Below are 72,089 nucleotides of genomic sequence, written 5' to 3' on the forward strand. Positions count from 1 at the left end.
GATGCTGTAGATGGTCTATCATCCTTCTGCACAATTGAAAAGTAGAAAATGGAATATGACAAATGGGCTTTTTTTTTTTTTTTAGTTTAAACATTATTTATTTATTTATTTATTTTAATTGGAGGATAATTACTTTACAATATTGTGATGGTTTTGCCATACATCAATATGAATGGGCCATAGGTACATATCACTCATTATTAGACAAATGCAAATCAAAGTCACAGTGATGTATCATCTCACACCGGTCAGAATGACCAACATCAAAAAGTCTACAAACGATAAATGCTGGACAATGTGTAGAGAAAAGGGAACCCTCCCACACTGTTGGTGGGAATGCAAACTCATTCAACCACTATGGAGAACAGTATGGAGATTCCTTAAAAGACTATGACCCAGCAATCCCACTCTTGGGCATATACCCCTAGGAAACCAGAATTGAAAAAGGCACATGTACCCCAATGATCATTGCAGCACTATTTACAATAGCTAGGATATGGAAGCCATCTAGATGTCAACTGGCAGATGAATGGATAAGGAAATAATGGTACATATACACAATGGAATATTACAGACAAATGTGCTTTTTTTTTTTTTTTCAAAATGTGCTTTTTTTTTTTTTTTTCAAAATGTGCTTTTAAATATACAGCTGCTCTTGCAAGAAAGAAGATAAAATCTGTAGGTGCAGTAAAAACAGAGAACTGAAGAGATAGCTGCATTCCTACCCTGGTGTGTTGAAGGGAAGGCAGGTGACAGTCTCAATAATCTTGGGCAGGGGTTCTAAATTCCAGCTCCAAATCAGAATCATCTGGGGAGATTTTAAGCCATATTAGTGCCCAGTCTTACTCCAAACCTGTTAATTAAATATCTGTGTGGATGGGGCTCAGCCGTCAGGCTTTGTAATAAGCTCTCCTCGATGATTCTAATATGCAGCAGGTTGATTTGGGTTTTAATTCCCACATTAAAGTCAGACATGAACAAGGTTGCTGATTATCACTACATTATTCAGCATCACAGTGGACATAGTTGGACACGACAGAAATGACTTAGCAGGCATGTGCAAACAGTAGAAAATATTATGCTAAGTTCTATTTTAAAGTGGTATTCACAGCACCAAAACTCCCAAAAGGTAGTTAAGAATAAAGCTATTGAATCTAAAAAAGAATATCTATATCTATATCTATATCTATATATATATAAAATCAGTTTAGTTCAGTTCAGTTGCTCAGTCGTGTCCGACTCTTTGCAACCCCCATGGACTGCAGCACACCAGGCCTCCCTGTCCATCACCAACTCCCAGAGTTTACTCAAACTCATGTCCACTGAGTCAGTGATGCCATCCAATCATCTCTTCCTCTGTCCTCCCCTTCTCCTCCTGCCTTCAATCTTTCCCAGCATCAGGGTCTTTTCAAATGAGTCAGCTCTTCTCATCAGGTGGCCAAAATATTGGAGTCTCAGCTTCAACATCTGTCCTTCCAATGAACACCCGGGATTGATCTCTTTTAGGATGGACTGGTTGGATCTCCTTTCAGTCTAAGGGACTCTCACGTGTCTTCTCCAACACCACAGTTCAAAAGCATCAATTCTTCAGTGCTCAGCTTTCTTTATAGTCCAACTCTTACATCCATACATGACTACTGGAAAAACCATAGCCTTGACTAGACAGACCTTTGTTGGCAAAGTAATGTCTCTGCTTTTTAATATGTTGTCTAGGTTGGTCATAACTTTTCTTCCAAGGAGTGTCTTTATTTCATGGCTGCAGTCACCATCTGCAGTGATTTTGGAGCCCCAAAAATAAAGTCTGACACTGTTTCCACTGTTTCTCCATCTATTTCCCATGAAGTGATGGGACCAGATGCCATGATCTTCGTTTTCTGAATGTTGAGCTTTAAATCAACTTTTGCACTCTCCTCTTTCACTTTCATCAAGAGGCTTTTTAGTTCTTCTTCACTTTCTGCCAGAAGGGTGGTGTCATCTGCATATCTGAGGTTATTGATATTTCTCCCGGCAATCTTGATTCCAGCTTGTGCTTCTTCCAGCCCAGCGTTTCTCATGATGTACTCTGCATGGAAGTTAAATAATCAGGGTGACAATATACAGCCTTGATGTACTCCTTTTCCTATTTAGAATCAGTCTGCTGTTCCATGTCCAGTTCTAACTGTTGCTTCCTGACCTGCGTACAGATTTCTCAAGACACAGGTCAGGTGGTCTGGTATTCCCATGTCTTTCAGAATTTTCCACAGTTGATTGTGATCTATACAGTCAAAGGCTTTGGCATAGTCAGTAAAGCAGAAATAGATGTTTTTCTGGAACTCTCTTGCTTTTTCAATGATCCAGCAAATGTTGGCAATTCGATCTCTGGTTCCTCTGTCTTTTCTAAAACCAGCTTGAACATCTGGAAGTTCACAGTTCATGTATTGTTGAAGCCTGGCTTGGAGAATTTTGAGCATTACTTTGCTAACATATGAGACAAGTGCAATTGTGTGGTAGTTTGAGCATTCTTTGGCATTGCCTTTCTTTGGGATTGGAATGAAAACTGACCTTTTCCAATCCTGTGGCCACTGCTGAGTTTTCCAAATTTGCTGGCATTTTGAGTGCAGCACTTTCACAGCATCATCTCTTATGATTTGAGATAGGATTTGAAATATATATATATATATATATATATATATATATATATATATATATAAATGTATAGTAATGTAGTGTTAGTCGTTCATTTGTGTCTGACTCCCTGTGATCCCACGGACTGTAACCTGCCAGGCTCCTCTGTCCATTGACTTCTCCACAGTGGGTAGCCATTCACTTCTTCAGGGGATCTTCCTGACTCAGAGATAGAAGCCGGGTCTCCCACACTGCAGGCCGATTCTTTACCATCTGAGCCACCAGTGAAACCCAGTCCTTTGGATGATGTTCACATGAAGAGCTGGCAAGATCTAAAAGTTCCATGGGCTCATCCAGCTTCTTGGGTCAATAAATTGAAAGGGAGCAATGGTGGAGATCAAACCAGTCAATTCTAAAGGAGATCGACCCTCAATGCTGATGCTGAAGTTGAAGCTCCAATACTTTGTCCACCTGATTTGAACAGCTGATTCATTGGACAAGACCTAGATGCTGGGAAAGATCGAAGACGGAAGGAGAAAAGGGCAACAGAGGATGAAACGGTTGGATGGCATCACCAATAAGATGGACATGAACTCAGACAAACTCCAGGAGATGGTACAGGGAGGCCTGGTATGCTCTAGTCCATGAGGCTACAAAGAATCAGACGTGACTTGGCAACTCAACAACAGTAGTGGACACCTGCATCTGAGTTTGGGACTGTTGCTATAACCCATGGGACAGGAATCCAGGGAATTGTGATGGAGGTGGCAAGAAATGGTCAAGTTTTGGATACATTTTGAAGGTAGAACCAATAGGATTTGGTGAAGAATTGTCCGTGGAATATGAGAGAAAGGGGTGACTCCAGGTTTCGGCCAGAAACACTGGAAGGAGAGTGTTTGTATTGCCTGAAATGGACAAGACCATGGAACACTGGTGTAGGGGGAAGTGTAACAGGGGGTTGGTTTGGATCTGTACAGTTTCAGGTGATAATTAGATTATCATGCTGTTAGTTGCATGTGAAATTCTGGAACTGAGAAGGAAGTGCCAGAAGTTTAGGCTAAAAATAAAAGTTAAGGATTTGTTAATACATGATGGTGTTTTAAAACAGTGGTCACAGGACCTGCAGAACTTGGAAACTTGTTAGATTGCAAATTCTTGGGTCAACCCTAGATATCTGGGGACTTCTGAGAGCTACTGAATCAGGAACTCCATGGGTAGGGGCTTGAGATCTGTGTTTAATAAGACTCCAGGGTGTTGAGAAGGATACTGGGGTTGTGGCTCTGGTTAGGGGGGGGGAAGATTCTTCTTGGATAGAGAGACACCTGTTCCAGGCACTAATGCTTGGGTCCTGCTGAAACTTAGAGGACAGGGCAGGGAGAGAAGAGAGAACCAGCCAAGGAGACGAAAAAGAGAGTGAGTGAGGTGATATGAGGAAGATGGAAATTCTTCCCAGATAGATGCACATGTTCCGTGCAATCCCGAACAAAGTCTCAGAAGTTAACAGAGCTTGACAGCTGATTCTAAAAGTCACATAACAGAGTAAAGGGCCAAAGATGGAGAAGACAATTGTGAGAAAGACTCAGGCAGGATTAACCTCAGCAGAAATCACAAGAGCTGTAGGAGATTTGTGTGAGAGAGGAGTGCAGTCTCAATGGGGAAGGAGGGACTTTTTAATAACTCGTATGCAGACAATTGGCTGGACATATGGAAAAAAATATATTTAGATCCCTACACAACACCATACACAAAAATATATTCCAGATGGATTAAAGGCCTACATGTGAAAGCAAATGTTTAAAAAGAAAATATAGGATAATATCTTTATCTCACTGGGATAGTAAAAAAAATTTCTGATAAAAAAATTGATACATTTGATGACAAGATTTTACATCTTTGAATGACAAAAGCCAATTTCACAAATTGCGAGAAAGTATTGGCACTAACGGTGAAGAACACATCTACCAAAGCAGAAGATGCAAGAGATGTGTGTTCGACTCCTGGGTTGGGACGATCCCCTGGAGGAGAATCCCATGGACAGAGGAGCTTGGTGGGCTACTAGGATCACAAAGGGTCAGACACGACTGAGCAACTTAAACACACACATGTGTTTATGATAAATTTGTTCCAATCAAGATACAAACCCTTCTACACTGTACTAGGCTGCTCTTTCTCTCAAATATCTTCCTCTCTTGAGCCTGCCCTCCATTGCCCTCCACTTCTGATGTCTATTTATTGAGGAAAATGGATCTTTTGTTTTGCCTTCTGTAAGTTGTGGATCAAATCTCCCTGGTGTCGTTTAACACGGTTTCTCTATCCCCCTTATTTTGTACCAAGTTGTGAACTGAAAAGTAAGTGTGGAGGCTTGATTGCATCACGGTGTGTGTGTGAGTATGTGTGTGTGGGTGTCGTGTGGGTCTGTGGTGTTTGTGTGGTGTGCCTGTGTTGGTCTATGTGTCGTGTGCTTGTATTCGTGCTGTGGTGTGGGGGGGTTGTGTGTATGTTTGTGGTATGTGACATGATGTGGTGTGTGTGAGTGAATGTGGTGGTGCAGGGGGAGAGAGAGAGAGAGAAGGCAACAGAAGGCTGAGGCACTGGAGTCTGGGGTGGGTGGGGAGTTTGGAAGCCAATCGGGTCTCAGGAGGGTAGATGGTGCCTCCACAGAGCAGAACTAGAAGGGGCTCTTGCATCTGTGGTTCCCAGTTAATGCCTAAGACACCCCACTGTGGTAAACATCCAAACCTTCAGGTGAGAATCTGCGCTCCAGGGCGATGGAGCCTGGGTCTGCCTGGCACAGCTGGAACAGATAAGACCTGAGATTTTATTTAATTCAACCCCAAAGTCTTGGTTCTTCCCTTCACCCACCAACTTAAGCTCTCCCCACTCACCTGGCCCAGGGCTCCATGCAGCCTCCAGGTCCCCTGCCATCAGAGGGAGGAGGAGGGGAGGGAAGGGCAGAGGAGGAGACAGAGACGGACAGGTGACATATGCTGAGCCCTCTCCTGCTCAGCCGGGGTTGGTGGGGGAGGTTGATGCAAGATTCCAGGATCTCCCTGCTCCCGAGGCTTTCAAGCAAAACCTTCAGGACTGCCCACTGCTGCTGCTGCTGCTGCTAAGTTGCTTCAGTCGTGTCCGACTCTGTGCGACCCCATAGACGGCACAGTCTGCAGCAAATCTGTCAGCTTCCCTCACAGGTTTGAAAAGAGGTTGTGTGAAGTACCATCGTGGAGGTAACATCACATGTGCAGTTTGCTTCTGAACTTACTGCTGGCTAGAAACACAGCCTCCAAAGCAGCCTTTTCATTCATTGCAGTTTGGAGTTTGGTTATTTAGAACAGGCAGGGTACTTCTGGGTTTTGTGGGGGATTTGACATGGCGGGGACATGGTTCTGCTCCATGGTATGAAATTCATCAATCAGAAGTCCTTTTTAATGGGTTCTTCAGAGGGGTCTGTATCACAGCATGGCTATAAATAAACACGGGGCCTAGGGGGAAATGGGCTGTATGGCCTTCCTGGGTGCCTGGTGGCTGCTGAGGGGTAGAGAACTGTTTCACTCCTCCTTTCCTGCCCAGTGAGCACGTAGCACCCACATCCTCGAAGGTTTGAACTAAAGGGATGAGGATACAGAGATCAATAAGTTAACAACAAGCTAGGGATCCTGTTTTAAGGGACTGTGTGAGCAATTCCAACTAGGTCCATGAATACTAACAAGCACCTATCCTCAGTAGAGGGACATGGTAAACCAGGGATGGGGAGTAGGCTGGCTTCTCACAGCTTTCTCTCCGGCAGGAGATGCAAAGAAGAATCTGGGAACAAAGAGTCAGCTGTGGATATGTCCATGTCTACTCTCTCCCAGAGGGTGTGGTGGAGACCCTGGTGCCCTTAGAAGCTGGTCTCTTAGTTGAGTCTTTGCAGGGATGTCCGGAGGTAGGAGGCATGGAAGCAGATTCCTGCAACTTCCTCCTGTTGCCTCGTCCTGCACCAGCTTCTGCTCTCAGGCTCCAGGTCTCCAGCCGTGTGGGATTTCAAGTCCTGGGAAGTTATCCTGCTTCTTGAGTCCCCCACGTTTCCTCCCCATGGTCCAGGGTGGAGGGAACTCTCCACATCAGCCTGCTTCTTAGGTCTCAGCTTAAACTTGATGCATTTTGAGAAAAATCTAACATGATTCAATCTAGATGTGTCTACTCCCCTAGGAGCCCACATCACCCGTTTCTCTCCTCCATAGACCTCATCACCTTGGTTAATAACTGACCAGAGTCTCTTTGCAGGTGACTGGCCTCCACACTGAAGCAGGAGGCACTGAGTCTCATTTGTTGCAGTGTTCTAATTGCCCAGGACAGCACTTGAAACATAGGAGGCAACTAATAAATGTTTGTAATATGAATAAAGTGATACTCACATGTAAAAATGAATGATATTATCATGCCCTCAGGGTGTAAAAGTTTTGACAAAAGAATGGCAAAAGTGGGTACGTGGATGAATTAATAAGTTGGCTGGTATTGGAGAAAATGTTCTTCGAATGATAAAACAGTCATTCTATCTCCTTTCTCCCTTGATGCCACAAGGACTTGAAAATTAAATATTTATTTTTTCACTCCTCCACTACACTAAGGGCCGACCACAAGGCAAAGTTCTGACAAATAATAAGGCAGACGTATGATAGTGGGCATCCAGGAATGTAGCTTACTGTCTTGTACAAGAAGTCAGTATGTTGTTGGTGTTACCCCTTTCCTGCTAAACATGGATTTGATGGCTGGTGTGGTGGCAACCATCTTGTGATGACATTCAACTGATGTGACGAAAGTCAGTCCACAAGAAGAGTAATAACAGGAACCAAGACAGAGTGAATCTGGGTATTCAGTGGCATCAGTGAGCCAGTGAATTTAAACTGACAGCCAACTCCCTTCTGACAGCTTACAGTGTAAGACAACAAACTCCTGATTGTTTCAGCCATCATTCATTCAGATTTCTTTAACTCATAGCTAAACATGCTTCCAGCTGGTATTGATAATTGGATGAGGTACCTGGCATTTTATGTTTTGATTCTGGACCAGGCTGTGGGTGAATTCTGTAAGGTACAAAGGTACTGAGCAGAGGCGGGTCACACGAAGAAGCAAGAAAGGATGGAAGGATGATGATCTTTGATGGACCCCGCCTCCCCCAGGCAGAGCAGTATCCTTCCGCCTATACCCAAAGAGGTTACAGATGACACAGTGATGGCTACAATTGATTGCTTGTTCTCCGATCTGCTGCTGCTCCCTCTAATAACCCTCCTTGGAAAAGATTACAGCTTTTATTAGGCTCTAAAGATGTGGAGGACCTTGATGATGCTTTCCAGACTTCCTGCACGTCTGTGCACAGCAGGGCAGCCCTGTGCAGGAGAGCCATGTTCCGCTCAGTGTCGGTGAGGTTTTGTGACAAGAACTCATTTTGGCTTCACAAGTGCCCAAACCCAGGGGGCCACCTCGGGCCCCTCTCTGCCATTTGTTCAAGGACCCCTCCCCCGGCATTCTGAGTGACACCCTCCTCTCCGTGGGGTCCCTCCTATCCCGACTCATCCTGGAGCCTTCTGACGCATGGTCTGGACAGAGTCCAGGCTCAGGACACAGTCTGCCCGGTCACAGAGCACACTGTGATTGAAAGTACATCCCGTAATCCCCAAGTCTGAGCGCTTATATTGGCTCCCATAGAAGTCCATAGCACCTGAAGCCCTGTTTATTATTTCCTACTCTCAGCAAATATGTACTGAGCCCGGGGTGTAGGGCTGGCACCACACACACACCAAGCACTGCAGTGGGGAGGAAACCACAGCTCCTGCTCTCACAGAACTACGCTGGGGAGACAGATGCTAACCGCCTATCCACATCCAATTACAACTGCAGCAACTGTCACAAGGGAGCGGCTGGAGGGTTATAAAGAGAGGATGCACTGCGTGGGTGAGAGCCCTCTTCTGGGTTTGCAAACTTCTGTGTCCTCACCTGGCCAAAGGGGCCAGGATCCTTTGGAGCTCTTTCATAAAGGCACTTCATCCTATTCACAAGGGCTCCACTCTTATGACGTAGTAACATCCATAAAGCCCAAGGTACCAATACTACCACCATCACCTCTGGGAGTCAGGATTTCAACCCAAATCTGAGGGAGATAAAGACAACCCGACTAGAGCAAAGTGCAAGATGGGTGCCGAAGCCACGATACGTCTTCCCATCGATGTGCCCAACGTGCAAGGTAAGGAACCAGTTAAAGATGGAATCTCCTGAGGGTTGATACGTTGGCTTTTCCGTTTTCTGGAAGATGGTTTGTTGACTTAGTGGGGAATAACCAGGAACTCAAGCCAACCAACCAAAAAGAAAGAAAGAAAGGAAAACCAGTGAGCACCACTTCTAGGGGCAGAAGAGGAGACTCCTCCCCCACACCGTGTAACGACTATGTGTGTGTGCTCGGTTGCTGATCCTGTGGACTGTAGCCCGCCAGACTCCTCCATCCATGGAATTTCAACCATACTCCAATATAAAGTAAAAATTGAAAAGAAAGAGATTCATCCAGCTTCTTAGAGTGTTGACTCTTCGGGGGTCTCCCCATGCTGTCTTTTCCCTTCCTCTCTTCACTGCCCCCCCACAGTGTAACATTTGAGGATAAAAACAACAGGAAGATGAGAGAAGCCTGGAAGGAAGTTTGGTGATAAGAGTCCTGCTGTTGCCACAACTCATTCCCTTAATTACCCTGAAAATCGTTCACTCTACATGTTAACATGTTTCTGAAAGGTGGGGCTGCAGAAAGCCTGTGGGGTTTAATGAATTATGTAGCATGCATTTCCCTTTACCACATTAGTGTTCACTGACCAGTTTTCTAAACAAATATATATATATATATATATTAGAATTCAGGGGTGGGGAAATAGCTAGCAAAACAGACCTCATATTTGCAAATAACTTCTTTGTTCACTTGTCTTTTATCACAATGTTGAGATTGATTTAAAGATGATGAACTGACTTTTGGTCAATGAGTTTTTTAACACCCCCCCCCATCTAAAATATGAATATTTCAGTGTGCTAGCTGCAAGGACTGGATGGCTCTGAAATGAAGACAAGGAGAGGTAAGGGTGTACAGTCACAGCCTCTGCAGTCATTTGAGGTTGAAGGTGCCAGCTCCCTGGGGGGGCTCAGCAGGAAGAGGCCACCTGGGGGGCGCTGTGAGGGTCCCAGCCTCATGCTCATCAGGAGACGATGACAGTGGGGGTGACGAGAAAGTCAAGACATGGCTCAGACTACTGACCTATTAGGAAACTGTAAGGCACATTTTATAATGTGACGAAAGGGTGCAAAACTGGAGCGACACTTAATCCTTGTGTCTTTCTATAAAAAAATCTTTCAGTAATAAAGATTAATTTCCAAGCCTTTCTGTAAAAAAAAAAAAGAAAAAGAAAAGAAAGTGTAATTGTCAGACTCTGGGGTGACCAGTAGTTGGGACTGAGGTGAGGAGTCTTATCTGCCTGGTGCCTAAGGGGCCTTACTCTGCAGGGAACGCTGACAGAGGTTAAGAGACCCCAGGTTCTCGGCTCACGGAGTCTGCACATAGTGAGAGGCACTCTCTCCTTGGCCCTCTAGCTGATTTGAAAAATATTTCTTCTGCTTTCTTCAAACTCCTGAAGCGGAGAGACTAGAAAGAACCTGACTGTCTTCTGGTCCAAGTTCTTACAAGGTCCTCTTACATTCAATGTGTTCATTTAGTCCTTCATCCCTACGTTCACTCTTCATGTACCCACCGTATGTATTTACTGTATATTCTCTATTGAACATTATTTAGTAGAGATAAACATATCTCTACTAAACATTATTAGGAACCCTGGTCCTTGTGTTGGGCAGACACTAAATGCTCATCAAGGGACTTTGTGAGAAGAATGTAAGGACCTTTAAGACCTTGAAGAGCAGCCCCAGCCAGTCAGGTTGGCTCCATCTCTGCCTTCCCAGAGCCCAGGGCACCTCAATGCCCTGCTCAGAGCATCCTCCCAGCCCTGACTCAGCACCTGCCGTACAGCAGATCTGGGCAAAGGGAACCTTGGAGGGGAGGAAACCGAGGGGAAAGGGGAGTGGACAGGGACCAGGGGAGCAGGTGCTGCGGGTGCCTTGTGCTGTCTGAGGGATAGCAAACCTCCAATTGACCCTCAAGGCCACACTGTCAAATCAGCCAGTTCCACGACAGGGCATCCCCTTGGTGAGTTTCAGTCCTGACCAGGAGTGGCTGTGTTTCCCATTCAGTAACCAGATGTGCAGGCCCTTGGATCTGGGTCCCAAGAGCATTCATCTTTCCCGCCTCCCTGGCCTTCATCAGCCTTTCCTCTTCTGAAGCTCCAACCATATGATCTCATGAACACAAAGGTCCTCTATTACACCAGACAGATTAAAAATTCCTGGGGGTTTTCATTTCCAGTATCCTGGGGTTGCTGATGTCCAAAGCCACACTGCCCCAGGCTGGTGGGACTCTGAGGAATCTGATGCAACAACTCTGACTGTCCCTTCTTGCTCCTTAAAAGAGGATAAGCTAGCAGGAAGCTCTCAGGAAAGCCCAGCCTGGCCACCTGGATCTCCTGGGAGAGGTACCGTCTTGCCCGCCTATGTTTAAAATCAGACTCGGCCTCTCAGGTGGAGACAACAGGCTGTATTGAAAGCCCTTTCCCTTGAAAATTAGACCTGAGCCCACTGCTTCATAAGAACCCTGTACCCAAGAGCATGGCTGATTGCCATTGCCCAGGAGGATGTCAGGGTTAAGGAACCCGGGCTCCGCACAGGTTGCCACCCATGGGCTGAGACACCTTCAAAAAGCCACTTAACCTTTCTGCACCTTCACCGCTTCAGGTGTGAAATGAAGGGATTAGGGGATGGCTGGAGCCCTTTCCTGGAGAAGGCAATGGCACCCCACTCTAGTACTCTTGCCTGGAAAATCCTATGGATGGAGGAGCCTGGTAGGCTGCAGTCCATGGGGTCGCTAAGAGTTGTACACAACTGAGCAACTTCACTTTCACTTTTTCACTTTCATGCATTGGAGAAGGAAATGGCAACCCACTCCAGTGTTCTTGCCTGGAGAATCCCAGGGACGGCAGAGCCTGGTGGGCTGACGTCTATGGGGTCTCACAGAGTTGGACACAGCTGAAGTGACTTAGCAGCAGCAGGAGCCCTTTCCAGAAGTAAACGGCCATGATTTGGCCCTGATTCGGGGTCCTTTCCCAGCTGGTCCTGGAGGAAGAGGGCAGGTCAGAGAAGGTCTCAGAGATACAAGGACAAGCATGAAATATCAGCCCAGTTGCACTGGGGAACCTCCAATTACCTGGGAAGAAAGTTCCAGTCTGTGTGCGGGGGCCTCAATGCCATTCTGGCATCAACAATGCTCCTCTGAGCTGGGAGCCTGGATGCCATATATATATTTGTTTTTCTCTTTTTGACTTACTTCATTGTCTATGACAGACTGTGTGTCCATCCACATTTTTACAAATGACTCAAATTTTATTCCCTTTTATGGCTAATATTCCATTGCATGTGACATAATTTTCTTTTTTAAGAACAGGAAGGTGATTTGTTTAATGAAAAGTAATATGAAATAAGTGGCTGAATCTGGGCAAAGGCGTGGGAGTCGTTTCCCCTTCTTCTCCTTCTGTTTCAAAAAAAGGTGAGCAGAGTGGGAGATGTAGCAGGAACTCCCGCCTTTCTTTCTTGGGAACAATTCACTGGAAAATTGTTCCCTTGGCCTCAGGCTCAAGTGACAGAGTTCATGACATGAGGGGACAGATTCTAAACAAGGGAAAGGAGGCATTTAGGCACATATTAAGCAATAAATGAGATCCACACAATCCCTGACACAAATTAATTAAGTTGCTATGGAATATGGCTCAAAGGTAGACTAGAAGGAAAAGGTGAAAACGGCCCCAAAGGGCAGAATGACGAAAAATGTAAAAACAGAAGGAAAAAAGGCCTGGAGAGTGTGTGCCAATGAGGGGGATGCAGGGCAGTGGGAGGTGCGTGGCACGGGGACCAGGGCAGCAGGAGGCATGGCTCTAAAGATGCTCTCAAGGCTTTCCTCTCCCCGATTGATTTAGGATTTAGTAAAACACTCGGAACGCTGTGCACATCACAGGAGCAGGCAGGGTGGCCTTTAAGCTCAGGGAGGACTCGTGGAATTCAAGTGACAAGATGGGTGTTTGACCGCAGTGAGGCCTCCTTCTCCCCGTCTGTTAAATATTATTTTAAAAATATTTTGTTCCACTTACACTAACTAGCCATCTGCTCATGTAAATAAGCGTGGAGACACAATTGCAGCCTGGCCTCTGGGTGTCGGGTGGAGAAATCTGAGAGGACATGCATGAGGGAGTGTGCCGGGGGCCCTGGTGGAGCCCCCGCCCCATCCCGGTGTCTAAAGATGCCTAAACAGTGCCTGGCAGACTCAGCACGTGGCTGCTTCTAGCGATGTTGTCTGTGTTCTTCTCTTTGTCCCCTGTGGTTTGGGAGCAGGAGAAAGACGGTGTCTGAGAGTTTGCAAGTGGAAAGGATTGCAATGTGTCCGCCACCACTGTAATTCTCCCTTTGGGGAAATCTCCTTCAGCACGGATGCTGGTAAAACATCAAAACAGAGCAGCCTGGAGGGAACCCTGTGACCGAGAACTGAACACAGAACTTGCTAAGTCCATGCTGGTCCCACTGCATCCTGCAGTACTGACCCGGCAGGACTGTACCATGGAGCTTCTGCCCCGGCACACAACCCTCCCACGGATAGGAACCCCCAGACACAGGACTGGGCTGAAGTCATGTCAGGATGGCGTCCCCCCTGACCTCTGTCCCCTGCCGCCCACTAGGGACCAGGGTGGAGAACAGAGCTTGGCTCATCCACTCAGGTTGGAATTGGGCACTGCAGGCCCTTAGCCCAGAGGGGAGGCTGTGTGTCGGGTTGGCCATTGTCAGCCTTGTGGGAGAACGTGGACTCAGCAAGTGGAGGAGATGCATGGAGGCGCGCACCGGGCCGGTCAACAGGGACCGACTCCGGGACACACGCAGGGACGTGACGGTGGCACACAGCTGCATGCAAGCCCAGAGAGAGCTTCAGAGGGAGAGTAGTACATGGATGGGAGGAGATGAAGGCAGAGGCTTGGAGCAGGGCTGGCACAGACCCTGTGGTCCAGAGGAGGCCTCCTGGCCACAAAGCCCCCCACGTCCAGCTCTATCCTTCCCCTGACCCACTGCACGTCCAGCCTGTGGCTTCAGTGACACAACCCCATATCTTTCCAATAAACCCACCCTTTTGCTCTTCAGCTACTTCGAAGGCGTGTCATTGTCTGAAATATCTTCGCCTCTGTCAATAGACTGACTGACCGGGTGCAGCCATGTCTCTGAATTGAGTTCAGCATCCTCCCTGGGCCTTGCAGAGAGGTCTAGATGCTCCTGCTTCATATCTGAGCCCCACTCTGTTCCCAGAGCTTGTTAGATTTCATGGGTCCAGAGCACACCTGCGGGCCTTGCTCCCAAAGCTGTGGCTTGACAGAGGGGAGGCCTGGTGCTGGACCAAGCCTGGGACAACCAGACCATTGCTTCTGATTGGGGAGAGAGCCGAGACATGTCCATTAAAGATGCCCGAAGAGAGATCTGAGCCCCTCAAATGGTGATGCAGGATTAAAACGGCCCTCTAACACACAGACTGTGTCACCAGGCGGGGTCAACTACAGGATTGTTGACAGGATGTGTCTAGTTCTTTTAAATGAGCCAACCAGCCCCATTACTCCTCCTGTCCTGCCTCTCTTGGAGTGGCTCCCAGGTTACCTTCTACTGATCCCTCCCTCCTGGAGCAGCCACATGCCAAGCCACAGGGCACCTCCCCCAGCGCAGCAGAAGATGCTGCACTCACCATGCGCCGTGGCAGAAGCTCTCAGCATCACCTCTCTCTCTCCATCATCCACTGCCCACAACAGAACCAGTGTGGCAGCCAGTGACTCCACCTCCACGTTCCCCACGTCTGTCCACTTGTCTCAGTCCCGTGTTGCCGCCCTGGTCAGGGCTGATGTCCATATCTCTGGGATGACTCTAACATCCCCCTGGTAGGTCTCCCTGATTCCCACTTGTTCTACAATCCAATCCTTAGGGTGTTTCCAGGGAGACCCTTTGAAACATCAATTCCCACTTAAAGCTCTGCAGCGGCTCCGCTTAGCACTGGGAACAGCACCCAGCCTCCCCAGCGCGGCCCATCCAGCATGCCTGCCCGATTCCACTTTTATTCCCCCCATCCTGCCTGCCATCTTCCCGCCTGGTCAGGTCTCAGACCCACTAAACGTGTCCCTGCTCAGGCTTCCAAACCCACCAACTGCCATTAAGTGTGACTCAGCCTCCACGTTCTGCCCAGGTGTCTCCTGCTCACAGGCTCTGCTCAAATATTGCCTCCACTGAGAGCCCTTCTTGACCACTCCACTCACCTTGCCATTCTCTATAACACCCTGACTTGTTGCCCTTAATGCACTTAATTGACCTGAAATGATGTCATTTAGATGTTTACTCAAATTATCGATGCCCCCCACCCGCCACTGATATGTAGAGTCAGGCAGAGCAGAGCTGGTATCTGTCCTATTCACAGGGTACCCTGGCATACTGCCAGGCTTCCTCAAGGCGTAGTTTCTGAATTAATAGCTGCCCACCCTCCTTGTCTGCTTTTTGCTTAGTTAGCCTGTCTCGTCGAGGCTTATCAGTTTTATTGAGCTCTTCCTAGAGCCAGCTTTTGGCGTCATTGTTTTTCTCTATTGATTTCCTGTTTTCAATTCTATTGATTTCTGCTCTCACTCTTTTTATTCCTTTTTTTCTGCTTATTTTGGATTTAATCTGCTCTCCCTCTTCTAGTTTGCTAAGGTGGAAACAGACTTGATTTTAGGCCTTTTTCTTTTCTAATATACATACTCAAGGCTACACATTTCCTTCTCAGCCCTGTGTTCCCTGCAACCAGAAATTTCTGGTAAGTTGTGGTCCACTTTTATTTAGTTCGAAATATTTTAAAATTTCCCTTGAAGCTTTTCTTTTTCTCCTCTTTTGGCCCGTTTTTTTTGTTTTTTTTTTTTAGAGCTGTGTTGTTTTTTTCTCCATACATTTTGGAATTTTTTTCATTATCTTTCTGTTTCTGATTTCTAGTTTGATTTCACTGTGGTCTGAGAGCAGGCATGCCATGATTCTATTCGTTTAGATCTGTTAAGGTGCGTTTCACGGCCCAGAGCTTGAGAAGAATGTGTTTTCTGCTGCTCTTGGATGAAGCTGTCTATAGATGTCAATTACATCCTCTTGATTGATGGTGCTGTTGAGGTCAACTATGTTCTCACTGCCTTTCTGCTGGCTAAATCTGTCTGTTTGTAATAGAGGGGTGCTGAGGTCTCCAATTATAACCGTGGATTCATCTGTTTCTCCTTGTAGTTCTATCTGATTTTGCTTCAAGTAGTCCGATGCTCTGTTGTTAGGCACATACCTGTTAAGGATGGTCATGTCTCTTATAAGAATTGATCCCTTTATCGTTACATAAAACCCTTCTTCATCCCTGATAACACTCTTTGAAGTCCATTCTCTCTCACACTGATGCAGCTATTCGTGCTTTCTTTACATGTGTCTTTATATTTAAAGTAGGCTTCTTGTAGACAATACAGAGTTGGGTTGCGTGCTTTGATCCACTCTGTCAATCTCTGTCTTTTGAATTGGTGCATTTTCCCACCAGTTCAAAGTGACTTGTGAGAGAGTTGGGTTCGTGTCTACCATGTTCATTCCTGTTGGTTATTTGTTGCCCTGGTTGTTTGTTCCTATTTTTGTCTTCCACTCTTTCTCTGCCTTCCGTAGTTTTCATCGAATAGTTTATGTGATTGTACACCACTTCACAGATGCCGTGAGTACCTTGCCATAACAAAACAATCCTAATTCCTTTCTTCTGTTGCCTATACCTCACTTGTCACTCCCTTCACCTCATACATGCACGCACACTGCCCAGGTCACAGCGGACTCAGTATCACCCCAAGCTTGGATTTCCATTGGTGTTTTATAGAAGCTCACCGCTGTTGCTGGTATGCTGGGAAAATGCCTAGTCATGGAAATGCTACATATGGCTCTAGGGTTGTGATAACTTCCTGTGAGGCTACAGGGTCTCATTCATGTTCTGGTGAAGAAGACATGATGGGGTTTATGAGACGCAACAAGGGGTTCCCATCTGTAAGTTCTGACATTGTCTTGCCCATCTGTCTTATTTTTTCTGTCTTCAGAGGCTGTGGCTTATTATTACTTGTATAAATACATTTCTAATGAAGAGAAGATTAAATATGCATGTGTTTTCAAATTAAGGATGCATAACAGAGTCCTAAAAAATGTTTTAACGCAACGAATCATCCAATCTCTCATGAATATTATAACTTGGCAGGGGGCAGTTCAGGTAACTTGTAGACTTGTACTTGTGTTCTTAAATTGAGACAAGGTTAAGGGCTGAGGTGGAGATTGAGACTTTTTATCCATATCTCCATCTATATCCACATCTATAGCTATTTGTTTTCCTGGTGGCTCAGGTGGTAAAGAATTCACCTGCAATGCAGGAGACCCAGGTTCAATCTCTGGGTCAGGAAGATCCCCTGAAGAAGGGAATGGCAACCCACTCTAGTATTCTTGCCTGGAGAATTCCAGAGACAGAGAAGCCTGGTGGACTACAGTCCATGGGGTGGCAAAATCAGACATGACTGAGCAACAAACACACATATCTATGTCTATGTCTATATCTTTCTATATAAAAGAGAGACTTCCAAAGGCTCATGTGGCTTCTAAATGCCGACTATATCTAGGACGCTGATGAAAACCACACAACTGTGAAAGACCTTGGTCCATTTGAGGGTTTTAGAAAAAAGCAGCCCCCCCCTTTTTTTTTTCAAATTCCCCTGAATTCACTTTCTCCTGAATCCAATCCTGGGCAGGGGTTCTCAGTTCTGTGCACAACTTAGCATCAGCCAGGGGAATTTTATAAATACAGTGGTGCTTGGACTCCACTCTAGGAGATTCCACCTGCCTTGCTCTTGGGTACGGCTGGACATCTGCATTTTCCATCTTCTGAGCAGTGGTGACTGAGAAGGAACCCACATGGACATGCCATCACTGGACATGCCAGGAGGAAAGGGGGCGGGGTGCCTGTGTACCAACACCTATGGAAGCCCCTTGATAAAAGAACAACTTCATTAATATAGTTTTTCCCTGTAATACTGCTTTAGAAGACTCGATGGTGATTCTTGCTCTCCACCACTGGCTTTTTGGATGGATGCAGAGGAAACCAAGCCCTAATCTCCAATGTGCACTGAACAGTTCACTGGGAGACACAGAGCTTTGCCTCCAACATCACCCCAAGCAGGTGCTTCCTGGGCCTTATGGTTCTATGAAGTCGCACAGGGACCCTCTACAATGTGGAATCTGAGCCAGCAGCCTGGGTTTGTGCGTCTCACAAGCTGGCAGGTGATGTTGGCCCCCCTGGCCTACAGATCCCACAATGAGTAGCTGGTAGACCACTTCCTTCTCAAACTGGGCTTAAAGAGTCCTGGGCTAAGGAAGCATTTCAGGTAGACCAGCCAGAAATCCACAGCACCCTAGCCCAGTTAATGTCCCCACCCCTTCTCTTAATATCACCATGCTGGAGAGCCGCTCCCAGTTGGAGCAGAAGTCAGGTGCCAGGAAAAGTCAAAGGAAATGCAGCTTCACTTCTTTCCTTCTCCCTTTCATTTTTAGGGATGTGGATATAGACATGCTGCTGCTAAGTCATGTCAGACCCTGTGCGACCCCATAGATGGCAGCCCACCAGGCTCCCCGGTCCCTGGGATTCTCCAGGCAAGAACACTGGAATGGGTTGCCATTTCCTTCTCCAATGCATAAAAGTGAAAAGTGAAAGTTAAGTCGCTCAGTCGTGTCTGACTCTTAGCGACCCCATGGACTGCAGCCTACCAGGCTTCTCTGTCCATGGGATTTTCCAGGCAAGAGTACCGGAGTGGGTTGCCGCTGCCTTCTCCAGATACAGACATAGATATAGATATATAGATATAAACATAAACAACTTTTCTTTTCCCCCTTTCATTCCCTAGATATTCCTAGGAAATAGTAAGTGTGTGGATCAAGTCACTGATTTAAGCAAAGGGTAAGTGAGGAGCCAAGGCCAGGCCACAGCAGCGTCACACAGGTGGTCCTTGCCCCTGTGGGGCCAGTGAGAGGGAGCCCCAAATGACAAGACTCCAATAGACCCCCGTGGTCAGGAGACTTTCACAGTTGACTATTCAAAAGACCAAGAATAGCAAGAGATGAAGAATCCAGTGATTTTCCTTCAGATGATTTTGGGTTGCATAGACCTTTATTTTTACCAAACTAAGTAACTATGATTGCTTTTCATAGATAATTGCTGTTTTAAAATAAGATAGGCACTCTAATATTTTCTTTTGTCATAAAATGTGTTTCTTTCACACACTTTAAAAAAATCTATGTGAAAAATGAGTGTGACTTTTGGAGGTCTTAAAACAAAATACTTCTCACTGAGATAAATAGGACCAGCTTCTTCATTTGATATTTTCTCTCTTAAGTGTAGCAAATGAAGTTGGAGATGGGTACGTGTGCCTACATAATGCTTGTCCAATAATGAAGATGCTTGAAGACACAGTGTGAGTTACAGTTGATTCTTATTATCCATGTGTCCTCTGTGAAGCTGCCTACTCATTACGTTTAATTTGCAATCCCCCAAATCAATACTTACAGCATTTCGACGGTCAACTGCAGACGTGTGCAGAGCAGTGAGAAACGTGGGTCACCAATGGGCATGTTCCCAGCTGATGTGCAGCTAAAAGAGACCCTCAGATACTGACCAGGGGATGGATGGACACTGGAAAGGACAGTGCAGGCAAGTGCGAGAATGTCCAGCTCTGGACCATCTGGTCAGGGTTCGGTCGGATTCAGACTCCGACACCGTTGAGGGGAAGCCTTGGGCAAGTTACTTAACACTTCTGAAAGGTGCTCTTCACAAAGTAAAGAAAATAGAATGTACTAGGATGGATTGTTTTTAAGATTTAAGATGATTATATAATAAGAGGACGATAGAGGATAAGATGGGTGGATGGCATCACCAATTCAATGGACATGAACGTGGGCAAACTCTGGAAGATGGTGAGGGATAGGAAAGCCTGGCGTGCTGCAGCCCAAGGGGTCCAGAAGAGTCAGATATAACTTGGTGACTGAATAACAACAAATGTAATATATAGATTTAGAATATTCTATCTATACACGATCCCCTACTAGCCATCATTCAGTATTCACTACTCCCAGGTTTGCAGGGAATTTATAAGAAACCTGCTGTTATTAATTATGAACTCCAACTACATATTCTTTTGTTTTTCTTGAAGCAGAATTTTTTCAAAGTGTAACCTGTATCTCTATAAGATGCCTCAGAAACAAACAATCTGCATGAAATCAGCTCAGTTCAGTCACTCAGTCGTGTTCGAATCTTTGCAACCGCATGGACTGCAGCACACTAGGCCTCCCTGTCTGTCACCAACTCCCAGGTTTTACTCAAACTCATGTCCATTGAGTCAGTGATGCCATCCAACCAACTCATCTTCTCTTGTCCCCTTCTCCTCCCACCCTCATTGTCTCCCAGCAACAGGATCTTTTCAGATGAGTCCATTCTTCACATCAGGTGGCCAAAGTATTGGAGTTTCAGCTTCAGCACCAGTCCTTCCAATGAATATTCAGGGTTGATTTCCTTTAGGATGGACTGGTTGGATCTCCTTGCAGCCCAAGGGACTCTCAAGTGTCTTCTCCAAGACCACAGTTCAAAAGCATCAGTTCTTCAGTGCTCAGCTTTATTTATAGTCCAACTCTCACATCCATACATGACGACTGGAAAAACCATAGCTTTGACTAGACAGACCTTTGTTGGCAAAGTAATGTCTCTGCTTTTTAATATGCTGTCTAGGGTAGTCATAACTTTCCTTCCAGGGAGCAAGTGTCTTTTAATTTCATGGCTGCAGTCACCATCTGCAGTGATTTTGGAGCCCCAAAAAATAAAGTCTGACACTGTTTCCAATGTTCCCCCATCTATTTGCCAAGAAGTGATGGGACCAGATGCCATGATCTTGGTTTTCTGAGTGTTGAGTTTTAAGCCAACTTTTTCACTCTCCTCTTTCACTTTCATCAAGAGGCTCTTTAGTTATTCTTCATTTTCTACCAGAAAGGTAGTGTCATCTGCATATCTGAGGTTATTGATTTATCTCCTGCCAGTTTTGATTCCAGCCTGTGCTTCATCCAGCCCAGCGTTTCTCATGATGTACTTTGCATATTAGTTAAATAAGCAGGGTGACAATATGCAGACTTGACATATTCCTTTTCCGATTTGGAACCAGTCTGTTGTTCCATGCCCAGTTCTAACTGTTGCTTCCTGACCTGCATACAGATTTCTCAGGAGGCAGGTCAGGTGGTCTGGTATTCCCATCCCTTTAAGAACTTTCCACAGTTTGTTGTGATCCACACAGTCAAAGGCTTTGGCATAGTCAATAATGCAGAAAGGGATGTTTTTCTGGAATGCTCTTGCTTTTTCAATGATCTAGTGGATGTTGGCAATTTGATCTCCGGTTCCTCTGTCTTTTCTAAATCCAGCTTGAATATCTGGAAGTTCACAGTTCATGTACTGTTGAAACTTGACTTGGAGAATTTTGAGCATTACTTTGCTAGCATGTGAGATGAGTGCAATTGTGCAGTAGTTTAAACATACTTTGGCATTGCCTTTCTTTGGGATTGGAATGAAAACTGACCTTTTCCAGGCCTGTGGTCACTGCTGAATTTTCCAAATTTGCTGACATATTGAGTGGAGCACTTTCACAGCATTCTCTTTTAGGATTTGAAATAGCTCAACTGGAATTCTGTCACCTCCACTAGCTTTGTTCATACTGATGCTTCCTAAGGCCCACTTGACTTCGCTCTCCAGGATGTCTGACTCTAGGTGAGTGATCACACCATCGTGGTTATCTGGGTCATGAAGATATATATATATATATATATATATATATATATATATATATATATATACATATATATATATATTTATAGTTCTTCTGTGTATTCTTGCCACCTCTTCTTAATATCTTCTGCTTCTGTTAGGTCCATACCATTTCCATCCTTTATTGTGCCCTTATTTGCATTGAAATGTTCTCTTGGTATCTGAAGATACCAGGGTATCTAATTTTCTTGAAGAGATCTCTATTCTTTCCCATTCTTTTGTTTTCTCTATTTCTTTGCATTGATCACTGAGGAAGGCATTCTTATCTCTCCTTCCTATTCTTTGGAACACTGCAGTCAAATATCTTTCCTTTTCTCCTTTGCTGTTCACTTCTTTTCTTTTCACAACTAGTTGTAAGGCCTCCTCAGACAGCCATTTTGCCTTTTTGCATTTCTTTTTCTTGGGGACAGTCTTGATCCCTGCCTCCTGTACAATGTCACGAACCTTCGTCCATAGTTCATCTGGCACTTTGTCTATCAGATCTAGTCCCTTAAATCTATTTCTCACCTCCACTGTATAATTGTAAGGGATTTTATTTAGGTCATACCTGAATGGTCTAGTGGTTTTCCCTACTTTCTTTAAGTTTGAATTTGGCAATAAGGAGTTCATGATCTGAGCCACAGTCAGCTCCTGGTCTTGTTTTTTGCTGACTATAGTATAGAGCTTCTCCATCTTTGGCTGCAAAGAATATAATCAATCTGATTTTGGTTTTGACCATCTGGTGATGTCCATGTGTAGAGTCTTCTTTTGTGTTGTTGGAAGAGGGTGTTTGCTATGACCAGTGTGTTCTCTTGGCAAAACTCTATTAGCCTTTGCCCTGCTTCATTCTGTACTCCAAGGCCAAATTTGCCTGTTACTCCAGGTGTTTCTTGACTTCCTACATTTGCATTCCAGTCCCCTATAATGAAAAGGACATCTTTTTTGGGTGTTAGTTCTAGAAGGTCTCGTAGGTCTTCACAGAACCATTCAATTTCAGCTTCTTCAGCATTATTGACTGGAGCATAGTCTTGGATTACTGTGATATTGAATGGTTTGCCTTGTAAATGAACAGAGATCATTCTGTCATTTTTGAGATTGCTTCCAAGTACTGCATTTTGGACTCTTTTGTTGACTATGAGGGCTACTCCATTTCTTCTAAGGGATTTTTGCCCACAGTAGTAGATGTAATATTCATCTGAGTTAAATTCACCCATTCCAGTCCATTTTAGTTCATTGATTCCTAAAATGTTGATGTTCAATCTTGCCATCTCCTGTTTGACCATTTCCAATTTACCTAGATTCATGGACCTAACATTCCAGGTTCCTATGCAATATTGCTCTTTATAGCATTAGACTTTACTTCCATCACCAGTCACATCCACAACTGGGTGTTGTTGTTGTTTTGGCAACGTCTCTTTATTCTTTCTGGAGTTATTTCTCCACTGATCTCCAGTAGTATATTGGGCACCTACTGACCTGGGAAGTTCTTCTTTCAGTGTCCTATCTTTTTGCCTTTTCATACTGTTCGTGGGGTTCTCAAGGCAAGAATACTGAAGTGGTTTGCCATTCCCTTTCCCAATGGACCACGTTTTGTCAGAACTTTCCACCATGACCCATTCATCTTGGGTGGCCCTACATGGCATGGCTCATGGTTTCACTGAGTTAGACAAGGCTGTGGTCCATGTGATCAGATTGGTTAGTTTTCTGTGATTGTGATTTTCAGTCTGTCTGCCCTCTGATGGAGAAGGATGAGAGGCTTATGGAAGATTCCTGATGGGAGAGATTGACAGAGGGGGAAACTGGGTCTTGTTCTGATGGGTGGGGCCATGCTCAGTAAATTTTTAATCCAATTTTCTATTGATGGGTGGGGCTGTGTTCCCTCCCTGTTATTTACTTTGGGACAAACTATGGCGGAGGTAATGAAGATAATGGCCACCTCCTTCAAAAGTCTTATGCATGCACTGCTACACTCAGTGCCCCCAGCCCTGCAGCAGGCCACCATTGACCCAAGCCTCCACCGGAGACTCCTGGATACTCACGGGCAAGTCTGAGTCAGTCTCTTGTGGGGTCACTGCTCCTGTGTCCTGGGTCCTGGTGCACACAAAGTTCTATTTGTGCCCTCCAAGAGTCTGTTTCCCAAGTCCTGTGTAAGTTCTGGTGGCTCTATGGTGGGGTTAATGGCAACCTCCTCCAAGAGGGCTTATGCCATACCCAGGTCTGCTACACCCAAAGCCCCTGCCCCTGCAGCAGACCACTGCTGACTGGTACTTCCACAGGAGACACTCAAACACAGTTCTCTCTCAGAACTGTGTCTCAGAACTGCCACATGAAATACTGTTGGCAAATTCTGAGCAGTGCCTGTCCTTGAGGAGTCACAACTCACATTAGCATATTAAAGGCTCTGAAAAGTCCTGTATTGGTGTGGAGGGGTGATATTCATCTAACTTTGTTTAATTTGGTGTTGTTCAAAGATATTTGCATATCTGTTTTTTTTATAGGAAACTGTATTAATATGCCAAAGAATCTGTAGTGGTCTAGGGAACACATTGGGAGAATGATCACTTTGCCCATGAAGCAATATGTGCTTCAGGAAATAATGAATCTGTCATCATTATAATAGCTTCAGTAGAGGTGGAACAACTTTTTTGACAGAAACATCATAGAGAGTATTTGAGCATCAGTCCTGGAGATTACCCTAGAGAAACTTATGGGACACTATTTTGTATGGTGATAAAGAGGATAAGGTATAAGTCAGATAGTCCTGGGCTTCAATCCCAGCTCCATCTCTTACTGACTGACAAAGAGTATGATTCAACCTCCTCAAGGTTCAGTTCTCTGATCTTCAGACTGAGTATGATAACAAAGCCACCTCATCAGGCTACAGTGAAGCCCATAGGAGGGAGTACATGGAAGGCATGACTGTTGTTATTAGAAGGTGTCTTTGCTCTTCAGGAACTTGCAATTCTGGGCAATTCTCTCCCTCATCACTGAGGTTCAAGTAGTGAAAGTCTGAGTTGTCGACAGGGAAGATTTCTTCACAGCAGTGAATAAAATCACTCTGAAATGATAGAAAAAGCTGTGATCCCAGGATTTTGAGAAGTCCAATTCTTTCTGGCAGTTGTTGCTACAATAATGACGTAGGTGAAAGAGGATGGCTGCTCTGTCCAGGCTGGTCTGTGCATTTCAGTGATTAACATCGAGGTGCTGCAAAACAATAAACAGTTAAAGCTGGAAAAGAAATGATATGGAGGGACCTACATTGTAGGGCATCTGGGAGCCAGTGGCTCCACCCCAGCGGAAATGGATTTAGACAACCCTCCCGAGCTGCAGAAACAAATGGCACAGTCCTTATGAAAGAATATTGTAAGGGCATGTAATTCAAGCATGAACACAGCCTTTGGTGAAAGTGGATAAAGGGATTAACATACGAATCAACCCCAAGGGGAGGCACCAGCCACGGTGCAAAATTAGATTGGCTGGAGACAGGAGCTGAGGATGTATTTTACTACTGTCATCCAGGAAACAAATTAGTCTTCCAGCTTCAGTGTTTGGAACCCACTCCCAGATTGCTCAGTCACTGAGAGTAAAAGAAGAGTACAATATATTAACATGGCATCAGTAAAATGAAAATAATTTAGCTGGTCCACACTGGTGATGTTCTGTGGACAAAGCTCTATGTGTGTGTGCTAAGTTGCTTCAGTTGTATTTGACTTTTTGCAACCACATGGACTGTATGTAGCCTACCAGGCTCCTCTGTATAGGATTCTCCAGGCAAGAATACTGGAGTGGGTTGCCATTTCCTGCTCCAAAATAAACTATGAAAGTGAAAGTGTTAGTCACTCAGCCGTGTCTGGCTTTATGCAACCCCATGGACTATAGCCTGATGGGCTCCTCTGTCCAGGAGATTCTCCAGGCAAGAACACTGGAGTGGGTTGCCATGCCCTCCTCCAGGGGATCTTCCCAACCCAGGGATCGAACCCACATCTCTTATGTCTCTTGCATTGCAGGCAGATTCTTTTACCACTGAGCCACTGGGTAGCCATACTATAGTGTACCATAGTGTATAATTTTTTTTTAATGACTATATTTGGGTTAGTAAAGCTTCTCAGATCTGTCAGTTTCGTGTTTTATTAGCTTTGAAAAGTTCCCAGCCAATGTAATGTTGCTTCGTTCCACTTTCCTCTCTCCACTCTTCTGGGATCCTGATTGCATGCATGCTCCTCCTTTCAGCACCCCAGAGTGTCTCCCACCTGATTCTATTCTTCCCATGATTTGTCAGTCAATGACCACGACTGACATTGACATCTCCCACTTCTCTGATTCTTTCAGTATCCAATCTATGTTCCATTCATTGACTTCTTCTAAAATTTTAAGCATTTTTCTGTAATTTCCAATTGACTCTTTTTTAAAATTTTGCAGGTTCTTTGTAGAAATTCTCAATGGCTTCTAACTCCTTGAACATGATAGTCTTAGTTGGTTTTTTTTTCTTTTTTTAATTAAGTGACTCTCATTTCTGGATCTGCTGTGCATTTGTTTCTATATTCTGTGTCTCCTGCCTTTTGTACATGCTGCCTTGCCATCTCAAGACACCTGGTAATTTTATACTGTGTGCCAGACACTGTACATTTACAATTGTTTGTAAATGACTTAGGTCCTGTTTGATTCATTTTATGTTTGGGATCACCTCAATCCAAGTTCAGTAACTGAGACTATTAGGTCTGCAAAGGTTATAGTGACCAGTTGATGTCTAGCTTATTTTAGTTGAACTTATAAAAAAGCAGCTCTTAATTTCAGCTGACTTTCCTTCATCTTATCCCACTAATTCCTCACTATCTTGTTAGCTTTCTGCTGTCCTCTTAGAGATGTTTTAATATGCTGTATGAAATTAAAAGACGCTTACTCCTTGGAAGGGAAGTTATGACCAACCTAGATAGCATATTCAAAAGCAGAGACATCACTTTGCCAACAAATGTTCGTCTAGTCAAGGCTATGGTTTTTCCTGTGGTCATGTATGGATGTGAGAGTTGGACTGTGAAGAAGGCTGAGCACTGAAGAATTGATGCTTTTGAACTGTGGTGTTGGAGAAGACTCTTGAGAGTCCCTTGGACTGCAAGGAGATCCAACCAGTCCATTCTGAAGGAGATCAGCCCTGGGATTTCTTTGGAAGGAATGATGCTAAAGCTGAAACTCCAGTACTTTGGCCACCTCATGCGAAGAGTTGACTCATTGGAAAAGACTCTGATGCTGGGAGGGATTGGGGGCAGGAGGAGAAGGGGACAACAGAGGGTGAGATGGCTGGATGGCATCACTGACTCGATGGATGTGAGTCTCAGTGAACTCCGGGAGTTGGTGATGGACAGGGAGGCCTGGCATGCTTCGATTCATGGGGTCACAAGGAGTCGGACACGACTGAGCGACTGATCTGACTGATCTGATCTGATGCTTTTTCTAGCTGCCCTAATTTGAGGGTTAGCCTTCACTTAATCTACCATTTAAAGAATGTTCCTTTATTCATTAAATACTGATATATTGAGTCCTACTTTGTGCTAGGAATTCTGTTAGATGCTGGCTATTCAGTGGTGAGCCAGAGAGAGGTCTTGCCATGTGGAATCAGTCCTCTAGTGCCCAAGGTTAATTAATAACCTTTGTGCCTGTAGCACCTTGGAAGGATAGATTTGAAATGAGTCCAGAAACATCATCGTGCTCCAGTGATCTGTCGGCACAAGGAAGGATGCTAGGGTAGCCAGTGCACAGAGGACAGTCCTGTCCATCTTACCACAAGTATTTGGCCTAGAAAGTGAAATAGGTCTTCTTGTACCCTGCTCCGGCAACACTGCACACCAAACACAACACCTATGCTTTGTCCAATTCCGACCGGTCCTACTTATGGTCTGACTGTGGGGAGAGGAGCAAAGGGAGATGGTGAAAGAACTTCCTGTGAACTATTTAAGACGTAAACACTGTTGATAGCCCTAAGAGCCCCATGGCACTCTGAAGCAACACTGCTCCTTCATCACGTCATTCCCACATGTTTACACTAGCGCTTCAAAGGCCCATTAGATCTAAACCCTTTGATAAATGACCAGCTACTTCAGCAGTGACTTCCTGTGAGCTCAAATCTATATCCAATGGGAAAAAGAACAAATTGGCTCTTTTATCAAATACTTTCAGTATCAACTCTCAATGAACAGGGACATTTCCCTGTGCTTAAGAGCTACATGATGAGTTTATGAGCAGGACAAAGTGAATAAATATTCAACCCAGGAGCTTGATTAGAAAACAAATCAGTACCACATAAGTCGGGGCTGTCTCCACAATTCTCTTCAAGCTGAGTTTTTCCAACATGCTCTCTCCCTGGGGACCACTTGCATATGGTGTGATGAGAAGTCATTGAGCATCATGACTGGTGTTTGGCCTGCAGGGTGGGTCTGGGGATGGTCCATGGCCCTGGGATGCTGCACACATGCTGCTGAACAGACTCTGAAGAAGACTTCTTTTGCCATGTCTGAGAGATGATCATTAATGGACATATTTTTATGATGTGAAACTGAACAACCAGATCTCCAACCCATTTTATTTTCTTTTGGGCCAAACTGATGCTTATGGTAGCTGCTGTCCCCATGCCTCCTGTCTGGGGTCAGTACTCTCTGAGCAGATGGTGAGGATGGGCTGGGAGTTGTGCACTCAGTGAGATTCATTTGCAATGAGTGCTGGCATCTCCTCTCCCGGCCCTTCTTTGAGAAGAAGTACCATCTGCTGAGACAGGCTTTATCCACTGAAGAAGATTTGGAAGGGAAGAAATACACTTTGAAAATTAACAATAAGATAATCTGCAAGTCTAGAAGATACACGGGACACTTTGTTTTTTAAGACATCCTGCTGTGAGAAACCTCCCTCATATAAGTCAACCTGGCTGTCACGAGGCAGGGCCACAGACTGAGTGGCACTTCTTTCCTCCCCTTCTGGATGCTGAAAGTCCACGATCAAGGGGTCAGCAGGGTTGGTTTCCTCAGAGGACCACGAGGGCAAGTTCCTTCCCAGGCTTCTCTCCTCAGCTTGCAGATGGCTATCTTCTCTCTGCATCTCCACGTGGTCTTCCATCTGGGTCTTTCTGGGTCCTAATCTCCTCTTCTCATAAGGACACCAGTCATATGAAATACCAAACCATTCATATCACCCCATTTTACCTTAATGACCTTTTTGAAGATGCCCACCCCCAAATACAGCCCCATTCTGAAGTTCTGGGGGCTCAAGCCTTCATCATATGAAGCTTCAGTTCAGTTCAGTTCAGTTCAGTTGCTCAGTTGTGTCCGACTCTTTGCGACCCCATGAATCGCAGCACGCCAGGCCTCCCTGACCATCACCAACTCCCGGAGTTCACTCAGACTCACATCCATCAAGTCAGTGAGGCCATCCAGCCATCTCCTCTGTCGTCCCCTTCTTCTCCTGCCCCCAATCCCTTCCAGCATCAGAGTCTTTTCCAATGAGTCAACTCTTCGCATGAGGTGGCCAAAGTACTGCTTAAGAGGATACAATTCATCTCACAAACTTTTCTAAAAGGGCACAAAAATTTAAAATAGATGGATACACTTGACTACATGAAAATAATTTTTTTTTAATTCTGCATGATAAAAATTATGAAAAGTAAAAAGACAAGTGGGAAATTGTGGAACATACTTGCTATTTATGTCACTAAAGGCCATTTCTTAAAAAATGAAAGAGAGAGAAAAATGGCAGATAGAACAATACATAATTTTGTTCAGTTGACAAAAGAAGTACAGTGCAAAAATGGGCACACAATACAGGGAGTTCACAGAAAATGAAACACACAAGTGGCTCTTAAATGTATAAAATGATACTCAACATGAAATACAAACTTCAAACAACCTTGAAATGACATTTTTAAGTGGCTCTGTTGGCAAAAATGTGATAACCCAAACTTGACCAGAATTTGTGGATTAGATTCTTTCATATATTACCAGTGGGAGCACAAATTGGTATGACCTCTATGTTGGACACTTGGCAAATCTATCAAAATTACAATTATACAAAACCTTTGATTTGGATTCCTCACTCCTAGAAATGTGGGCTAAAACAGAGCTCCATCTGTGTGAAATGACTTACGCACAAGGTCATCCATGGTATCCTGCACTATGGTGAAATATTGAACAGGATCTAAACATAAATCAATAGGTCTGCTTCCATGGAACCTTTCACAGCTCTTAGAGGAATAGGGAAGCCCTATATATTCTGATATGAAACAATCTCCAATGCATATTTGGTGGGAAAAGCCAAAGATGAGTCAGTGTTTGTGAACTCTATTATCTGTGAGCAGATGTATTCCTAGAGTCTGCATTTGCATGTCTCTGAAACTCCAGTACTTTGGCCACCTCATGTGAAGAGTTGACTCATTGGAAAAGACTCTGGTGCTGGGAGGGATTGGGGGCAGGAGGAGAAGGGGACGACAGAGGATGAGATGGCTGAATGGCATCACTGACTCGATGGACATGAGTCTGAGTCAATTCTGGGAGTTGGTGATGGACAGGGAAGCCTGGCGTGCTGTGATTCATGGGGTCGCAAAGACTCGGACACAACTGAGCAACTGAACTGAACTGAACTGAGAGCACATGGTGTGAACTGAACTGAGAGCACACGGTGAGAACTGTTGATCCTGGTTGCTTTGAAGGAAAAGGACATGGTGCCTGGGAGACAGGATGGATAGGACATCATATACTCTTTCTTCCCTTGCATTTATTGGAAGCAAATAGGACAAAATGTTAATGTCTGTTCTGAGGTGGGTGCAAGAGTGATCTGCTCTATTATCTTCTGTACTTTTCATGCTTATTTGAAATGTTTCATAATTAAAATTTAAAAATAAAATATCACATCTTTTTGCCTACTAAGTTTTTAAAAAAGATTCCCACACACTTACACCTAAATTTGCTCATATTTTTAACTGTTACATGTATTCTATTCAGTGCTGTCAGAGTTGCTCAAGTAAGAAACACAATCCAATAGGCTATAGCCAAGTAAGGAATTTACTGCCTCCTTTTTCTGGAAAGTCCTGAGGACCGCCTTCAGTTATGGTTGGATCTAGTGGCAAAAATGGTTGGATCTGGAAGCCCAAATGATGTCCCTCTCTTGTCTTTCCCTTCTCTGGCTCTTCCTGCACTTTTCTCTGGCAGGACACCCTCTTGTTGAGGTGCAGATGGTCAGAGCAGCTCCAGGCTAACAGCCTTCACATTTACTAAATTTTAATAAAAACTCCTCCCCAGCAGTTAAAAAAAAATGGGCTCCCTAGGGACAGAGGAGCCTAGTGGCCTGCCACCTATGGGGTCGCACAGAGTTGGACATGACTGAAGCGACTTAGCAGCAGCAGCAGGTCATGTTAGGTCATGTGACCAGCCCATTCAATTACTGTGAGTCTAGCATGCCCAGGTGTGAGTGAACATCATCCTTGGGGTTGGATTTGTGTCTCCCTTTTCCCAAAGCTAAGGATTGTGAGTGTGTGATGGTCAGTTTAGCAAAGGAACACAGACATCTCTTTTCCCTCCAAGGGGAAAAAGGATTCAGTAGGCAAACTACATCTGTTGGATTATTGAAAAAGTAAGAGAGTTCCAGAAGAACATCTATTTCTGCTTTACTGACTATGCCAAAGCCTTTGACTGTGTGGATCACAACAAACTGTGGAAAATTCTTAAAGGGATGGGAATACCAGACCACCTGACCTGCCTCCTGAGAAATCTATATGCAGGTCAGGAAGCAACAGTTAGAACTGGACATGGAACAACAGACTGATTCCAAATAGGAAAAAGAGTATGTCAAGGCTACATATTGTCACCCTGCTTATTTAACTTACATGCAGAGTACATCATGAGAAATGTTTGGCTGAATGAAGCACAAGCTGGAATCAAGATTTCTGGGAGAAATATCAATAATCTCAGATATGCAGATGACACCATCCTTCTGGCAGAACATGAAGAATAACTAAAGAGCCTCTTGATGAAAGTGAAAGAGGAGAGTGAAAAAGTTTGCTTAAAGCTCAATATTCAGAAAACTAAGATCATGGCCTCTGATCCCATGACTTCATGGCAAATAGATGGGGAAACATTGAAAAAAGTGACAGACTTTATTGTTTTGGCTCCAAAATCACTGCAGATGGTGATTGCAGCCATGAAATTAAAAGACACTTACTCCTTGGAAGAAAAGTTATGACCACCCTAGACAGCATATTAAAAAGTAGAGATATTACTTTGCCAACAAAGGTCTGTCTAATCAAAGCTATTGTTTTTCCAGTAGTCAGGTATGGATAAGAGAGTTGGACTATAAAGAAAGCTGAGCACTGAAGAATTGATGCTTTTGAACTGTGGTGTTGGAGAAGACATTTGACAGTCCCTTGGGCTGCAGGAAGATCCAACCAGTCCATCCTAAAGGAAATTAGTCTGGAATATTCAGGACTAAGGACTGATGCTGAAGCTGAAACTCCAATACTTTGGCCACCTGATGCAAAGAACTGACTCATTTGAAAAGACCCTGATGCTGAGAAAGATTGAAGGCAGGAGAAGAAGGGGACAGCAGAGGACGAGATGGTTGGATGGCATCATCGACTCAATGGACATGAGTTTGAGTAAACTCCAGAAGTTGGCGATGGACAGGGAGGCCTGGTGTGCTGCAGTCCAATGGGGTCACAAAGAGTTGGACATGACTGAACAACTGAACTGAACTGACTGAACTGGGCATGCTGTGGTGGCAAACGTCCATTAAGAAATCTGTAATTTCAATATCTTAAAAAACTAGCAATAAAACTACCATTTGACACAGCAATCCCTCTACTGGGCAAATATCCTGAGAACACCACAATTCTAAAGGACACATGTACACCAATGTTCTTTGCAACACTATTTACGATAGCCAGGATGTGGAAGCAACTTAGACGTCTGTGGACAGATGAATGGATAAAGAAGTTGTAGTACATATATACGATGGAATATTACTCATCCATTTAAAGGAACACATTTGAATCAGTTATAATGAGGTGGATGTACCTAGAGTCTATCATACTGACTGAAGTAAGTCAGAAAGAGAAAAACAAATATCATATACATGGAATCTTGAAAGATTGCGTTGATGAGCCTATTTGCAGGGAAGCAATAGAGACACAGGCATAGAGAACAGACTTGGGAACACAGTGGGGGAAGGAGAGGGTGGGACAAATTGAGAGATTAGCACTGAAACACATACATTAGGAATTTGCTGTATGACCTGGGGAGCTCAACCCAGTGCTTTGTGACAACCCAGAAGAGTGGGATGGGGTGGAAGGTGGGAAGGAGGTTCAAGAGGGAGGGGCCTTATGTATACCTGTGTCTGATTCATATTGAGGTATGGCAGAAACCAACACAACATTGTAAAGCAATTATCCTCCAATTAAAAATAAATTAATTTAAAAAAGAAATCTTGAATGCCAGCCACTTCCCTGGACAGAAGAGGCCATAAAGATGAAAACCATACCATTGGCAGGTATCTGCATGGTGAACATGGTGTTCTATGGCTATAACTTTATGGGGAGTTGGTGTTGCAGGCCAGCTTTCCACTTTTCAGGAACCAGTCAGCATTTACACACTGGAATCTGTTTAATTTCTCACCTTTGTTTTAAAGCTCCCCTCCCCAGCTCTTCACTGCATTATTCAGTAATGATTTTTCTGATACGATGTCAGATAGCTTACAGAAGGTCCCAAATTGTGGAATATTTGATTGCATTCTTGTTGGGACACTTAATCCTTTATCCCTGGATTCCCTGTAATTTACCAGCTAGGTGTAAAGTATTGATTAACTTTAGACTGAATGTTTTTTCAACAAGAATGCTTCACGGTGATGCTGTTTACTTCTTACTGATTTCCATTAGGAAGTGTAGACTAGAGGTCTGTCCTCCTGACAGTCATGGTAACTTTCGCCGCTTGGTTGAGCATGTGGCCTCAAGGTTTATCCACGTGAATGTGTATTCCTTGTTCACAAGTAACAGGGAACGTTTGGGCGTGTACTTAGGAACTGAGCAAAATCCTTTCCCTGAGAAGCTTCTTTCTAATTATCATAGGCATCCTGACATTCCTGGGTCAATGACATGTTGGTGGGGGCGCTGCAAATACGAAGTTCCCTAATTCCACCATTGCTTCCTCATCTAGCTCCTGCCACTTCTCTGTAAAGAGGAGTTTTTCTTGCTAACTGAGGATAAACTAGTTCTGGGTAAACGCTTAGTTCTTTCCCATTAGGCTCCAATTTTCAGGGTAAGGAGTGGTTGCAGTTGTCACTTTGAATAGCAGCATTCTTTTTTTCTTTTTTCATGTCATGATTTGGGGTCCTCACAACCTAATGCTGAGATGGGTTTTGGGGTGCAGGATCCTCTTTGGAGATAGATACCTGCAAAGGGAAGGGGCAGATAGGGGTGGGCAGAGGAAGATGTTAAATCACTCAGGGCAAAGGTTGATGAAGCCTTGTCTAACGTGGAGGGGCTTTGGGTCCAGCCCTGTCCTTCAGAATTAGGAGCTGCCCAACTGCCCCCACTGGGCTGATGTGCCTAGACCTTTACAGCCCCGCCCCACTCAGCCCTCCTGTCACCCTTAGAGCATAACCTTGAGCCAGACGGCTCCCTGAACTTAAAGCAGTCCTGGGGGAGCTGACGGCTTGGTGCTCCTTCCCAGGTGGCTCAATGGTAAAGAACCTGCCTGCCAATGCAGGAGAGGCAGGATACATGGGATCAGTCCCTGGGTTGGGAAGATCCCCTGGAGGAGGGTGTGGCAACTCACTCCAGTATTTTTGCCTGGAGAATCCCTTGGACAGAGGAGGCTTGTGGGCTATAGTCCATGGGCTTGCAAACAGTCAGATACAACTGAAGCAACTTAGCACTTTGTTCTGTATTTTAATAACTTGATGGACTCATATTTTATGTTCTATATTTTGCAATAAAATATGTTTGAGGGGAAGCTCAAATATCCCACATTTAACCAATGGAATTGCTTTTGACACGTGATAATATGTCTTTGAACCTTACTGCCTTCTAATGGAAGTGGTATTTATAAAACAAGATCTGAGTTTTGGCCCCAAGATACTGCTTCTAAACCCTCTCACTGGCGAGAAATAGGATGTGTGTGTTCCTTTTCTATTTCAATTTAGCATCACAGAATTTATTTTCTTGTCTTTTTAAATTTCATATATATGTATATATATTTGTATACGTTTGCACTAGTAATATTAAGTTACTTGTTTATTCTAAAAGGTACATTAAATGGTGTCAAAATTATGATATCAAAATTATTATTAAAAAAAAACACAGAGTGAATGTTATGGTTTCTCTATAGTTCTTTTTATCCTTAGAATTATAATCACCAAGGATTTAGATTCAGGTTGCTGTTTTCAGAGATTACACGGAGTAATTTTTCTCTGTGTTATTATGTTACTACTTTGATATAAAATTAGGTTCATTTGTTTCAGCTTGTTTTCAGCTTGAGGGCTGGAATTTTCCCTTTCTGATTTACTTTTTTTTGACTCTGTAAAAAGCATCTGCCAGCTTTGAATCAGAATTCTTACTTTGACATTTTTCCCACTGAGATTCCTTTCTTCTTCCTTAGTTTCTAGGCATCTAAAATCAGCATACTTACAAATGTCTTATCTGGGTACACGGGCGCTTCTTATGCAGATAGGGAATAGGAGAGCACTCCCCCAAATGTGAATTATGAAACACCACATTCATGAGATACTTCCTGAGAAACAAGTTTGGGAAACTCTGTGACTGCCCCACCAGTCACACACACACACACAAACTCACTCAGGACCCAACGGCAAAAGAAAGAAGGCAAGAGAGTCTTCAGTAAGAAAGGAGGTTTAACTCCTTTAAATACAAAGTGCTATGGAGTGTTTGATCTTCAAATGGGCTTTGGATTACATACATTAACAATCTATGGGATTAGTGCTCTGAGGTGTACATTTTGTTTTCCCTGATTTAAATGCAACTTGTTCGAAGCAAAGATTAGGGTTGTTAAGCTTTCTCCTGATATCTTCATTATGACTCACAGGCCTTAAACTAAGGGAACAGCAAAAGTTTGTGTGCCTCTCAGGAAGGAGCCAGCACCTCACAGGTGTATATTTGGAATATAAGCATCATCAGAGAAAAGACTTTCTGTTGCCTCTGCTGGAACAGAGAATTCAACTCTATTTGGCACAACATAGGTGTCTGATGCTTTCTGGTGTAAGAAAGAATGAAGGGTCATTTGATGGGCATTTGTTTTCTCTGAGAACTAGAGCCTCCAGACATGCTGACTAGGTAAAGATGTCCTACACTTTTTTAAGGGCACCTTAGATTTTAAAAATAATAACTAAAATACACAAATAAGAGGCTTAGTGAACACCTAAGATCTCCTGGAAAATTACATAGGGAATTTCATAATAACTATCAAGCAAATGTTTATAACCTATGATCAAAATAAACATATATAGTCTAAAGAAATCTAGAAAAGAATAACGTAAGTAGAGAAACACATTTTAGATTATGGTATTATTTACCAAAGCATATCTCAGGGAAAGCAAGATTTAGGTAGTATTAACAAATGTTCACAAATGGCTTTATCCTTAAATGAGTTTAGGAATCTTTTTATTGGACAGATTGGAACTAGTTTCTTTAATGTAGAATTCTAAAATTAATTCAACATTCAATCAGTTAATGCAGGAGGAGAAGGGGATGACAGATGATGAGATAGTTGGATGGCATCACCACCCAACAGACATGGGTTTGGGTGGACTCCGTGAGCTGGTGATGGACAGGGAGGCCTGGCGTGCTGCGGTTCATGGGGTCACAAAGAGTTGGATATGACTGAGCGACTGAACTGAACTGAACTGAGTCTAATATCTAGAGTGAGTCTCTAATAAGGGAATAGATAGTTTGTGTCATTTCCAAATGTTTTATCTTTCCAAGTATTCTTGCCTGAAGAATTCCATGGACAGAGGAGCCTGGCAGGCTACAGTCCATAGGGTCATAAAGAATCGGACACAACTGAGCTCATACACACACATGTGTGATACCTAATATGTCAAGGGATCTGCTGGACAAAATAGACAACATGCAATGATAGATGGGTAATGTAAGCAGAGAGATGGAAACTGAAAAAAATCTCTAAGTAAAATGATAGAACCCCAAAATACAGAAAAAAAGAATGCCTTTGAAGGGCTCAGAAACAGACTGGAGAAGTGGAGGAAGGAGTCAGTGAGCTTGAAGACATGTCAGAAGAAAACTTCCTGGACTTAGATGGAATAGCTAAGATCACTGGGATAATTTCAAAAGGTGTAAATGTGAATATTTGAAAAACCACAAGGAGAAGAAAGTGAGAACTGATCAGAAGAAATGCTGAAGTACTAATAATTGAGAAATTTCCAAAATAAATTACAGGATACCAAAACAGATCCAGAAAGCTCAGACAACACCAAGCACAGTAATTATCAACAAATATACACCTATGCATGGGGGCTTACCTTGTAGCTCAGCTGGTAAAGAATCTGCTGGCAATGCAGTAGACCCTGGTTCAATTCTTGGATTGGGAAGATCCGCTGGAGAAGGGATAAGCTACATACTCCAGTATTCTTTGGCTTCCCTGGTAGCTCAGCTGGTAGAGAATCCACCTGCAATGCAAGAGACCTGGGTCTGATCCCTGGGTTGGGAAGATCCCTTGGAGAAGGGAAGGGCTACCCACTCCAGAATGCACCTATGCATAACGAATTCAAATGGTAGAAAATTGAAAGTAAGGAGAAAACCTAAAGAAGCAAAGGAAAATGGTTTTACTCCCTAGAGGAGTAAGGATAGATTTTACAGTGGATTTCTCATGAGAGAGCATGTAAGAAATAAGAATGTCATGAAGTAGTTTAAAGGTTGACAGAAAACACCTACACACCTAGAATTCTATATCCAGCAAAATTATCCTTCAAAAGTGAAGTAGAAACACTTTCTCAGAAAAACAAAAACTATGGGAATTCATTGCCAACAGACCTTCCCTACTTGAAATGGTAGAAGAAATCCTTCAGGAAAAAGAAACTGATACAGAATCAAAACTCAGATTACATACTGAATGGAAGAACTTCAGAGAAAATATAAATGAAGATAAAATATTTCTTATACTAAATTGACTTAGCAGAAAACTGCATTTAAATTAAACGTTAAATTAATACTAGTAACAAAAATATTGGGTGATCACAGCATATGGATAGTGAAATAAATAACAGCAGTCCTATGAGGTGTGTGAGGGGAAAATTGGGAATTTTGTATTAGAAGATATATATAGTACAGTGTTATGTGAAGGTGGATATAGATTAGTTAAGTACATATATGGTAAATCCTTTAAATATCTTTGAAAGAATTTTAAATAGAAGTATAACTGATTTTCTAAGAGACCAGATAAAACATAACCATATAAAATTCTCAATTTAACCAGAGAAGAAAGAAAAATGAAGGGGATGTAAAGAAATGCAGAACAATGACAATGAACAGAAAACACATTCAAATATGGTAGAATGGGAGTACACTACATTAGCTCTTTTAAATACAAATGGTCTAAATACACTAATTAAAAGGAAAAGATTATTAGAGGGTATTAAAAAAATTAAAACCAAGACCAAACTACATATTGTCTAATTGATACCTACTATAGAGTTAAATACCCAGGTATGTTTGAAGTTAAGAGATGGAGAAAGAGATGTCTGCTAACACAAAAGACATTTGAAACAGCTACATTAATGTCAGAAAAAGCAGAGTTCAGAGTAGGAAGGTCATTAGGGATAAATACAAGCAATATATGATGATAAAGCAATCAATTCTCCAGGAAGAAATATGGTTGAACCTTGAAGACATATGATAAGTGAGAGAAGACAGTTACAATAATCATATGCTATACGACCCCATTTATAGAAAAAGTCCAGAGCAGGCAAATCTATAGTGACAGAAAGCAGATCAGTAGTTGCCTAGGGCTGGGGTGGGGGTCGGGAGCAAAAGGGAATGACTGATATTACAAGTAGGGGGCTTTCTGCAGTCATGAAAAGGTCTGCTATTGATTGTGCTGCTGCTGCTGCTGCTAAATCACGTCAGTCGTGTCCGACTCTGTGCAACCCCAGAGACAGCAGCCCACCAGGCTCCCCCATCCCTGGGATGCTCCAGGCAAGAACACTGGAGTGGGTTGCCATTTCCTTCTCCAATGCATGAAAGTGAAAAGTGAGAGTGAAGTCGCTCAGTCGTGTTTGACTCTTAGTGACCCCATGGACTGCAGCCTACCGGGGTCCTCCATCCATGGAATTTTCCAGGCAAGAGTACTGGAGTGGGGTGCCATTGCCTTCTCCTTGATTGTGGTAAGGGTTGCACAATTCTAAATACATTAGAAACCATTGGACTGTGTGTTTAGTATGGGTGAATTGTGTGGTGTGTGAATTACATCTCAATAAAATATTTAAAAATAATAGAGTAAACTAGGTGTGGAACATAGGAAACTCTATGCACCATCTTCCTTTTTTTCCCCCCTGCAAATCTAAATCTCTTAGCATAAAATAACAATGTTTATTTAAAGAAACAAGTCACCAGCCCTGATACCCTGCTCTGTGTTTCTCTTCCACCTTCCAACTAAATGGGCAGGGATGGTAAGAAATTTCCAGAGTCCCTCACTGGAGGAAACTGCTTCCTGCCTGCTCTGACTTCTTTTCCTGGAAAAGAAGCTTCTCCCTTGGCATTAACTACTTTGCATTCCGAAGGTGGAAGTGTCACCGGGCGTCTCACTGCATTGGGTTTCTGAGAAGGAAAAGCCACCCTCGGGCAGCCTCCAGAAGTCAGTAGTGGAGAGAACACAAAACTCTATCAATTATGCATCTGCATGAGAATGAAAGAGAGCACATCGTGCAAAAATACATAATTTGTAAAAATATTTTATTTGCACCTAATTTTCCAATTATGTGTGTGCTTGGAATCACACAGCATTTGCTACTTGCAAATTGTTCCTCTCCTTCATAGCCCTACAGTACCTCAATGAAACTGTACCAAAATATAATTCTATTGAGTTAAGCTAAAAAAATCAAAAGGAAGAGCTAATGTATGTGTGTGTGTACAGAAGAGCTATTATATATATATATATATATATATATATATATATATATATATTTCAGCTAGAGACTTTAATTTAATTGACTTCTCCAAGCCGAGCAAATGATGCATGAACGTACATCTAGATTCAATGTTCAGATTCTTCAATAAAAAGGGAGGGTGTATGGGGAGGCCGTTCCAGTTGAGTCGTACAAGAAGCGAAGAATTACAGATTCTGCCTAATATGTGGATTTTTTCCCACTTTCTATTGAACTGCTCGACCTTATCAAATGGCAGGATAATTAAGCCAGCCCAAGGGAGTCACACACACACTGTGGGATACACCCTTTGAGAAGTCCAGATACAATAGTCAGCAGTTTTGGGTCCCAGACTGTTCCACTTGCTTTCCTTGGCGAATGCTAATCAATGAGCCAGTCAGGCTGGATCAAAGGCAGCGTGATGAAATGCCACCATACAAAGTAGTTGACTTCATGGATCTGCCCAAATGAGTCATAAAACTAGTCATCAATACCCTCCATCGTGCTGTCCTGAGCTCAAGTTTAGCTCGAGGGATACTCCAATCAAAAGAGCTTACTGTATGATCTCTTTGGCCATTCATTCATCACCTTTACCTTCCAGGAGGAGAGGGTGGGAAAGAGAAGAACACCATTGTCATCACTGAACCAGAGCTCAAGCACTGGTTTCTATGCTTACAGAGGCATAGGGTCTAAAAATGCTTACAATGCAATCTCTTATCAGGAAAAGAGGTGGTGTTGTATTCTGTTTTGCAATTTGTATTTCCATCAGCCTCTATTTAGTGTTGGACATAAAAATCCACATGCATTGAGAAAAAGCAGTCCAGTATGTGTCCTTCTTCTGCTGATGCCATTTTTCTAGAAACTAATATTGTTTGTGAGAGAAATATCACTAGCACAGTTTCCTGAGCTGTGAAATCTGCCTTAAGTATATTCAGAATGAAGTGGGGATGTTACTGTGGGGTATCGTGCAGGTGTCCCCCAGAATTCTGCTGGTTGATGACTGGCCCTCAGAGATGCAAAGACAACTGCCTAGGTTCCACAGAGACGGTCCTTCTTGCCTCTTGCTATTATAGACAAGCAGGTATTGTGTTTGAGGATTTTAAGTTGAGAGCTAGCTGTCATTTTGCTTCAGAGGGAGATTACTTGAATTGGCAAATCTTTGATATTTTAAAACATGTGTACATTCTGCAGTCTACAACACATATTGACTACTCAAATTTAACTGTGGAGTTGAAACACAGTCAGGAGTCTCCATATATCACAAAAGCAAATCACTCCATTCGTTTATTCTTCACTGGCTCATTCCTTTAATCAATGCCATGAAGCCAAAGGAATGGAAAACTCATACTTCTTGGGTTTCCCTGGTGGCTCAGTGGTAAAGAATCCACTTACCAATGCAGAGGACACAGGCTTGATCCCTGGTTTCGGAAGATCCCGCGTATTTCAGGGCAACTAAGCCCAAATGCCACAACTATTGAGCCTGTGCTCAGAGCCCGGGAGCTGCATCTACTGAGGTCCATGGACCCTAGAGCCTATGCTCCACAAGAGAAGTCACTGCAGTGAGAAGCCTGCACACTGCAACAAAGACCCAGCACAGTCAAAAACAAACAAATAAATTATATATTTTTTAAAGAAGCCTAATAGTTCTTGGTTTAGGCTGGAGGGTGACATCGGGGGGAAATTCACGGAAAATTGGCATTTGGTTTGGGCCCTGGTGATGTCTGTTGGTGATGGAGACAGGAAAGTACAGGGGACAAGGGGAACCAAGGCACATACACACTTAGGACAGATGTACTAGAGAGATGAAAAGGGAAATAGTACTTTCTCAAGGGCTGTGGATGGAGGTCAGGATGGTCCCAGGTGAGGAAGTCACCTGGGCTTCAGCTTCAGCATCTGTCCTTCCAATGAATATTCAGAGTTGCTTTCCTTTACGATTGACTGGTTTGATTTCCTTGCTGTCCAAGGGACTCTCAAGAGTCATAGTTCGAAAGCATCAATTCTTTGGCACTCAGCCTTCTTTATGGTCCAGGTCTCACAACTGTACCTAACAACTGGAAAACCATAGCTTTGACTATGCGGACCTTTGTTGGCAAAGTAATGTCTCTGCTTTTTAATACACTGTCTAGGTTTGTCATAGATTTTCTGTCCACATTCACATGTCTATCTTGAATAGCAGCCATGACAACTGGGCAGGGTGTTGCAAGTGGGGTCAGGGCTGGGCAGGTGTCCCTGGTTCTAGAATCTGTTTTCATATCAAAGTCCCTTAGGGTCATGTTAGCCTTTGTGCAAACCCTTTCTCAAATATGCATCACCTTTGCTTTAAAGTCACCCTCAGAGGTTTTCATGGTTACATGTGCTTGTGTGGTTTTGTTGTGCTGGCTTTGGGTTATAATTCTACATGTCCTTACTAAATCTCCTTGGCAAAGCCACCCCAACAATTCAGATTGTAGGCTTGGATTTTTTTTTTTCTTTTGCTCAGGATCTATGAACTAAAGTTCTCATTGTTCTTCCTGGCTCCAGATCACCCTGGGTAATAATATGAAACAGGGTGGGAGCTGTATTAGTGACCTGCAGCTGCCATAATAGGTCACCAGAACTTGTTGGCTTCAGACAACAGAACCAAGCACGTGCTCTCTCACTTTTCAAGAGGGCGGAGGACTGCAGTTCAGCCACCAGCAGGGTTGTGCTCCTTCGGCAGGATCTAGAGCACCTCTCTGTACAACACCCAGGGGCTGGGGATCCAGGTGTCCTTGGCTTGTGGCTACCTCACTCTAGTCTCTGCCCCTCTCTTCACATGGTCTCCCCTTCTCCTGTCTGGGTCCACATCTTCTCTTCTCTTCTATAAGGACATTTGTCACTGGATCGGGGGCCCACTCAGACAATCCAGGATGACCTCACCTCGGGAGTATTAACTGAATTATGTCTGCAAAGACCCCTTTTCCAAACAAGGCAATATCCACAGGTCCCAGGGGTCACACTGTGGATCTTTTGGGGGACATCATTCAGCCATCTTGGAGAAGGCAATGGCACCCCACTCCAGTACTCTTGCCTGGAAAATCCCATGGACGGAGGAGCCTGGTGGGCTGCAGTCCATGGGGTCTCTAAGAGTCGGACATGACTGAGCGACTTCACTTTCACTTTTCACTTTCATGCATTGGAGAAGAAAATGGCAACCCACTCCAGTGTTCTTGAGACTTCAGTGAGACTTGATTCTCCCCAGAAATATCTTAATTCCCCTTTGATCATTTTCTCAGTTGGCTTGTAGTCATAGGATGTGATTACGAAGAAATGGAATAATATTTTTTTGTAAAAAAAGATCCTGCCAAAATGCACATAAAAATGAGTAATGTTGGCCTAAAATATGTTACTTGGAATGTTTTCCAACTAGACCATTTTTTTTTTTTATCCTTAGAACCATTTTAAAAATTACATTAGACAAACCAATGTTCTTATTTTAGAGCACATCTTTTGCTCAAAGTGTCCAGACCCTGAACTTCTTTTTCCACACCTAACTTCACCATGTCTCTTATGTATCTTCTAGGACTGAACTTTAAATAAAATAAAATTAATGCCCTGTTTGAAGGATATTGCCACAATAAGCCTCCCGCTACTAACTGATCAAGGCTGAGGAATTGCTAAGAACTTTTATGATTGCCAGAAGGCTAGTCAGTGTTGAGATAAGAGTTGCTGAGACCATCTTCTCTTTTAGATATTTGACTTCACTTTAGCTGTGTTTTCTAAGGAAATTTTAATAGGTTTTGTTGGTGATTTATTTTTTCCTTTGTACAGTGTTTGAAAATCCTGCCTAAAAATCTGAGTCTGCAATGTACTTACCATCTGCTCAACTTGGAGTGTGTACATTTCATCTTGAGCTTCAAGAGGACACCTGCCTCCCTTTAAGCTGCTGGTCAGTCCTAGGGTTTGATGGACATTTACAGAAACAGATGCGAGCCTTCTTAGCAGAAATGGCCCTGGGCACAGACTGGCTCCTGTGTCAAGGTGAGCCACCCACTGTGATTGCAGCGGGCACCACCCGGAGTGACACACCCCAGCTCCCCCACAAACTGGTCATGCATGGCAAAGAAAACTAACTGAAAAAATAAGGGTAGAAATAAGTCTCAGGAAACCTCACTGTATTCCTATTGAAACATCATAACCTCTTTGAAAAGACAAAAATTTTCATATTCAGTCAATCATCCCCACTCCACAATCAAATTCCAAACACAATGGAATCGAAAGGAGAAGATGGAATTATTTATAGCATTGACTAGAAATATATTCTCTTGTTCTGAGCATAGATACAGAATCCAAGATCAAATATCAGCAAACTGAATGCTGGTACGTAAGAGCGTGGACATACACATGCCCCCACACGTACACTCTATGAATCATAAGACAGGTGTTCATCTACCATTTGTTGTTTTAATATAAAGGAACATAAGAATTCAATTCAACTTAGTAGCACATTTTTAAAAAACAGTCATATCAACAGATATAGGTAATATAATTCAATATACAAAGATGAGTTTTTAAAAAACAGGCAAATTAGGAATAAAAGCAAATACCCTTAACACAATAAAACCCCAAGCAAATACAGACTGTTTTGAAATGATTACAGCCAAGGTCAAGGCAAAATTCCCTCCTCATTATTTATTAAGTAAAAATAAAAACCCATGGAGGAATTAGTTCAGGGTCAAACAAACTAGCCACTGGAACAAAATAGGAAGTCCAGGTATAAAAACAGTCATAGGGGCAGTGGCATGAGATGGAGTGCCCTGTATAAGTTGGGGAGAAGTGATGGGCATTCTATTAACATAAATGGCACCAGCATCTTCACCTTCCTGGCTGACAAATGGACTATTACATCCTTACTTTTCATCATACCCAAACGTCAATTCAAAGTTGACTATAAACTTAAATGTGAAGTGAAACCATTTCAAGCAAAACAAAGCAATCCCGTTAGGTAAATGGTAGCAGACTATTTAATGATTTTGAATGGAGACAAATTTCTTGATTTGGACTAAAAAGGCACAGACCACCACCAAAACAAATGCTACCACATTTCATTACATTTAAATTTAAAGTATCTGTCAAATGTAAAATACCTTAAGTAAAACAAAGACAGACACATTCTGGAATTATGTGCTAATAGTTTGTTAAATGATGGGGGAGAAATATCTGAGTATGAAGAGAAAGGTACTAAGAGTCAGAAGAAGAACAAAACAAACAACCGATGGAAAACAGACAGTCCATAGAAGAGGAAATCTAGAGCAGTAGACACAGAAAAAGATGCAGACTCACTAGTAACTAAAAATGTACATATTAAGACCGCAGAGATGCTCTTTATCATTCATCCATCAGAAGCGGAACTTCTGTCCTCTGCTGGGGGACAGGGTGGCTGGAGGAGGAGAACCAACTGGTGACATCTGTAAGGGATACTCCACCATCCAAGTATTTCATAAATTCAACTCCTAGGGACATAGCTCATAATATAGTCTATGCCCATCTCTTTGGCCCTTTTCCCAGCACTAATTCTAGGGACAAATGGCTGGGTCTGGGTTACTTAGAACAACCCTGACCATGGCAGGCTTTGAATCGTGGGCATCAGTCTAAGAGAGGGGGTCTTGAGTGAATCCTCTGAGAAGTGTCCACTGCAGACCTGACTCTGAGATGTTTACTCTGAGTACTTGCCAGGCCCCACATTCTCCCTGTTTCCCCTCCTTCCAGTTTCTCCAGGGACTGGTTTTATGATTTTCAACAGGAAAGAGCAGGGATCATCAGCCTGGAGCTGTGGAGCCGACGGTTATTAATTACAAATGAAACAATTACAAAAATATTCACAGGATACAAGGTTATATGTTATTACACTGATTAAATAAAAGGCTACTCTCCAAATCCACAGTAAACATCAATATTTTTGCTTCCCTTTCACTGTTAAGTACTTTTTCCCCCTTATCTTTAACCTCAACATTATTAAAAGTGCACCAGGAATCTATTTAAAAAATCTCACTGTGACATTTCTGCAGTAAAAAAAAATGACCTTACCATTTTACGGGTGCTGCAATCATTTGGCAGCATACAACATTTTTTTTCCTCCCCCAGTAAATCAACGTTCTAGAAAATGCTCGTTTAAAACTCTTTATTCGATTGTCATTTGTAAGTGGGCCAGTGCTTCCAATCACAGAGAATGAAGAATGGCTAAATTGCAGACAATTTCCATGCTCAGGTGTCTTGCAAACTGTCTTTCATCTTGATCATGCCTCACATTTCATTTCCAAGGTGAGCTGAAACCTTCGCTGGGCTCAGAACTGTGTCTTAAGAGCCGAGGGTACAAGAGAATCCACAAGCTAATGAACAGAGTTGAAAAGTGACTATGTCACTGCAGGCATAAATCAAACTTTTTTTCCCAAGTGATTTGTGTTCAGCTTGTTCTTTCCTCATATTGCCTCTCAAATAATAGAAATAGAGTGTGTGGAATCCTTTTGTCTGTATCAGAAAGCCACAAATGATGGCCCCGCACCCGTCTATCAACTGGCGGGAGCGAAGATGGGAACCATGGTTGCACTGGTGTCACAGCTTCTGCTGTTGGTGACGGTGATGGTGAAGTTCATGAAGATGAGGATGACAATGGTGGTGATGCTGATCAGTGTTTATAAAACCTGCAGCATCTGCATATTTGGGGTTGAAAGCTTTTCTAGATACCCTGCTGATCACTCTGTTCACCTATTTCCCTTAATCCTCACAAGAGCCATATGAAGTAAATCTTCCTATTATTACCACCATTAGGAGTCGTAGTAATACCTCCACTAAATGGATAAGAAAAGTAGGCTCGGTGAATGGACACACCCACTCACCTGATTAGGGTTAGCTGTTTTGCAGAAATCCAGAGGGGAAAGAAGGATCAGGCCAGTGTAACTGCAGAATGGGCCTTTGTTAACAAAAACATGCTTTAAATTTCTCATAAAATTTCCCCTTTATAGGAGACACACCAATCATCATTTCTCTCACATGTTCAATATTAAATCAACACTTAAGGAATGCAGATCAAGCCTTTACCCTCAAGGTACATTGGCCATCTGATGCTCAGAGCTGACTCATTGGAAAAGACACTGATGCCGGGAAAGATTGAGGGCAGGAGGAAAAGGGGGCGACCATGGATGAGATGGTTGGATGGCATCCCAAACTCAATGGACATGAGTTTGCACAAACTCTGGGAGATAGTGAAGGACAGGGAAGCCTGGTGTGAGGCAGTCCAAGGGGTTGCAGGGGTGGACATGGCTTAGGGACTCAACAGCAACCACAAGAGGCATGGTGGGTAACTCTGCTTTTAGCATCAGCCCTGCCAGCACAGAACTCACTGGTAGAAGCAGTGCATTAAAAAATCTGCTGCTGACATGGATAAATGCAAATCTAGGGGCTGTAGACTCCACCCTGTGCCCACAGCTGAGAGGCCCAGGGAAGACACCAGACTCTGCACCAGCCAAAGTCTGCCTCCTGGACAGAAAATTGGGAAGGTGAGACCAAGGAGGCTTAAAGAGGCTGGTCACAGAGCTTCAGCGCTTGGGCCACCTCCCTGGCCAGCCAGTACCACACACCTACAGGATCTTATGGCAGAGGGAGAAGTCAAGAAGGAAGCAGAGAGGGGGACCCTGGGGCCATGGGGTGTGCAGTGGGGACTTCCTGATCTTCCACTGCCAGTCCGTGGGGCTTGACTGGAGACTGTCTGATCTTTAAACAACCTTCCTCCCTTTTCCTGAACTAGTTAGGGTGGAATTCCATTTTGTCTAGCTCAACAGTCTTAGAAAAAAGTCTGTTATTGTGGATATACTGCCTAAAAATTTCAGTATATGCATTTTTGAAGTTGAACTAAAATTATTCCTTTGGAAATAGTTTTCCTTTTACCTCAGTGATTCTCTTAACTTTGGTTGAGAAAGGTTCTCCCCTGAAATAAATGCTACATTAGACATTTCAGGAAAAACGATGGGCACACCCCCCATTCTGCAGCCTGCGGTCTACTTGGAGGAGACAGATGGGTAGACAAGGACCAGAGGTGATGTGGAGCTCGCCTGTGGGTTGGTGTGGGCCTTGGACACCAGATGCCTGGGCACCTGAGTGATGCCCAGGTAGAAACCACACCCAAAGGTCCTGGAGAGACAGTCTGATGCCCTCTAAACAAACAAAGAGTCCACATAGCATGCCTGAAACACATTAGAAACTTTTTCCAGATCAGCCTTGGATACAATCAAGTCAATAGGAATAATCAAGAACTCACACCAGGAAGTGTTTCAATAAAGTGTGTTTGGCCATCACATCAGAGCTGACTATCCCCTCCGGAACCTCTCTGGTTTCGGGTCTCCACTTAAACCCCATCTTGTCACAGAGGCAATTCCTGACCAACCGTGAGCACACACAGCATCCTTCTCCACCCATACACTCATGCTCTAGCCCTTGGCCCCACCTATTTTTTTCTTCTAAGCATCTATCATGCCTGTGTGCTTGCATGGTTCCCCTCTTCCAGAATGTCAGCTCCCTGGAAACCTGGGCTTCTCAGACCTGGATGCTGTGTCTACAAGCCCCGAGAACCCTGCCTGGTGCCTAATGGGCTTTCTACAAATACCGGTTGAGTCAATAAATTAATCTTAAAGAAAACATGATTGTAGACCCACCAACAACAGTCAAACTCCAACAACAAGCCAGCAACCCTACACCACCAATGTAACAACAGCACATAAGACATGCCTCAGCCGACATGGTTCATGGTGGTGACTTTACCTGATCTGCAGGATGGCCCCGTGAGTGGGTAGGAGGGTCCTCATTTCCAGGTGAGCCAATGGAAGCTCCTCAGGGTGACATGAGTGACCCACTCAGCACCTCTCAGACTCCGCAGTGTGGTCTGTGGCAGGAACAAGATTCCCTTCCAGGTCCGTTTAATTCCAAAGCACGAGTCTGTAGCTCTCCCTTCTCCACCTGCGGAAGGTAGAGTTCAAGAGGTTTAATAGGTTTTCGCGATTTCCGGAATGGTTTCCACAGATCTAATTGATTTTGTGTCTCCATCCCTTCCTGTACAAAGGCCTCAGGGTTCCAGGTGTCCTCAGGTTCTGGGGACACCCCCTAGGGATCTCCAGAGGACACCCCCTGCCTCTCTCCACCAGCATTTGAAGCAGCAGCCACTCATGAACACCAGACTCCACTGGAGGTGCTATTTCCATAGGAAATGGGTTTAACGGGCATCGTTCCACATCTGTGCTTTTAAACAGTGGACTGAAGTCTGCACTGAGATTTGATTGGATTCACATTTCTGCAACACAGTTCCCAGACCCATCATACGAAACCCAGGTGTTCATGCTTCTGATCTCTTTGTATGTTGGGTTTTCTTAGCAACACACTCCAAAGACCCTAAAGATATGGGAAATGTCACTAAATTCTTTCCCCTTTATGCTAGTTAGTTAGGGTATTATTTTCTCTTTTAAAAAAACAAACAGAAAGCCAACAACTCATTATTTCAAATGGAATTTGAAAAAATGTGATTTCTGAGAAAGGTTTTTGTTGTGGTTTAGTTTTTGCCTCAAGGGACACGGAGGTGCTAATTCTCCACCCCGGCTATCCTCGCATCCCGCATCCCCCGAGCCGGGGTTAAAGTTCCTTCTGCCTCCATTCCCTTCCCACCCACGTGTGGTGCCCTTCCCCGACAGACATATAGGCGCCTCATGGTGACCCTTCACTTCAGTCTGACTATCTAAGGAACTTTCCAGGCTTTAATAGCTGACTACTTCTCATCACTCAATTAACCTTTTATTGGTTAAGGTTTTCTCACCCAATATTCCAGATTTACTTTCCTCCCTGGAGAGCGTGTAGGCACAGTAGTACTAATGGTATGACCATATGTTCAAAAGAAATAGCTTATTAGAAGCATTGTTGCCTGAGAAACACAGGCTGATATGTTTTTCCACTCAATTATACTTTTCCATAAATATAATTTCAACTTGGTTTTCTCCTAGGCTTAAATACAAAATAACCATCTAACTTGCCTGATGCACTTTCAGAATCAAAATAGTAAACTATATAATTTTTTTTTGGTTTGTTTTCCATATTATGACCTGCCACCTGAGGATAGGTCCCCCTAGGCTAATGAGCATGAAGCTTACAATCCTTTAAAATACCTTGGCACACAAATATTGTTTGTGGGAATGTAAAATGGTGCAGCCACTCAGGAAAAATATTTGGTAATTTCTCATAAAACCGACTATGCAACTACCATACACCCCAGCAACTGCAGTCTTGAATATTTTCCCCAAGAAAATGAACACTCATATGCATATAAAATCCTGTGCATGAGTGTTCATAACAGCTTTACATATATCATCCCCAAAGTGGAAACAATTGAGATGCCTTTCAGTGGATAAATAATTAAACAAATGAGGTCCATCCACATGGATGCGCACACAAGAATTAAGAGAAAGCTCGAGGGAATTAAGTGAAAAAAAGTCAATGCCAAGAGATAAGACTCCATATTCTATTTATACAAGGTTCTTGAGACAACAGCGATTAGAAATGGAAATGGAACTGGTTGTTTCTGGGGATAGAAAGAAGGGGAGAAGGTTTGAAAGGACGAAGGAGAGAATTTTGTGCTGATGGAAATGTTCTGAATTTTGACTGTGTCAATGCCTCCATTTTGACAGTGAGTTTACTATATTTTGCAAGATGTTACTGAAGGGTAGCAGAATACGGCACTCCAAAACATGCCACTTTGGTAAAGAGATTATTTTGAACTGAAGGCAGCTGAGAAGCAGCAGATACAATAAAGGCTCTCTGTCCTCTTTTATTTCCCTAAAAGCAGGACATACATTTATAAAGATGCACCCCCCATCATCTAGGAAGGACAGAAAACAATGACCAGAGGCCACTCGAGACTATTATCTGCCCAGAGATGGCAGCAGGGGAATGTACATAACCAACATTAGCATATATATCTTTTCTTCCACTAGTTCTCTTATATATTTATTAATGCATGCATGCATGCTAAGTCATTACAGTCATGTCCAACTCTTTGTGACCCTTTGGACTGCAGCCCTCTAGGCTCCTCTGTCCATGGGATTCTACAGTAAAGAATACTGGAATGGGTTGCCATACCCTCCTCCAGGGGCTCTTCCTGACCCAGGGATTGAACCCGTGTCTCTTACGTCATCTAATTGACTCTTTACCACTAGCGCCACCTGGGAAGCCATATATTTATTAATATTTTCCTACAATTTTCTGCACTTAGAAATTCAAATTCCTTTTTCCTTTGTCTTGACACTTCTTTACAAAGTGTATTCTGTTGTTAAGATGCTATAGAAACCCAATTCTAACCACCTTTTAGAGTTACTTTCCACTGATTACTCCCCTGGGTATGTGCCGTGCACATGTTAATAAGCTTCTGTTTGTTTTTCTCTTGTTAATCTGTCTTTTATTGTTCTAATTTGCAGCATCCCAGCCAAGGAACCCAAGATAGATAGAGGAAAAAGATGTTTTTCTCCTAGTTACAACTAGGGAAATCTGGACAAAGGGTATGCAGAATCTCTTACATTACAATTTCCTACAATTGTATGTGGATCCACAATTACCTTAATATAAAATTACAAACACATTGGCAAATTTTTCTCTAAATGGCAATGTTAAATTTTCTTACCAGACAACAGTTTAAAAGCCAAACTGTAAGACTAAGTCCAACAGCTTAATTTCTGAGAATCAAATAGTCATTTATCTACAAAAGAAACTTCCAAAACCTGCCCTTAAAAGTGATGACAAGTTCTAACTAGAGATAAAAAAAAAAAGTTCTTTCTTGATAGTTCCACTTCTTTTCAACTCTGCTCTGGGCCAAGTAACCACTGAGGTTAATTCAGATTAGGTGTTAATGTTTGATCCGAAGTCAGGTGTTACCTCTTCTAGCTACTCTTTGCATTTCATTGGAAAGTTTAAAGTTATCCCAAGGGGAGTTTTAGGGGAAGCACAGACAGGTGGGGACATTTTTTTGATGCCCCTCCAGCCCACAGAGATGACCCCCTTGGCTACCAACCACCTGACACTGTCCTGTCTGAACTCAGGATTGCTGACATCCAGGCAAGGTTGGACCAGCTGGCTGCCTGGCCAAGGGTCTTGCTGAGGTGCAGTGGGCTCTGCTTCCTCTGTGACTCACATTTAAGTCTGTAACGGAGTTTTTCTCCTGGCAAGGCTGCTGTCTTCATTCCTGCCTCGTCTGCTGGGCGTTCGATCTTGAGGATCAGGTTGGAAGTTGATGCTTTGATTGTCTTTGATGTTTTCAAAGGCAGGAAAGGCTGTCATCTTTTCAAGTGGCACTCAGCTCTAGGTAAAGAATGTTTCTGATTTCTGGAGTGTCTATCAGAGGCAATTATACCCTGATTGACCCGTTTGCCATTCAAATGTCTCCTAACACTTGCTCCCATGTTGGGAGTGAAGATCTTATTTCTATTCTTCTACTCAAGCCTGCCTGCTTTGAGAGTTCACCAGAGTTCTAAACTTTGGGGATGAAAAGCACCAGATGGTTGGTATTTTTTTTCTGCACAGCTGACATTTTTCAAAATCAATATTTTAAGCCCAACACAGAGAACACAGAATCTTGTCTTTATTTCAAAACAGGTATGAAAAATAGCCAATCTGCATAGATACAGTGACAAGTGCTAGATATTCAAAGACAGAAAGAGACGTGGCTCTTGCCCATGAAGAATTTACAGTCTGGATGTGTGGTAGGGTGGGGTGGGGCAGTGAGGGTCCCGAACATGAACATTATGACACACAATGGGCACACAGAGTGTTGTGGTCGCTGTGTTCCCATGTCCTTGACACTTAGAGGTATTAACTTCAAGGGTGCCTTCACCCAGGCAAATGATACTCCTCTTAAAAATTAATTTGTCATTGATTATTAATCAGGATCGGAGAATGCAATGGCACCCCACTCCAGTACTCTTGCCTGGGAAATCCCATGGACCGAGGAGCCTGGTAGGCTGCAGTCCATGGGGTCGCTAAGAGTCGGACACGACTGAGCAACTTCACTTTCACTTTTCACTTTCATGCATTGGAGAAGGAAATGGCAACCCACTCCAGTGTCCTTGCCTGGAGAATCCCAGGGAGGCGGGGCCTCGTGGGCTGCTGTCTATGGGGTTGCACTGAGTCGGACACGACTGAAGCAACTTAGCAGCAGCAGCAGCATTAATCAGGATATACTTTTCTCCCACACCCATATGATTTTATTGCCTGCTTTCCCTCTGGGGCATTTCCTCTTTCATTACTGGTTTTTTGTGTGTGTAATTTTAAAATTCTCTATTGTGGAGTAGCTCCAATGCACTAAGACCTAGAGTTTTAACCTCCCTGCACATTCAGATTTGGAAGGACAAGAAATGTTGATAAGATGTTACTAACAAGACCACTCTCCCCCTGTCATTTATTTTCCTTCTCTCTCTAGGAGTAACCAGGGTCCTGATGTTTAAAGACAGTTTCCTCCGTATGCTTCTTTTTCTATTTTTTACATATGTATGTTGGAGAAGGCAATGGCAACCCACTCCAGTACTCTTGCCTGGAAAATCCCATGGACGGAGGAGCCTGGTGGGCTGCAGTCCATGGGGTCCCGAAGAGTCGGACATGACTGAGCGACATCACTTTCACTTTTCAAAGTGACATGACAATCACTTTTCATTGTCATGCATTGGAGAAGGAAATGGCAACCCACTCCAGTGTTCTTGCCTGGAGAATCCCAGGGACGGCAGAACCTGGTGGGCTGCCGTCTATGGGGTCACACAGAGTCGGACACGACTGAAGCGACACAGCAGCATGTATGTATGTATCCATCACATGTAGTTTGTATGTTTTATTTGTAACTAAAATAAAGTGTATCAGATTGTTTATAACCATTTGAAGTTTGCTTTTTCTCCCACACCACCTTATGCTTTTGATGTTTTTTAGATGGATCAATATTTATACCAAATCGCTTCAGTCTCTAAAGCAAAGGTTGGCAAACTTTCTGTTCAAGGATAGAAGGTATGTATGGAAGACTTTGTGGCCATAGGGAGCTTGCTGATGTCTGCTCTGCAGTATTCCATTGCAGACCAGAATTTGTATACATTTCCTTATTATTTTTTAAAAATCGCTCTCAATATTTTATATTATTAAAAAATGCATCACTAAACCTACGAACACACTGTCTTCTTGTGCAAGTGTAAAGAGGTGGAGGGTATTTATCTGGAAATTGTTTGTTTGACTTTCCTTTCCATGAACTGTGAGAGCAGCTCTATCCACAGTAGATGGCATGTCAGCAGAAAAATGAATATCATTGGTTTTATACCAGCCAGTGCAATCAGGACAAGAAAAAGAAACATTTTTTTAAGGTGTTGAGATGTCAGGGGTAATTTGTAACCATAGTGATACAGAGATTATGCTGAAGGATTTAATCCTTCCATCATTCCTTCAGTGAGGATCTGCAAATGTAAAACTGGTAGTTTCTTTATGTCTGAAAAGTTCTTTATCCACCCTCATCCTCAAACAAAGGTGTATCTGGGTACACATTGATAGAAACTTATGATTTCACAATTGGAAGCTTTCTTTGTCTTCTAGCTTACCGTGTGCTTGATGAAAAACATGTAGTACCTAATTGTTATTTCTTTTAAAATATTTTCTCTATGATTGCTTTTGAGATTTCCTTAGTTTCTTTGGCATCCTGCTGTCTCCGCACAATACGATTAATTGACATTTATATTATTTATGAGCCTGTCAGTGTGTAGATTCTTGTTCTTTGACTCTGGCAATTTCTGAAGCACACACTCTGATTATTGCCTCTCCTGCAATCTCTTTATTGCCCTAGCTGAAAATCCTACTGGATGTATTTTTGAACCTACTCAATTTACCCTACTGGTCTCATAACGTCTGCCTCTTCTTTTTTCATCTCTATAAATCCCTGTAGTGCATTCTGGGAAATTGTCTAATTTGGGTGGCTTATGAAGAAGGTGGAAATTAAATGCCAATAATAAGAACATTGGAGGTTTAGGAAGGAATGATCAGAGTTAAAGAGTTCTGAGGTCTATATGCTCTTTGAAAGGGTAATATACACATTAATTAATTGTAGACTTTGAAGGTTAAATATCCAATGTTAAATCTTTAAGGGTTACTAATAAAAGAATAGAAATAGAAGGCAAATCTGATGAAAGGTTAAAAATCAAAAAGAAAATGAAGATTAGTCCATCAAACACCATAGGAAGGAGAAAAGTCATCAAGACATTATGATCATATAAACTTACCCAAATATTTCAAAAACCACAATAATTAAATATAGATTATATTGTTTAGTCAAGTAAGCAATTTTCAGACTGCATTAAAAAATCCAACCAATTTATCTTTACAAAGATAAATTTAAAATGTAAGGCCCCCCCAAAATTCAAAGTAAAAGGATTTAAAAACATACACCATACAAAGACTATTCAAAAGAAAAAGACTAAGGTAGCATAAATCTGACACAATGGGCTTTGGGGTAAAAGAGGTTATTAGGGATGAAAGGTTATAACATCTTGAGAAATGTGATTCACCAGAAACACCATACACACACAATCCTGAACTTGTAGCCCCAGACAGCATAACTTCAAAATGAATTAAAAAATAATATAGACAGAAAACTGAGAGGATGACAAATCAGCAATGATGATGAGAAAAGCAATGCAGGTTTCCATAAGTGATAGAAAAAACAATAAATGAAAAGGATATAGACGGGTGTCAATTAGTGGAAACTAGATCCATGAACCCAACAATTAAATACTTTCTTTCCAAGCACCCTGTGTATATTCTAAGACACAAAGCAAGTCCTCACAGATACCAAAAAAATCAACTTAGTGCACCCCAGAGAGTTGAGTTTTCACAGCTAGCATGAGGTAGGATTCTACTAAAAGAGATAGGGCTTCTCTGGTAGCTCAGTGGTCAAGAATCCGCCTGCCAATGCAGAAGACATGGGTTCGACCCCTGATTTGGGAAGATCCCACATCCTGTGGAGCAACTGAGCCCAGGCACCACAACTACTGAAGCCTGTGTGCCCTGGAGCCTGTGCTCTGTCTGCGACAAGAGAAGCCACAGCGATGAGAAGCCCGCACACCACATCTAGAGAGTAGTCCCTGCTCTCTGCGACTTAGAGAAAAGCCTGCACAGCAACAAAGACACAGCCCAGCCAAAAACAAATGAATAAACAAAATTATTTTTTTAAAAAGAGATAAAATATTTAGCACAAAGCCTGACATGTAAGGTTAAATGACTATTATTTTGTCATAAATATTATTCTTAAATAGCCTCAACTTACAGATCTTCCTTATTTCTCTGTTTGTAGTCACCTTTCTTGACTTTTCAGAATAGGCAAATCAATCTATCAGCCAGTCAACTATTGCGTGAGTTGGAATTTCCATAACAGAGTTGAGAACGGTGTTTAAAACTCAGATACAGAGCACTCATTTTATGTATCAGGACGCTGTACAGCAAGGGATGGTCTCTCCCCATCTCGGACATTTTCCCCCTAACAGTGTTGAGAGCTGAATTTCTCATTTTTTCACTCTCATCCTGGATTCTACTGGGTTCTGCTTCCTGATCTCTTGCTAAAATATCCAGAAGCTTGAGAGGCTGCTGAACAAGAAAACTGTCTAAGGTGCCACTGCCTCTGGTTTTACAGATGATGTTCTTTCAGAGGCAGCTTTTCGAGTCCTGGTTTCTGTGTGTTGGGGCTTCACTCCTGGTCCATGAGCACTGATTCAGGCTCCTTGGAGACTGCTCTGGAGCCAGGTGAGGACCCAGCTCTCCTCTCCTTCAATTTGGAGGCTGACCTCCAACCATCCAGACAGCCCGTCCTGAACATCCCACAGAACCTCCCTGTGGAACGGCCAGTGTTTCTAAGGCAATGCTGTGCTTCAGCTCAGGCATCAGTAAATTGCTGGATCTCATGTAATTTCATCAGGTGCACACACCTTTTTTCACTACCCAGGCTCTGTGTCTCTAGACACTGGGCTGTGGTCCAGCTCTCAGTTTCACTTACATGGTTCCCTGTGCACTGCTGTTGTCCAGTCACTTAGTCATGTCCGACTCTTTACAACCCCATAGACTGCAGCATGCCAGGCTCCTCTGTCCTCTACTCTTTCCCAGAGTTTGCTCAAACTCATGCCCCTTGAGTCGATGATGCTATCTAACCATCTCAACCTCTGCAGCCCCCTTCACCTTTTGCCTTCAACCTTTCCCAGCATCAGGATCTTTTCCAATGAGTTGACTCTTCACATCAGGTGGCCAAAGTTTTGGAGCTTGAGCTTGAGCTTCAGCATCAGTCCTGCCAAAGAATAGTCAGAGTTGATTTCTTTAGAATAGACTGGTTGGATCTCCTTGCAGTCCAAGGGACTCTCAAGAGTCTTCTCCAACACCACAGTCCCAAAGCATCGATTCTTTAGTGCTCAGTCTTCTTTATGGTCCACCTCTCTTTATGGTCCCTTGCACTGTATACAGCAGAAAGTCTTCATCAGTTTGGCCCTAAGTTTCCCTTTTCAATGCTGCTGTAGGTTTCCTTTTTTTCCTTTCAGCAAAAATTTGGTTCATGGCACAAGATATCTACAATCAGTCCTCCATTTTATCAAGATGCCTCTCTTTCATTTTATGATTAGATGTGAAACTGGATTTTAAATCCAGACGAGGAATCAAATCCAAGATAATCCTTCTGCCCATCATTTTGGTACTTCTGGTTTGAATAATGTAAACATCATGTAGCTCAGAAGTAATCAGCAAAGGTCTCCCAACACCATGGAGATTGTTTCTGGCAAGAGAAAAATACATTAGTTTTCCATTTCTATAAACTGAATGCTCATTTAGAAGAAAAATGAAGTGTTTACTCTGAGACTACATATCATTAGGCAGATATTTTTGAACATTTGAATCAGAAATATGTTTGTAAAAATTCTTCACCCAGACATAAACCCATATGGCATCATGGTTATTTGCTTTTGGCATGCCAATTTTGTAAGTTTTGTGTTTTCCTTTTCCTTCAGATTTGGAGTGAAGACTCAAGAGATTGCAAGGAAGTTCTCAATGTTTCATTAAAAAACAATTAAATAGTAAAAGGAGTAACATGTAATCGCAAGTTGTATCTTCACTAGAGATAAGGGGAGGGTTTCCCAACTGGAACCATTTTGCCACCAAGGGGGCAGGTGATGAGGTCTGGAGACATTCTCAATCGTCACAACAGGGGGACACTACTGTTATCTCATGTGCAAAGACCAGAGATGCTGCCAGAATTCCACAGTGCACAGCAGAATCATCCAGCCCCAAATCAGCCAGTTATGAAGAGTGTCAAGGCTGAGGAACCAAGAATAAGGAAAAGCTGATCTGACTAAGTTTTCAGAGATGACATATTTATGTAATCCCAGAGAAGCTATGTTCTCCTTCCTCCAGGGGAAGGTACACACCTTTTTGATCTTATGTGTCCCTCTAAGACAGGACCCTGACCTAAGGCATGTCTTAAAATCTTGCAGTGTGAATGATTGGTCTGGCATTTGCAGAGCAGCCGTGGGTCTTTAAAAAGACACTGGCTTTGAGTGAAAATGTCTGGTTTCCAGCCAGCACTACTACCTGGCTGTGGAGAGAAAATGCTTTCATCTCTAAGTTTCAGATTTGTCATCCATGAAAGAGTTAATGACACTGACCACACAGAAACATTTAGAAGAAAAAGAAGATCACAGTCAGGAGAGCATGGTACACCCTGGACATGGCAAACACAATCAAGGGATAATGTTAGTTTTTAATATTTCATATACTTTCTATTTCGCCATAGATGTTTGAGGCTCCAAATCTATTTTTTCAAGTGCAGCTTTTCTTTTTTTTTCTTATGGCCTACTAAAATAAAAAAGGCACAGTGTAAATAACCTTTATTCTCCCCTGGGTGCTTTTATCCTGCCTTTATTTACCCATATTTGTTTTTCCTTATCCGTTCCCCCAATTCACCTGCTGCTACTGCAAAGCAATAGAAATCAGAGCAAAGAAGAATCACTCAGGAGCCTGCCCAGGGCTGTAATCAAACCCTGTGAATGTTTCCATCCTTCATATCAAAGCCAGAGCAGCACACAAGTTAGAGAATGGAGTTACCATTTAAATCATTGTAACGGCAATAGCCTTTCTTCTTGCGAAGTAAAAGCTAGAATTAATATTTTCAATAGTAAAGAGGGAAAAAAGTGGACCAAGTGAAAATGAGAATGGGCATTTACCTCTGAAAGGGAAAATTCTTCCTTAAAGCCTCACCCAGAAACAGAAATCAGGAAGCCAGGAGCCCCAGCCTCTGAGTTAAAATATTAGGATTTGGGCTTCCTGGTGGCTCAGTGGTAAAGAATTCACCTGCTGGTGCTGGAGACGTGGGTTTGATCCCTGGTCTGGGAAGATCCCACAGCTCGCAGAGCAATTAAGCCACAACCATTGAGTCTGTGCTCTAGAGCCTGTGAGCCACAACTAGAGTAGCCCCCACTCCCAGCAACTACAGAAAGCCCACGTGCAGTAAGGAAGACCCAGCACAGCCGAAAATAAATACATAAAGTTAATCTTTAAAAATATATATTAGGATTTCTTCATCTTCTCCCTCCCCTTTCTACCCCGGGACAGAGAAGGGACATTACCTTTAACAAAGATGGGAAGCCGGCTGTGCTTAGCAGGCATGTATGGTGACATACTGGAGCCATTCACTGGAGTAATTCTCTCCAGGGCACTGAAGGGTCCATTCCATTGTCCCCACTTCACAGATGGGGAACCAAGGTTGAGACAGATTGAGTGCCCTGTTCAAGTCCCCTATACCCAAGTGGATGATGAGGTCAGAACTTCATTCATTTGACTCTCTGACCCAGGACACTTCAACCATGTGATGGCCTTTGTGCTGGGAACCAGAGGGTTCATCTATCCATCACACATATCATTAGGGCTTCCCAGGAGGTGCTAGTGGTAAAGAACCTGCCTGCCAATGCAGGAGCCATAAAAGACTGGGTTGGGAAGATCCCCTGGAGGAGGGCATGGCAACCCACTCCAATATTCTTGCCTGGAGAATCCCATGGACGGAGGAGACTGGTAGGCTATAGTCTATAGGGTCACAAAGACTTGGACTCGACTGAAGCGACTTAGCACACACACACTTTGTCCTTTACCTAAAGTCTTCATCTCATCGGTGGGAGTGAAGATCATAAATCTCATAGTGAGAGACTAACAAGAATGCACAGAGCCAGGCAGCCTTGACTTTGGTTTATACGTTCTCCTTCCCTCTATGTGGCCAGAGTCTATTTTAAGAAAGGAGAAATAGCAAAAGCGCTTACAGCTTTCCAATCAGCTTTCTGAGACCTCGGTGTTGTTAATTGCCTACCATATCTGTCATTACTGCATTTTTTTTCTGGCGTATTTAGGTAAAACTCTATATGCTAGTTAATTAGAAAGATTAAAGAAATGAGGCTGCTTTAGGTCACCCTGTTATTACATTACACAGGAATTCACCACGTGTGGAAAAGGATGTTTGGGCTCTTTCTATGGGTAGCCAGATAACATGCCCCAGTTTTCACAACCGTGGTCGAGCTAAAAGGCTGAAGAATCGCACTTCAGGTATGAAATGGAGGTTGTGTTGTTTAACACCATTCCGGGGAAGACTGCATAAACGTATTAGGGCAGGCAATCTGGGGCATGTTTGTACAATCTCCTGGAAGTGGGGTGACATTTATAGAGGAGCGTCTCGCCTATACCGAAAAATGGCTCGGTTCTGCCCATTTCCTGGGAGAGCTGCTTTCACAGCTGGACTGGGGTTGTTGTCCTTTGCACGTCGAGGTTCTGGATGGCCGATGTCACTGGATGCCTGGACCAGCTGTCGTGGTCACAGGGCCACTCTCCCTCCATGCTCGCTGTGTGCCCAGCCCTGGGCTGAGCCCTGTCCCTGAGATGTTCCATGTGACCCTCACAGACTGTTGTCATCTGCAAAGAGCACAGGCTGCCCTGTCAATCCCACATGGTCTAGGAAGTAGCTGAGGGTTTGCCGGAATCCAGCATCCTTGACCAGCACTGACCAGCAACTCAGGGTTTGGGCTCTGTTGTCAAATAGTCTAGATCAAATTCTGGTTTCTCACTAAGGAGTTCAAGGACCCTTGACACCTACTTAACCTCTCTGCAGCTCAGCTCTCCTGCCTGCAGTGGGGAGAACCACTCTGACCTCAGCAGGTGCTGTCCAGACCAGGAAATGGTGTGACATCACCTCTCTCCCTGAGTCATCTCCTCCCCAGTCTCTCAGCCCCTTCAGGAGACTGGGGAGAAGCAAGGGCTTCTAGCCATGGGATTTGATTGCTCAAAGGGGCAGGTAGTGGAGGCTTGGGAGAGATGAAGCACAGCCTCACAGACGGGGAACGGGGACCCTGAAGTTGGTCATGGGGTGACCCTGGTTCCACGTCTGTACCCTGACCCCTCTTCCCTGCAGGAGTCTGGACCAAGAGGGCACAAAGTCATGCCGACTTTCCAAGGAAGATCCAGGAAGTGAAGCAGGACTGAGTCTCTCAAAAGAGCAGAAGGTCTGCCTTTCCCCAGAAGGCCTCTGGGGCCTTCGAGCCAGAGAGGAACTTACCTCTGGGTGAGTAAGCATGGTCTGTGCCCCCATGGAGGAGCAACCACATGGCTGGGAAACCAGTATCACCCCAAACAGGCTGATGTAACAGACACTGCCACCAGGCCTGCTCCACCTTCACTCTGGATCCCCCAGGGTCCATGCTGACTGCTGATCCATCTGTCTGTGGATCAGAGTTGAGGTGGGAAGAATCATGGCTCAAGCTTCCGCTTTGCAACCATCTGGCTGGATGACCTTCCAAGTCCTGGAGCCCTGATGAGCAGTCTTGGTCACACCGCAAGCACCCAGAGCCACCTGGTGTTTATCGGGCACTTGCTGTTGGCCGGCACCACCCGTTGTCTGGACCCCTCCTGCACCGAGCCCTTCGCATGCCTTCTGGCGTTAGTCCCCATGGCGATGCAGACACCCCCATTTTGTGGACAGTAACAACTGCTCAATAAATACTTATGTCTATATTTACAATAATGATAATTACTTTTACAGCACAAAATGAGGATTTGGGGCAGCTTTATCGCTTAGAGAAAAATGTTTAGTGGTTTTTAGTGAGATGGGTGATAACTCAAGTCCTCACCAGCAGACTGTCACTTTGTTAAATGTTTCTCTTCAACTTCCAGGGTTTCCCAGGTGGCTCAGTGGTAAAGAATCTGCCTGTCAAGCAGGGGACATGGGTTCCATCCCTGGGTCAGGAAGATTCCCTGGAGGAGCAAATGGCAACCCACTCCAGTATTCTTGCCTGAGAATCCCATGGACGGGGAGCCTGGCATGCTATGGTCCAAGGGGTTGCAAAGAGTCAGACCTGACTGAGCATACATGTACCTTCAACATATGTATCATGAGATAGTCTAGCAGGTGATGTTTTCATGTTGCATAAAAATAAGCTTATTGTATTGTAGCATATTGTGGTAACAGGGTTTCTAGACTTCAGTACTACAGACAGGGAAACAATTCTCTGTTGTGAGGGATCCCTGGCCTCCACCCACTCAACACCAACAGCCAGACTCTCCAAACATTCAGATATCCCCCAGCTGGGTAAATTGACCTGATTGAGAACCATCGTCTTGCATCAGTTATCACAAATTTAGGAGTGGGGTCTAAATGCTATGATAGATTTTTTTTCTTTGTTTTTTAATTAAAAAGTTTTTTCCCAACAAAGAGATATTATCAATATGTCTAAAAGTGACTTCTTAAAAACTTTTGCCTTCCTCTCATTCAGTCTGTGTCCTTTGAATGTGATTTCTCTGGAGTGTGGGGACGCCGGGTCAGGATGGATGGGGTAATTAATGGACATCTTCAAGTACTTGCTGAACTGCTGAGGTCACCTCTGCTTCGAGGCTGGTGCCAGGCACGTTTGTCTCATCTTGGATAGACAGATACTGCCCCTGATTATATTTGAAGAAGAAAGAAAACACGTAATTTGATTATCTGCATGGAGTGGCTGTGGCGTAGATAATCCCTTCCTCTCAAATGGAAGAATTGTTGCCACAAGAAGAAGAAGCAGTGTCTGGCTGAAGGCAGTGTGGTGTGATAGAAATTAATGATGCTGCCTGGGTGGATGGCTGGTTACATCTTTTCTGGCTTTAATGTCGTCTTAACCATGCATCTGTGCTAACCTGCATGACCCTAGCAGCGGTCTGTCTTCATCTCTGCCCCGCTAAAGCAGATTTAGCACAACCGATGAGATGAAGATGCAGGATGCCCTCTACATGCCGGCTAGTGGTCACTGAAAACTTACCTATGCTCAGAAATAAGGTCTCAGAAGGAAACATGCAATCCTGAATCTGTTGCTCATTTGATTCACAAAACCCAGGAATTACCAGGATTCCAAAGTACCAAGAAAGCTGGTGGGTGGGAAGATGCCTACACCAGTGCATCCAGCTTATTTTCTCCCCGCTGGCCTCATTTGTGTGACTTTTTCTCTACAGATGCATCCAGAGCCTGGGAATGACAGCTGTAGTCTCTGGTCACTGGTAGGAACAGGCTGGAGAAGCTCAGTGTTGGCAGACGTAAGTCAGCTCAAGCTGGAGGAGTGAGTCTGAGCTCTTCCCCACTGATGAGAAGAGTGATCGGAAAATGAATCTCTAAGTCACAAGAACTCACTGACCTGGGAGCACAGAAGTAATGCTTGCAGCATGAATGAATCAATGAAAGAATGAGTGGGTGAGATCATCAGTAAATCTTCTGTGGTGTTCAAAGAAATCCATCTCATAAAAACAAATGACAATAACGATACTAAATGTAACACTCATCACAGGCTGAGCGCCACTGTAAGTGCTTTGTATATTAGTAAAGCACAAAACATAAACACTGCTCTGATCCCATATTGAAGATGGGAAAATTGAGGCACAGAGAGATTGAGTCACTTGTCTGAGGTCACAGAGCTTGTCCATGATGGTGCTGGGTGCCTGAGTCTGCACTCTCAGGCACGTCACGCTATTTCCCTATATTGCCTGATAGTTTGCATTACTAAAGGGGTCTGCACTTCATGCAAACATTAATTGATTAGGAATTTTGAATAGTGAACATCAGCCTTGTTGGTTTATCACAATTAGGATGGGAAGCAGAGATGGGGAAAATCACTCATTCAACCCCTCTGGACACTCATTTGGGAAAGCACAATGCAAGTAAATGGGAAAACTGAATTCAATTTGCTACAATTTCATTCACGAGCCCTTGCAAATTCCTGAGTGAAATGATGAGGGGGTTTCCTACCCGGATGCCACCCTTATTCAGACTTGTTGGGGTCACATGATGACATGCTAGGTCAAGAATTAAAACGGGTTTCTTGCAGCAAACCCTTCTTCCTCGGCTGTGATAGTTGCTATAGAAATGCCCCAGTGAGATACTCTTGTGAGCGCACAGAGACGTGTACTAGGCCTGAGCTTTATTACAAGTTGTGGGCTTCCATCAAAATCAAGTGTCCAAAAAGAAAATCAACTATCTCCATAAAAGTCCATGATTAAAGGGGGAAAAAGTCAGTATATTTATAATTATCTGAGAATTAAGAATAAAAAATAGAGGTCTTCTTTATTTAGCTCTTTCTCCTTAAATAATGCAGTGAGGGAGAGATTTTGTGGGGATGTATAATTTAACATAATTGAGAACGGGTGTTAGAACGTTGCATCCACTCTAGTTAATGACCGTTTCAGAGAGAGTTGAGGCTTCCTGATAGAGCCGAGCCGAGGTTCCCCAAGAGCCAAGGGGGGAAACAGGCACGAGCCAAGGTTGGGGACAAGGGGTTCGGATGGGGAAGGTTTCATAAATTCCACCGGACACGGGCTGAGCAGCTCGTGTGTGAAGGACCCGCTGGTGCTCAGAGCAGGAATGAAATTGGCGGATGGGAAGGTGGTCCAGACGGTTTCCCTGGAGAGGTCTACCCTGGGGCCAGCGGTTCTCCGAGCACCTCCCAGCCCACGGCGTCAGGTCTGAACTGCACAATAAGACTGATGACGTTAGGGCCAGGGAGGGTTCCGCCATTCTGCCCCCGTCAGATCCTTCCCGCTCTGTATTAGTTTCCGGTGGTGGTGGTGGTTTAGTCGCTAAGTCTGTCCAGCTCTTTGAGACCCCAAGGACTATAGCCTACCAGGCTCCTCTGCCCATGGAATTCTCCAGACACGAACACTGGAGTGGGTTGCCATTCCCTCCTTTAGGGGATCTTCCCAACCTAGGGATCGAACCCAGGTCTCCCGTGCTGCAGGGGGTCTCCTACATCCCAGGCAGTTTCTTTACTGGCTGAGCCACTAGGGAAGCCTGTATTAGTTTCCTATTCTCATCTAACAAAGTACCATGCACACAGCTCTGAAACAAAGCACACTTATTACAATACAGCTTCAGAGTGTCGGGGTCTGAGCAGGGCCTCTCTGTGTCCTCTGTTCAGGGTTTTCCAAGGCTATGGCCAATGAGCTCCCGTGGAGTTGGTACCCGCTTCCCAGGGTGTTCAGTTCTTCATGGCTGCATAACCCAGGGCCCAGCTCTTAGACATCACTGTCTCCCTCTCCGCCTCACCTCAGTCTCTTTTATACTCTGTCACTTGCCACACTCCGCTTCAAGGTACTAATATCTGTTGTCTCTTAGCACTTTTAGGGACAGAAAGCCAATTCAATATCTTAGCTTGGTGACTAGACAGACATGCTTCAGGCATGGCTGGATCTAGGTGCTTTTATGATGTCACTGAGGCCCTGTTTCTCCTGAGTCTTTGCTGTTTCCCTGTTATGGCTGACATTTTGCTGTTTTACACATTTCAATCTGGATGGCTAAGAAGTGACATCTGAGAGGCACTTGTGGGGATCTCAAGCACAAAGAAAGATGCATCTGAGTGTAGGATTCCCTTCAGTTTATAGTTTTCTGTTTTTCCCTACAGACTTAGCATCAGTCACCTTCCAACAGACTCCCCAGCCCCTCCTCATCTATAAACTCATCATCACTTGGTCAAACACAAACATCTAATATTTTCCAAGTATTTCTGGCTTGAAGTCACTTTGCATCCTGCTTATAAGTGAAAATGGTTGAATCCCATTTGAAATGGTTATTTCAGATAAGATGTTCCCCTATTCCTCCTCTTAGTGGGGTGGGAAGGACTGCAAATCTCAGACAATTGCTTCTTTTGTTAATTTTTTTTTAACTTATGAATGGTTTTTCCATAATCATGGCCTTCTCCTTGAATAAGGCCAAGTCCTAATTTTGAAGAAAGGGAATGTTGGTGTTTCTTTTCTTACTTTTGAGACTGAAATATGATGGGATGGCTTGGCTCTGACTGGTAGAGCAGGAATGAAAAGATATCCAAGAAAACAGGCTCTGACTGCACCCACCAAGTTCAGGATGACTGCTCAGGACACGGACCCGCTTGCCCAGCACTCACAGCCATCTCCGGGGCCCAGGTGCACCTATGACTTTTCTGTGTGACCCTGACATCCCTTGCTAAAGTACAAACCGGCCAGCAGGGCTTAGGTGCCATTGAAATTTTGTTCAGATTTTATCAAGAAGCTGCCATCAAATGCCCAGGGCTGGGGGCTGGTGGAGGCGCGGCCTGTCTCTGGCTCCTTCATTAAACGAACGGTCCTGAGTGTCTGATGTGCACCAGGCCCTGGGCTCAGCCTGGGAAGGGTATGGACAGGCTGGCCTTGGTCTCTTGGGATTGGTGGGTGGCGGGGAGGACAGGCCATCCAGTGAGTTACAATAACACAATAATGTGTGTGAGCGTCTTGCTAGGGAGGTGGGAGTGCCTTGTGGAAGCAAAGGGCAGGGACCCACTGCCCACAGACAGGCACCCACATTCTGAGCAGGGGGAGGACTGGCAGGTCCCTGATCGCTCAATGAAGTCACCGCCCTTAGCCCTGGATGAAGCGGCCCTCCCCTGTGTTCCCCCACCAGGGCCCCCCGGGTGGCAGCCATTGGAGTTGGGGGCTGGGCTGTCCACCCTGAGGGTCACGCCACCACCAAGCTGTCACCAGCTTCCTCAGCTGCATCTGCAGGGGACAGAGCAGACACACCTCAGGATGACAGGCAACAGTGGAGGGCAGGTGGCGTGAGCAGGGTGGCCCACCAGACGAAGCCACTCACCTGCTGGCTCAGCTCCTTGACGCTCCATGCAGCTGGGGCCTAGTTTCTCTAGATTCACCAGAAATCCATATTTTTACATGAAAAAAAAATAATATCTATATATATTTAAATAATACAAACAAAAACACGGCTGGCCTGACCCCACATGACCTGGAAATCCAGATTTGTGACTGTCTTTGACCCAGCTGCTCCAGCTGGACCCTCGGCTTAACCTCCTCACATCAAGCCTGGCAAGAGGCCAGCCCCGCTCCACCCGGGGCCAAAGGTGGTGGGAATGTGTCACGGGAGAGACGCCTCTGGCTTTGACTGGGGCCATGAGGCCAGCGCAAGCAGCTATTTTTAGGCTGCTGCTCTACCTCCCTACTGAGAACGGTGAGGCCGACGTGAATGAAAAAGGATGTGTCCCCCTGCAGGAAATCAACTCTGCCAGTTGGCTGGCCGCCTGCCCCGTCAGTCCTCGGGGTCATGGGGATCTGTGCTTTACCCGGGCCTGCCGCCCATCCGCGGCAGAAAGTCTGCTATGTTCTTGCCTCCCTGAGTGATCTCATGGCAGGTCAGTGCTGCCCACCTGCAAACTCCCTTCTCCTTCTTCACCTTTATTTTTCCCCTTCCTCCAGAACGCTTTTTTTTTAATTTAGTGGTCCCTTTCCTCTGGACTGTAATGAAAAGGCAATAGCAGCAGTAGGTTGCCTATAATATGAGCTGGTTTTGTCTTCAGCCTTTTTATTATTTAACCTGCACCCATGGGGGTAAACGAATACCCGTCCCAGAAGAGAAAGATGAATCCACAGAAAAGACTGGGGACTGTGTGGAGACGCAAGGGCAGGATTTGCCAAGGCTGCAAGATTTAATTTGCCAGACTGCTGGGCCCATCGAAAGTTTCCGCAGTAACCACTTGGGTCCTCATAAAGCCGAAACAGCAGAGGAGGAAAATGAAATCCTGGATCAATGTCTCCGTTTGGAGACCTTAACTTAACTTCAGCTGAAAAAAGGAAGGAGAGAAACTCAAGCAGCCAACTGTGCTTGTCACAGCAGATCAGCCAAGGAAGCCAGCGCTAGGCATGTGACATTTACCAGGAAACCAGGGGTGCCCAGGGCTCTGTTTGGGGGCTTTGGGAAGAATCCAGGGTGCTCTCTTCTAACTTCTGATGGCCTCCCTGCAAACTCACCCTCCTCCTCACCGGGCGAGGTGGTGCTGAGCAGCTGCAGCGACCTAAGGATGTCTTGGGTGGAGGGTAGGGAAGGGTTGCTGCCAGGCCAAGGGTCTGAGGACCCTGTGTGCTGAGTAGGGCACAAGACAGACTTAGACACCTGAAATGCCAAACCCGGACATCACTCTGTTCCGGGAGCTGTTTTCCTGAAGCTGGAATTCAGCTTCTGCACTGATGGCTTCCTGACATGAGCCTGCTCAGGATATGGCTGGTGCTGACCCAAGGCGCAGGCACCCGAGAATGCTCTTGGGAGATGAAAGGAAAGGGTTGGCAGGGAGAATGGTGGGGTGGAGGCTGGACGTGTAAACCAGGAGATGTCGGACAGGAGGGCTAGGAGGAGATGGAAAGAGGTGGAGTGACACGGGACAGACTTCAGTTTCCTTGGCTTAAACCACAGTCAGTTGAATTTACAGACTGGAGCAGAAGAGTTATCCACTTATCTTCATGCACTGCTTGTGCTATTCAAAGTCTTGGCAGAAACAGGATGTATGCATTGCCACCCTCCCAAATATTCAATCAAAAGGAAAAGTAGCAGGTTTTCAGGGAGAACCTGGCTCAGGTGTGTCAGGCTCAGGTCAAGGGCAGCCTCACTGGGATGACACATGGACACCACGCACCCCAACAGGACACACGGTGGGAGGATGCTGCTTCTGGGTGTTTCTCCCAACAACACACAACCTCAATCTCACCGTGAGCAAACATCAGCAAGCCCCAAATACAGTATTTTCTACAAAATAACTGAGCAATATCTTCCAAAGTGTCAAGGTCAGAAAATATGAGGAGAGACAGAGAAAGTGCCAGGTCACTAAAGACGAGGAAAGACAGAGAAGTGGCGCCAAACTGGAAGAGACTAAGGAGACATGATTGCCAAACGCAACGTGGAATCCTGGAATGGAAGAGGGTTAAGGGAAAAACTATGCAGTTCATGAGTTAGAATATCCAGACTCTAGTTAGTAGGAAAACAGTGAGAATGCTTTCTTAATTTTGATTAAAACTGTGTAAGATATTAACCTAAGGGAAAGCTAAGTGAAGAGTATATGAGTACTCTTTGAATTATCTTTGCAGCTTTTCTTAGCTCTAAAACTCTCTCGAAATGGAAAGAATAACTCACACACACACACAAAAGAAACACCATCCAGAAGTGTCCGCACAGGACATCCAAGGATGTAGGATAACTTACACCCACCCCCGAAGACTCCTGACCTTTCTCTTTGATTCCTTCGTCCTGTTTTAATCACGCATGATGAAGTCACTAGGGCCCCAAGGACATATGACACCGGGTACAGCTGAAATCTCATAAATAAATTACCAAACAGGTGTGGGGGGTGGGGGACATGACTTGGGGATTTCTGCATCCCATTCACTATAAATGCTGACTTTGGAGAAGGTGAAGATCTGAATGGTGGAGGGAGATAGACCACTGTGTGGTCCCCACAGGTAAGAGGTGGCTGTGGACCCAGGTCGTTCCAAGGACAACAGTTCTGCTCTGCTGCTCAGGTGGCTCAGAGGCCTGTAGTAGAGACAGGAAAGGTGACTTAGAAGCAGAAACTCTGTCTTTGTCACGGCCTGTTCAAGGCCTGTTCTTAAAAGTTGAGACATGGCTTCAATGAATGGAGGTCTTCTTAGTTCTGCTGTGTGAAGGATTTCACCCCATTTTTCATTGTTGCGGGTGGGGCTCCCTGGTTGGGAGAAAACACTGATTCCTGGTACTACAAAATAAGGGAGTGTATTGGTCAGTTATTGCCACACTGCTGCTGTGTAACAAACTACCCCATCCTTATCCCCAGCATCTCTAGAGGAAACAGATTGCCAAATATTGAAAAGTAGAAGGCGGCGTCTGTGAGAGGTCAGGGTAATAAGCCATGAGAAGGACTCCACCCACTGCTGCTGGCTCTGAAGACAGAGGAAGGGGCCCCAGACGGTTCACAGCAGCCAACCTTCATTTCTCACTGGTGTGTCTGTGGGTCAACCTCAGTTTAGCTGACCCAGACTAGAGGCAGGTCTGGGCTATGAGTTCAGCCCAAACCTGATGCATATACAGACCATCTTTCTGGGACTACCAGACAATGTGGTCAGGGGTCTATGGTGTAGATGACCTCAGGTAGCTCTGCTTTTTCACTGCTGCTTTCAGTCTGTCTGTCTGTCTTATGGCAATTGCACCCTCCTTGCTTTCGTCTAGGGAAACGACCCCTGCCCACCCACACAGCCCTGCTGGGCTTCATTGCCCATGGCACTCTGTCTTGGCCTGGCTGTGGGACAGGGGAGGCCTTCTGACTAGCCATCAGTGCATTTCACCCTGGCCACAGTGGTGAGCTCTGAGGAGGGCACACTAATGGAGCTGGATGGCTGTCCAGCGAGAAGCACTGTCTTAGGCAGTGGTCCACTTCCCTGGCTCCCCGGCCACAGGATGAGGCCAGGGTAGATAAAGCTGAGAGCCACACTGGGGAGGAAGAGAACCCTAATAACACCTGGATCCACCTGGACCTGAAGGCTCCAAGTCTGATGTTTCAAGTTCTAAGCTAATTCTATCCCTTCTTATAAGAATATGTTTTGCTCTGATTTTTTTTAAAACATTTAACCCAAGTTTAAGTAGCATACAACCATTATAGAAGAGGGAAGTGGCCTTCCCAGCCATGTACCTTTTAAGGCATATTTATTGAAATATCATTTACATACCAAGAAATTCACCTATTGAAGTGAACACCTAAATGGTATTTAGTGAATTCACAGAGATGTGCAAACATCCCTAGAACCGGGACCGAGACTATTGCTTTTAGGAATGATCTCTGACCTGCCTTATCCCCCAGGAGGACATGTGGGTCCTTCCAGATTTTCTGCAACATTGTCTCCCCAAAGTGATGCTTTTCCTTGAGCCAAGACTCGGGGCCTGGGCCTGACCTGCTGTGTCTAGATTAGACTGAGCCAATGAGACCCCCTCCTCTGGACAGGATAATGTTGTCTGGAAGATTCCCATTCTATACCAACCTAGAAAGAAAAAAAAAAATACTAAAACATTGGAATCTGTGTTTGAGATGGAAAAGAAATTCCAGTTTGTGTTTACAGTTTCTCCATGGGAACTAGAGCATAGGGCCACTCTATGCTGTTGGGGTCTGAGGCCGTTCTGCATTGCATTACTTGGATCTAAATAACCTCTGGGAAGAGATGTTGGGAAACATGGGGCTGGTCTGAGAAGGGGCCTCCTGATGAGCCAGGCCCTCCAAAACAGACCTTGCCCTGACCTCATGGAGTCAAGCAAACAGATGCTGTGGTGAAGCCCCAGTTCAAACCAGAGATGATAGAGAAAACAGAAGGGTCCTGCTAAGAAGGTAATTTAGGTCAGGTGTTTCCTACCTTTGGAAAGATGCAGAGCTTTCTTGTGAAGGGCTTGACTCTTGAGACTCTCCTACAAACTCTTTTAGATTTAAAATTAGACTTCGCTTCCTTTCAGGAACTTTGGAAAATTTCATAAGCTGCATAGTATTGCTGATGATATCCAGAGAGGCACCGCCCTCTCTCCCTACACCCTGAATGCAGAGATATCTAAGTGGATGTTGTTCCCAGCTGTTCTAAAGATCCCCCAGCCCATGGCCCCAGCCTTAGCTGGACCCAGGGGCCCGTGTCCCAGGCCCAGTAATGCGGGTGAGTGAAGCCCACACACCCTGCCCGGCAAGAGCAGGTTGTTAAGTATTCAGGAATTCAGCAAGTGAGCTATTAAACCATCCATAACTACAAACGATGGGATTATTTACAATATGGAAGCTGCTGCTGCTAAGTCGCTTCAATCGTGTCCGACTCTGTGCGACCCCTTGGATGGCAGCCCACCAGGCTCCCCCATCCCTGGGATTCTCCAGGCAAGAACACTGGAGTGGGTTGCCATTTCCTTCTCCAATGCATGAAAGTGAAAAGTGAAAGTGAAGTTGCTCAGTCA

At 44.2% G+C, this 72,089-nt stretch overlaps 1 long non-coding RNA gene across 1 annotated transcript; it reads right to left on the bottom strand.

Moving 5' to 3' along the window:
- Positions 1-24,541: 24,541 nt before the first annotated feature.
- LOC133259457 (uncharacterized) lies at positions 24,542-53,233 on the bottom strand. The gene is made up of 4 exons (XR_009740400.1): positions 51,945-53,233; positions 48,542-48,736; positions 37,151-37,297; positions 24,542-24,838 (listed from the first exon to the last, which is right to left on the bottom strand). It is a non-coding gene; the product is annotated as an uncharacterized LOC133259457 (long non-coding RNA).
- Between the last annotated feature and the right edge of the window lie 18,856 nt (positions 53,234-72,089).

The sequence above is a fragment of the Bos javanicus genome, chromosome 13 (genome assembly GCF_032452875.1).
Source record: "Bos javanicus breed banteng chromosome 13, ARS-OSU_banteng_1.0, whole genome shotgun sequence".
Lineage (NCBI taxonomy): Eukaryota > Metazoa > Chordata > Mammalia > Artiodactyla > Bovidae > Bos > Bos javanicus.